At 43.8% G+C, this 72,089-nt stretch overlaps 1 long non-coding RNA gene across 1 annotated transcript; it reads right to left on the bottom strand.

Moving 5' to 3' along the window:
- Window positions 1-2,423: 2,423 nt before the first annotated feature.
- Window positions 2,424-18,691, bottom strand: LOC308593192. The gene is made up of 3 exons (XR_014010833.1): window positions 18,629-18,691; window positions 5,213-5,298; window positions 2,424-2,458 (listed from the first exon to the last, which is right to left on the bottom strand). It is a non-coding gene; the product is annotated as an uncharacterized lncRNA (long non-coding RNA).
- Window positions 18,692-72,089: the final 53,398 nt, after the last annotated feature.

Below are 72,089 nucleotides of genomic sequence, written 5' to 3' on the forward strand. Positions count from 1 at the left end.
CTGAGACATACCAAAACTGGATACATACTGAACATAATGAGTTTTGTGATAAAATGCATATTTTAATACAAACATTTTTGCAATAAATGTGGAAAGGGGGACACAATGGGCTTAGGAATGAACACATGTGACATTGACAATAGTAAAATAAATAAATAAATTAGATGCACATATTTTCCCCTTTATAAGTATGTACTTTCCAGTTCCCCATTCATCTACTACCAGGAGCCTGAGAGTGGTATCCAGCAAAGTCATATTCAGAGAAGACCCATTGAAATGTTCTTTTTTCTTCCTTTTTTAAAATAAAATAAAATAAAAATAAATTAAAGATTTGTTATACAAGTACAGCTTTCAACAATAGCAGCAGATTACATTCTTGACGATGGGAATTCCTTGAAGGCTGAGTAATAATTAAATAAAATAAGAAAAGAAAGTCACTTAGTGATAATGGGACTCCCTGGTAATTACCCTAAGCAAGTAGGAGGGGCAATCACAGCAACCACTTCAATCGCTGAGATATTCTAATAGGACAGTTCTGGTGGTCCACCAGGGCCCTGTAGCTGTTGCATAATTTGAGACCTCCCCTGGACAATACTCAGCAAAATGGGCTCTCCTACTTGAAGTTTTGTTGGAACTGTGCATCCAGTTCTAATATTGTTTAATGTTAACTGAATATGGTAGAAGGAAACAATGGACTTGGTCCTTATCGCTTGACGCTTCCTCTCTCTTTGAGTCTTCATCTCTTCACTCCTTGCTTCCTCCATCCACCAGCAGGAACAACCAATTGAGTTCCATTGTAAGTCATCTAAAGGCTGAAATCCAAACCCTTGCTCTGATCTAATGGGACTCTTCTGTTATTCTCACACATCATCTGAACACTGAAGTGACTAGCCTTTGCAAGACTGGTAAAAAACTGCTGACTTTTTCAAATGTGTCCAGTGTGTGATTCCAAACAAAGCCACACCAGCAGCTTCTGCAGACAAACACAAATCATTCAGGCCTGATGGTTTTCCCCTGTGCCAAGTTTGTGTGCCTTTCCAGCACAATCAACAAAGCTGGCGGGAGTAGAGGAGCATTGCTGAGTTATTTTCAGCCATGCCTTTGTTGTAGGCAGAAAGGCATTCCTCTGGCTTGGCTTCTGCCCAAGACTAAACCACAGTGGTGTTTGCTTAGGAGTAAAGAAGTATTATTATTATTATTATTATTATTATTATTATTATTATTATTACTACTACTACAGTTGAATGGTGCAAACTCAGTGGCTAGGAAAGAACAGAATCCAGTCTAGGTGCTCTTACAAGGGAAAAGTGTAGTAACTATCACATCTGAGACCAAGGGATGAGGTTCAGGAGTTAAGGAGGAGTACCAAGAGATCCAAGCCACATGGGAGCTGCAAAGTTGCTCCCACCAGTTTACCCTTCAAGTTTGTAAACAGCAATGGAGAAAACTCAGTTACTTGTGAAAAGCCCTCTCCCTGCAAGGATTCTTGGCCTAAAGACTAGTGAAGGACAAGTCTGTTGTTGTGGTACCTCTTCCTGGGAGATGTTGACACCCACAGCTCATCCTCTAAACTCTCTCATGCTGTCCCATCAGGCTGGAAGTCTGAGCAGCCCTCATCATCCCCTGACAGCTCCTGGATCTCCCACGTCATCAGGCACATCTCGGGGCAGAGGTGGGGGGTGGGAGCCACCAAGTGGGTTCTGCTCCATAGGATCATCTGCTTCTCCTTCCAATCTTCATCCTCAAGTGCCTCCCACTCCTGTTCTGAATCAGGCAGCTCAGAGGGGACTATGACACCATCCCATATTGTTTTGCACTATTGTAACTTCCTGTCTCATTTCTGCACTGTTGAGCTCTGATGCGTTCTTCATGATCCCGCCTGAGAAACGTCTTTGCCCGTGGAGATGGTAGCACCGAAACAGTGGCACACGTCCTCCTGTCCTGTACTCTCTACAAAGACCTGAGGAACGAGATCATCACCCCACTCATACTAACCATCCCAGGGCGCTCAAGCACTGCCACAATATCCTTTCTTCCGTCAGATCAAAATGAGCAGATAACAGCAAAGGTTGCTGGGTTCATAGCAGGGGCAATCAGAATAAGGGCCACTAACTGACTGCTGATTCAGGACTCTAAATTGTGCTTTTATATCAAACTTCCTTTTCTGCGTATACAGTAATGTTTTACTGTTGCTATGGCCATTGGCTAATGCGAATAAAGTTTTATCTCTCTCTGATGCATTCTTACATTGTAGGATGTTGGACTGGATTACCCTTTCGAGTCTCTTCAAATTCTACAATTCCGTGGCACTATAATGCTTTAGTTTGAGGTTCCCCTTTCTCCTTCTGAAAAGGGCAAATCAGCATTGCGTATTTGCTTTCAGGTTTCCACAATAGCGCTTCACTAAAACCTGCCTTTCTTCTTTCCAGTTTCCCCACTTCTTGTCTCTCACTCCCTCCTTTAAAAATAAATAAATTATTTAAATATTTATTTATTTGTTTGTTTATTTATTTATCTGAAAACACGCTATCTCCAATTTTGGTACCTTAGGATACCAAAGATCAAGAGGAGCAATTAACATCGCATAAACTCAAAAATTAACAAAGGTGGAAGAATGAAAAATGAAAACATGGGGGAGTGCAGCAAAATAATATAAAACAATATATTGCAGCAACCAGATTCAAGCAGCAGGCCGCAGCAGGTAATGACAGGTAAATTGCCACATTGCCAAATGCCATCTGTTCAAAAATAAGGAGGACTTAAAAAACAACAACAACAACAACAACAAAAAAACAACAACAGAGGACTAAGCCCCAAAGGAAGGCCTGCAAGGTGACTAGCACCCTGGATAGCTCCAAGTGGCATTTTTGGCTGAAAGCCAGACAATGCAGACTTAACTATTGTTCCAGGAACCAACAAAGACAGCATGTGTGTTAAACAGGAATGCAGCTTCTTCTGGTCAGCTAGCCCATACTCTACTCTGTTGAGCAGAGCCTCTATTTACAAAGGTGTCTAGTGTGTTTCGGAACTATAGCACAGTGACACTAGATTCCATCAACGGTGTCTCCGAAAATTTTTCCACATCACTTGGGAAGACAGGCAAACTAATACCAGTGTACTGGAAGAAGCAACAATCACCAGTTTTGAAGCAATGATTCTTCAACATCAACTTCATTGGACTGGTCATGTTGTGTGGATGCCTGATGATTGTCTTCCAAAACAACTGCTCTATTCTGAACTTAAAAATGGAAAGCGTAATGCTGGTGGTCAACAAAAGAGGTTTAAAGACTGTCTCAAGGCAAATCTAAAAAAAAATGTAGTATAAACACCAACAATTGGGAAACATTTGCCTGCGAGCGCTCCAATTGGAGAACAGCCTTTAACAAAGGCATCATGGGCTTTGAAGACACTTGAACTCAGGACGCAAGGGAGAAACGTGCTAAGAGGAAGGCACGCTTGGCAAATCCACACCGTGATCAACTCCCTCCCAGAAACCAATGTCCCCACTGTGGAAGGATGTGTGGATCCAGAATTGGCCTCCACAGTCACTTATGGACTCATTGATAAAACCGTGTTTATGGAAGACAATCTTACTCGACTACAAGTGATCACCAAAGAAGAAAACTAGGTATTAATATAACTTTCCAGCTGAAAACCTTGGATTCTGAAGAATGCAATCTCTTCAGGCTGGATAGGTGCTGGCATCATGGACTCCTCTGGTTCCTGAACTTCTGAGGAGGCAGGGATATCAAAGACTGGTTCAGGGGGCACATTCTTCTCCTGGTCTGAGATGCCCTTTGAGTCTACAGCTTCTTCCCCTGATGAGGAGAGTTGGAGCCTTGGCTCATGACAGCAGCTCTACGGCTGTGCTTCTCCAGGCAGTCTTGGATTTCCTCTCTTAGTTTTTGTCCACGTTCTCTCCTGTTTTGCTTTATTTATTGCTGTGATATATATTTGAATTTTAAATTTGTTAGCCACCATGGAAGCATACCCACAAATCCACCCACCCACCAACCTACAGATCCCAAGAGCTGGGAGCCAAGACCTCTGGCCCATGGCATTAATATCACCAGTGCCAGAGAGAAGCAATCTTTGTCCTTGGTTGTTTAATTAATGTCATCTTAAATGAAGCTGGCAGTGTGAGCTCTGGGGAAATATCCCCTGGTAAGTAAGCTTACAGTGAACAGCTATTGTTTAAGAGCATAAGGGAAATTTAGCCTAATATTGCCGGAGGAGCTGCCTGCTCACACCGCAAGGCATGAGTGAGCATATTTAACAGATATAATTACTTCAGCTACCTTGGCCTGTTCTTTTCTGAGCTTCTTCATTTCTCCTCCCCCAACTTCTTCCTCTTCCTTGTCCTCCTCTCACACTGGTTCAACATTACATTGCTCTACAATAAATCCTAGATGTAATTCTCCCTGAAGTGTTAAGCCAGTATCTGGTCTAGATCACTTCAGGCTTCATCCATGCAAAAACTTTCTTGCACATGGAAACCTAGACATCAGGAACAAGGCTATGCTTCCTGAAAACCAGTGATACATGGGAAATTAAAACAAAAACACCACCCACCAGAGGATACTACAAGGGAGCTTTCTTTTACTTTTTAAAATTATCTTTATTAATTTAAATTACACACTTATACAAAGAATTTACAAAGAATTTACAAAACCTCATACTACAAAAAGAAAATTTAAGAAAAAACAATTAAGAAAAAAGAAAAGAAGAAAATATAGGAAAAAGAAGAAGAAAAGGCAAATTTACATAAATAAAAAAACTTAATCTTCCTAATTAATACTAAATTAAACACTTACTTCTGACAAATGAGTCTTGCAATCATTCTCATTGTACTGTTTATACTGTCATTGTTTCCCCCCCGCACAGTTTTATATTCTTTAATATTGTTCCAGAAGCTTTCAACAAGGGAGCTTTCAATCAGATTCCCCGAAAAACCACACACCCCTGTGGTCCGAAGAGACCAATTTTCTGATCTCAGTAAGAATCATGGCAGGTTCCCTACACATGTCAATGGATCTTGTCAAAAAGTAACTGTAACTTGCTTTTGTTGCTGATTGCAAGGTTTTCTAGGATTTTTCCAATAAAAAAAGATGAGAAGATACCACTGGATCAGACCAGTAGCCCATCTTGTCCAGCATCCTAAAATCCTAGAACTGTAGAACAGGAAGCACATGATTTCACATAGTGAGCTAACCTATATAAGTTAAGTGAACCACCCATGTTCCCACCAGTACCTTCTATGGTACCCAACCAAGTCTCCAGAAATATCTCCTCAAAAATCTGCAAAACATAAGAGACTGATTGTTCTCCCTGACGTGTCCCTGTTTTCACTAGCTCATCCTCCATTACATTGACCATAACCCCTTAAAGCATGCCCATATTCAGTGCTTTTTTTTTTCTTCTTAAAAAAAATGTTTAGGGGTACTCCCATTTTGACTCAAGAAAATCACCATTCTATAGTTCAAATCGGGGGAAATAAATACAGTAAATGGACAAAAGCACAAAGAACATGCATTACACCGGGAAAGGAAAGGAAGCTGCCATCGGAGGTGGTAACAATGAAACTGACCAATCACCGTGCTAGATTCCAACTCCTACTTCACACATTAAACGCTCGCTTCCATCTGAGACTCAGGAAACACCGTGACAGGAAATGAGGTCACTATTGGGGGTAGCAACAGAACTGACGATTCACTGTGCTAGAGAAGAAACTAAACATTTTATTTTTTAAAGTTTCTTCTTCTGTTAGATTCACAAAATATTTAGGGGTATGTGTACCCCTGTGTACCCCCAGAAAAAAATCTCTGCCCATATTCCTCTAGATGCCAGGATTGGACACCGACCTTCCTGTTTTGCTGTAAGTTTTTCCCATTCATGGTGCATTTGTGTGATCGATGGAGAGCTATGATGCACCTTATCTCTTCCTGCTTCAGGTGTGACAGCTATTGTGTGCTATGCCCCTACAGCCAACATTTTGTGTTACGTCACATATCCAACACCCACCATTTTGAGACTGGGGCCCATGATACTTTCTCAAGATTCCAGGTGTGCTCACTGGCTCCAAATGTCATGAGTTGGAGTGGACCTCCATCCTGATACCTTCACTGGCTTGGACATATTGGATCAGTTGTGTTCACTTCAGAACCACAGCCACCCATGTTCCTCCCTCGTCCCAAGGTACAGTGAACCAAGCAATTGGGACTAGTAGCAAAACAACCCAATCTGTTGTCTAATTAGGGCGAATTATTTTGATTCCAGCCCGCTTGGCTGAAAGAAACCTGTCTAGACGTATCCGCGTAGGAAATTATTTGCTGTTATTACAAATTTACTCCACATAACTTTTGACTCGTTTTACTGAAACCAGCAGGGAACCAGGATGTGGGTGAAAGGGGGTGGACTGGGTGGGAGGGAAGGAGCAGCACAAAACAATCATACAATCAACACACTTTAGTACAAGGACAAATGATCTCATTTGGAAACTGAACAGGCTCTTCTTACCTGCTGAGCTTAATTTCCAAATTCACTGCTGCCATTAGGAACAAATATATTCTCACATTTATTCAGTACATTACACTCCCATCTTCAGTTTGGAGGGGGGGGCAAACCATTAGAAGGTTGTGCATCTCTTCATATTTCCTGGAAGTGCTTTACATTCAGAAGACCCCAGGTTTAGTTCTGGGCATCTCTAGGGCTGGGAGAGACCCATATTTGCAACCCTGCGTAGCCACTGATACTGAAGTAGACGGTCTACCATGTCTATGCCAATGACAAATCAGTCTATCCCATGAACTGCTTGGCAACTAATCCACCACTGCCAGCCTAAGCGAAGGAGTAGAAATGCTTGTGGAATGTGATATTTGCAAATTCCAGGAAGCATTGAACTCATCTGCACCACTCAGACTAATGTGCAAATTGCAATTTTGTTAGTTTTTCACTTCCAGAACTTTCCTAATCAGGTCTCAACTCAGGCAGATATATAGATACAGATATAGATATAGATATAGATATAGATATAGATATAGATATAGATATAGATATAGATATAGATATAGATATAGATATAGATATAGATATAGATATAGATATAGATATAGATATAGATCCAGTGTGGTGTAGTGGTTAAGAGCTGTAGTCACGTAATCTGGGAAACCGGGTTCGCGTCTCCGCTCCTCCACATGCTGGGTGACCTTGGGCCAGTCACACTTCTGTGAAGTCTCTCAAACCCACTCACCTCACAGAGTGTTTGTTGTGGGGGAGGAAGGGAAAGGAGAATGTTAGCCGCTTTGAGACTCCTGAAGGGGAGTGAAAGGCGGGATATCAAATCCAAACTCTTCTTCTTCTTCTTCTTAGATATAGATAGATGATATAGATATAGATAGATGATATAGATATAGATATAGATATAGATATAGATATAGATATAGATATAGATATAGATATAGATATAGGTGTGTTCTAGAAGACCTTTGAGAAACAGTGCCTTCAGAAACACATATTTTGACATAAAATATTATCTAAATGCAATTTTTAAATGTGTGCGGTTGTGTGTATTACACTGGGCAGCTGAGTGAGAGGGATGGATGGATAGAATGCACTCAATTTCTTATTTACCTTTCAGTTCATTTAAACTGATTTCTACAGCAATCTGCACTTTTCTCTCTCTAAGAAAACATTGTTTTTTGCAATGAATTTCCTGCAGTATAATGCAGTTTTCTACCACATTTTCAATAATATCTGCATTTTTCTGAACAATTTTTGAGTTGGGGAAGAGTGTCACTTTTCTTTTTATGACTCTCTGTAGATTAGATAGATTTGAAATAAAAACAGAGCCAGACAAATTTCTCCCCATCCCTCATACAGAAGTCAATGTGCACAGTTTCACAGCTTTCTCATATATGCACCTGAAATTTGAACATATACTACCAGGATTTGATTTTAAAATGTACCTTTGTATTTGTGCAAATTTTTCTAGTACCGTGGCACCTTGGAAGTCAAATGGAATCCATTCCGGAAGTCCGTTCAACTTTCAAAACGTTCAGAAACCAAAGTGTGGCTTCTGATTGGCTACAGGAAGCTTCCAAAAATAGTTCGCAAACCGGAACAGTCACTTCCGAGTTTGCAGCATTCAGGAGCCAAGTCATTCAAGAACTCAGCTGTTCGAAAACTAAGGTACGACTATATTTGCATAGATATTGTTAAGTGCATATATTAGCAATAATAATTTGCACACCCCTTTTCCCCAAGGACCATTTATATCCCACTTTTTTCTCTAAGTAACTCAGGGCAGCACACATGGCTCTTCCCCTCTCCATTTATCATACTTTTCTGTGTATAAGACTATGTTTTTTTCTTTTAAAATCATCCTAAAAAGTGGGGGTCATCTTATACGTGGATAGTGTATAGGGTGAATGTTTGATTGGTTGCTGCCATGGCTGTCAGCGGCTATTGTGCATGTTATTGGTTGCTGCGTCAATGGGTGGTATTGATTGGCTGATGCTCCAGCAGTTGGGCAGGTGATTGGCAGCTTCTGCAGGTGTTGGGACAGACAGGAGGCGGTGTGGGTGAGTGATTTTCGGCAATCCCCCCTAAAAAAACCTCAACAACCCTGGGCAATCCTCCGCAGAAAAAGCTCAACAACTCTGTGCTGTCTCCCCCCATTTTCTTAAATTTGAGTCCCCAAAAATAGGGGGCGTCTTATACATGGGGGAAAGTACAGTAGAAGGAAAAGTACAGTAATTCTCATAATAACCCTGGGAGTTACAGCTGAGAGACTCGTTCAAGGACTATTTGAAAAGTAGTTGTGATGACCAGATTACATTTGTAGGTTTGCAGGAAGTTTTGTAAGGGGAATATTTGGAACTATTGCATTATTGAATGAAAAAGATGGCGTTAATTATGATAATTAAAGGCAATGTGAATTTAAGAAATGCAGAAGAAATTATAAAAATGGAAGATCACCAGAGGTGCTGATGGAAATCCAAAAAGATTGTATAAGAGGTGGAATTTTGTGGAATGTATGATAATTATCATGTTTGAAAATTAATAAAAATTATTTTAAAGAGAGAGAGAGAGAGAGACTCGTTCAAGGTCAGCCAGCGAACTTCATGGGTGAGTTGGGATTCGAACCCTGATCTTCCAGGTCCTACTCCAACACCCTAACCAATTCACCACATTGGATCAGCAATGTGTGACAGCACCACAGGAATGTTGCTCCCATCTCTGAGATTATTATGGTTGGTATTTGAACAAGTTGCCGTGTAAATGGCTGTCTGCTCTGTGGTGAAGTGTCATTCAAGAAAAGCCCGTGCTCCCAGAGTTTTCTCACTTCATCCCTTCGATTGCCTCTAACCATGCCTTTAATTGGATCAGATGAACTGGCCTAGGCCTGCAAGCATAGCCTGTCTATTTAGCAATGGGTAACTCTGCCTATAAATTTACTTACACATTCAGGTTACATGGCAGGTCGCAGCTCCGTATTGATTTTGTTCCACTAAAATAGATGGGTTTTGTTTAACGCTGGGGAAAATGTGGGCCATTTCCCTGACACCCAACCACTTCTTTAATAGTCTTGGAATAATCTATATTTCATTAAAATGATGACTTACTGCGCCCCGAATATTCCCCTGTCTTCTTAACTATTGATTTAAGGCAGTTTAACACTTGTATAGCATATAATAAATTGGCTTAGACTGGCAGCCTTTTGTGATGGAATCATTCCTTGGTATATAAATGCTATATACTGGCATATATTAGAGCCACTCTGCAGGTATGTTTTCAACAGAAAAGACCCCAAAAAAGGCAGAAAAATCTGGTTGATTGTATATAATGTATAACACATGAAACTTTTAGATAAGTGGAAGGTGTAGCTATCCGTATTCAGAGTTTGATTTATGGAGAAAGGAAGCTTTGTACGAAATTCTGACTGTAAACCCATTGCCTATAAAGTATTTAGTAGAATCATCCATCATGGAGATTTTTAAGGGAGTCTTAATGGGGCTGGGAAGTTGAGTGCTTGTGAATCACTTGCATTAGAGGGCAGCTGTTAGGAACTTTATAAGTGCCAATTATTCAAACTTAGCTAAGCCTTTTTGCCCTTTTAATCAGGAATCAGCGACTCCTTCTATCCCAATTATTCCCTGGCAGCACAGCAGAAAACAGTTCCATCAGACGAGGTATAATAGATGCCTATGGACAGATTTGTTAAAAGAAAAGAAAGAGAGTTTATTTTAATTGTTTGTTTATTAGATTTCAGAATGCAGGTGAGGAATTACATGACAATGCTTCTTCCATGTCAAGAGAGTCCCCTGCATTCGAAGCTGGCACATCAAGGAACAGTAACTTAGCAGTTTTCCTATTAGGCCTGCTCTATCAGATTGCTGCTCACATATACAACAGTCTCTCCACACACTCCTGCATTCTGAAGTCGAATATTCCATGCCATGGGAGCTGTGTCATGCACTGTTGCTGAACATGCAGTTTAGCTCTTGTTGTTTAGTCGCTTAGTCATGTCCGACTCTTCATGACCCCATGGACCAGAGCACGCCAGGCACTCCGGTCTTCCACTTATTTTTCTAGAAAAGAGGTAGTGGAACTCACCATGAACAGCTCCCTCATTCTCTTAGCATGACAATGGTGCCTGAACTGAGTTTTGGTGAGTTCCAGCTTGGGGGGGGGGGAGGGAACCCCTTGACTCTTACATACGTTTTATGGAAGTGCATAGTTTTAAGCAGATGTGCTTTTTCTTCTCAGTTGCTTCTCCTGAGGCAGAGGCTCATGCTCCCAGTTCAATTTGTATGAGTCCAGTAATCCATTACAGCTGATAGGAGAAGTCTTGCTCACATCCAATGAAGATTTTGTCCCATAGGCATAGTGACAATGTCTTCTAGGGTCATACTCTACCCAATGGAAAGTGCCATTGAGAATCAACTCAGTAAAAGGTGGCAGTATTCCATGAATGGGGAGCTAGAGAGATAGTGTGGTGCAGTTGTTATATATATCAAATCCAAACTTCTTCTTCTTCTTCTTCTTCTTCTTCTTCTTCTTCTTCTTCTTCTTCCTCTTCCTCTTCCTCTTCCTGATTTTGGACCCGTGATTGGGTGGGTGGGGGAACTGTGCACAGCCCTGCTTTGTTAATAGTGTTTTACAGATAGTAATTTTTTAATTGATGATTTGTTGATTATTTTATACGATTTATGCTATACTTGTGATGTGCTATTACGCTCTGTTATTTTATTTCATGTTTGTAAGACACTTTGGGATTCATTTGACTGAGAAATGGCTTAGGAAAGAAAGAAAGAAAGAAAAAGAAAGAAAGAAAGAAAGAAAGAAAGAAAGAAAGAAAGAAAGAAAGAAAGAAAGCATTAAAAACATCAGCATGCGGACAGTGGCGTAGCGTGGGTTGTCAGCACCCGGGGCAAGGCAAGTAATTTGCGCCCCCTAACCCGTGGATGTGCGCCCCCTAACCCCCAGATGTTGCGCCCGGTGCGGCCGGCCCCCCTGCACCCCCCACGCTACGCCACTGCATGCGGAGGAGCTCAGCAGTGCGGGAGAGACATCATTTTACAAGACATATCAACAAATCCAAGTAGGCCAAAAATCCAACAATTCAGCAAGTGTAGAATAAATTTAATATCGCAAGAGAAATAAACTAAACTTTGATCCATAAGTAGAAAGGAAAAATAAAATTAATAATAATAATAATAAATTTTATTTATACCCCGCCCTCCCCAGCCAGAGCCTGGCTCAGAGAGGCTAACACCAATAAAATCACAGTAAAAACATAATAGGGAGGAAAGAGCGGGGGGGGGGGGGGAGAATGAAAAAACAAACAAACCCCAATTTAAAATACAGGTTAAAATACAATTTAAAATGCAGCCTCATTTTAAAATAGCTGATAAATCAAGACCATAAGGTGAGGGAAACATAAGGGTCAGACTGAGTCCAAACCAAAGGCCAGGCGGAACAGCTCTGTCTTGCAGGCCCTGCAGAAAGATCTCAAGTCCCGCAGGACCCTAGTCTCTTGTGATAGAGCATTCCACCAAGTTGGGGCCAATGCTGAAAAGGCCCTGGCCCTAGTTGAAACCAATGTAACCTCCTTGGGGCTCGGGACCTCCAAAGTGTTGTTATTTGTGGACCTTAAGGTCCTCCGCAGGGCATACCAGGAGAAACGATTCCATAGGTACATGGGTCCTAGGCCGCACAGGGCTTTAAAGGTCAAAACCAACACCTTAAACCTGACCCTGTACTCCACCGGGAGCCAGTGCAGTTGGTAAAGCACTGGATGAATGTGATCCCGCGACAAGGACCCCGTAAGGAGCCTCACAGTGGCATTCTGCACCCACTGGAGTTTCTGGGTCAGCTTCAAGGGCGGCCCCACGTAGAGCGACTTACAATAATCAAGCCTGGAGGTGACCGTCGCATGGATCACTGTGGCCAGATCAGGGCAAGAAAGATAAGGGACCACCTGCTTAATACGGTGGAGATGGAAAAATAGAGAATAAAGTTCCAGCTGCTGGTTTTGGGGCACTCCAAGGAACCTAAGCAGTCTGGCTTAAATGCATTTCAGAGCAGATGGGTCTTCATAGCAGGCTGGGCTCCAAAGGGAATTGACAGCAGCAAAAGAGAAATTCTGGGAAGTGCAATGATGTTTAGTCCTCTTCCCCAGCCTCCTGGAAGCTCTGAGTGCTGGGCCAAGTTTTATTGCACCGGTGATGAGATAGTGTCTTCCACCACACTTGAGGGCACCAGGTTGGCTTAGAGGGCCTAGGGCAGGCTGAGCAGCACACACAATCCATCTTCTAACTCCTTGCTGCCAGTTCCTCCCTCTGCCCAATGCTAGGGGTGGTCCTGGAAGTGATACTGCCAGCCAGTAGCCAAGCTTACCATCCCATCAGGTTATCACTGATGGGTGTCTCCTTGTGAAATCGGGAGGTGCACAATCTCTCTTGTTAATACCATTTGCTGAGAAATGATAATACTGCCCTTCAGGAATTCTGCTGACATTTAAGAAATAATAATGATGATAAAATACCCCCACGCGTCAGCTTATTTAGACTGGCGTTCAATCCAGCTGAGAGACATTTGCCTTTCGAAAACTCATCTTCCAGCGTCGTAAGAGTGTGTCTCACTCTGCATATCGGCCTGAATCTCTACTCTTAAGATGCCCCTGTCTTTTGACCTCTGCAAGATTGGGAAGAAGCATTAAAAGAGAAAGAGAGGGAGAACCTCAAGAGCCCATTTTCAAGGTCCTCTGCCCTCTCTCTCTCTCTCTCTCTCTCTCTCTCTCTCTCTCTCTCTCTCTCTCTCAGCATAATAGAATCCTCCCCCAATATTCATTTTAGCTCATCCCGCACTATAAAAATGATTTTTTTCAAAGCATTGTACTCCTTCCAAAGACATTAAGGCAAATGACAGAACTAGAATGACAAGGACAAGTTTGCTTGGTGTTCTCAAGGAAGCGAGATTTGAAGGATGGGGGTGGCAGCAGAGTGACTGAAACCAAATAGGTGCCAAGGCTTGTTTCAAGGACTCTCCAATGACTGTCTCCATAAAGACACAGAGGAACAGCTTAAATAAGAGATGGCCACCTAACAACCCGTGGGCAGGATTCTGACTCCTGCAGTGGCCCTAGAGAATTTTAATCTGGTTACGATGAATATAAATGTTGACACCTGTGGGTGAAATGGCGTTTTTATTCCTCTCTTAATTCTGGGATTTAGGGCTTTTCAATGGAGCTGAAAGCTGGAAGTTTCAGGACAGACAATCGAAAGCATAAATTATGGAATGTGCACCACAAGAGGCAGTGGTGGCTAGCAGCTTGCATGGCTTCAAGATGTTGTTGCTTAGTCGTTTAGTCTTGTCTGACTCTTCATTACCCCATGGACCAGAGCACACCAGGCACTCCTGTCTTCTACTGCCTCCCGCAGTTTGGTCAAACTCATGCTGGTAGCTTTGAGAACACTGTCCAACCATCTCGTCCTCCGTCGTCCCCTTCTCCTTGTGCCCTCAATCTTTCCCAACATCAGGGTCTTTCCCATGGACTCTTCTCTTCTCATGAGGTGGCCAAAGTATTGGAGCCTTAGCTTCAGGATCTGTCCTTCCAGTGAGCACTCAGGGCTGATTTCCTTAAGAATGGATAGGTTTGATCTTCTTGCAGTCCATGGGACTCTCAAGAGTCTCCTCCAGCACCAGAATTCAAAAGCACCAATTCTTTGGTGATCAGCCTTCTTGATGGTCCAGCTCTCACTTCCATACATCACTACTGCTTCAAGATAGGATCCAACAAATTCATGGAAGATAGAGCTTTCATTGGCTACAATCTATGATGCTTATGTTCTACATCAAGTGTTGGTGATGGCAGATGTCTGAATATCAGGTGTTGGGAACCACGTATTATCAGAATGCTTTTGCACTGGGGACTTGTTTGTAGGCTTCCCATAAGCATCTAGTTGGCCACTATGAGAACAGAATACTTTGACCTGATTTTCAGCGCAGCCTATTGCATTGTTCCCAAATTCATCCTGTGGTGCTGTGGAATATACGTTTAAAAGTTCTGTTGATCTCTGTTTGTAAAAAGAAATGAAGGATATATTCTATTTTCTTTTCTTTTGTCTCGGTGTGATTTTCTGTGTATCTTACCGCTTCCAAGTAGGCATGCATAAGATTGCACTGTAACAAAGCTCTCCATTGGGAATATTATGCAGGTGTTCTAAAAATCAAACTGAGAGGATGTGAGGGATCAATGGGACAAAGGGGCGGGAGCTCACCTCCTTTGTTCATGTAGTTCTGCCATTCATGCTCTCCTAGCATTCAGATTAGCTGTCTCTTTCATGTGGCTGGTTTATCAAGGGGGCAAGTGGCTGCAGCAGAAAAGGGTTACTTCCAAGATTCTTGTGCTGGTCCTGAGGGTTAACCGTGCAGCAAGGTCCGAGTCCAGTCTGAGGTTGAGGGTGCGGTATGGAGGCAGTCTGTCAAAGCTGAAGCTGGGTCCAAGGCAGGGAGTTGGGTGAGGTCAGAAACTCTGGCAGAAGAGCAGGACAGGGTGCAGGCAGGAACAGGCTGCCAACAATGTTGCTCCTGCAACCTGGGACCGGGCTGGCTGGCTTTTATCTGCCCCAAGGCATAGGGCGGCCCCGGTCCACAGGTGACTCGCCTCTCCTGGCCTGGAGGCAAGCACTCCTCCTGTGGGAACTTAGTTCCCTCTGCCGCTCTGCCTTGCACCTCTGCAGCTCAGGAGAGGCTGGAGGGTTACCGGACCCAGAGGCAACCTCAGCTTCCCCTGACGGGGCTGAGAGTGGAGCACCTGCAGGCAATGGGTCCTCCATCACCTCAGGAGCCAGAGCAGACTCAGGTGGCGGCACCTGAGGATCCAGCACAGGTGAGGACCCTTCAGGCTCAAGCCCCAGCCCCAGCTCAGCTGGTTCTGGAGGCAGAGACTCCTGTGCAGGCTGGGATTCCTCAGGTTCAGCTTCTGAGTCCTGAATCCCAGGCCATCACAATTCTACTGTGATTTTTGGGGTCATACATCTGTCTGCTTGTTTTCCTAGCTGAAGTGATTCTGACAGGTTTATGAGGAGCTGAGGCTGCTTTAGGATTTCCACTGCTTGCTTCTGTGCTTGTTTCTGTACCCCAAAACCATGCCTGCTCAACTTGTGTATATGTAAATATATGGCTGAATCCAAAGACACATGTTTTCCACGTTTTGGAGGATCAGGATTGCAGTGTCTATGTGTGTAATTTCTCCCTGCATATTTGGTCTAAACTTTAACAGAACTTTGAGCAAACCACCATTTGGCATTATGTCTCAAGCAACCAACTGTGGGGGTTTTCCAAACCATGGTTGCAAAAGAAGCTATGTTTTTGAGTCCCGAATAACAGGACCCTTCAAACCATGGTTTGTTGCTTCAGACAAGGAGGGGGTTGATCAAATTAAGTGCCTTGCTGAATGCAAGGTGGTCCTTTTAATGAGATTCAGAAGAAATACAAACTCAAGTGAGTGAGAAGATTAAATATTTTATGCTAAACAGCAAGCATTTTATACATTACCAAGCAAGCACTTTGATCTGCAACTGTGAAGCCCTCAAGAAGTGGTGAAGTGACCCCTAGGTAGCCTTTGCTTGCACGGCCCTTCGATCAGTCCATGCACGAGCTTCTCGAACTATGCCCCCAAACCATCCGATTTATAGATAGCTAACCTGTGTGGTTTGCCTGACTGCCTACATGCTACTAGCTACCTGCAGATCATTCATTAGCTAGCCACCTCTCCCAATGTCTCGCGTCAAAGAAGGAAGGTACCCAGCACTCTTACTTCCTTCCACACATTATTAAAAGGCTGTTCTCAGCCATCAAAGAGCAGAACAAGAGCTAGTAAGGGGTAGTAAACAGAGGCAGGAAGAGATGACCATCTCAGATCACTAAACTCCTCGAAATACAATTGTCTTCTGGATAGATTGCCCCTACATTAAGAAGTGTGCTAGTAAGCCAAACTCATGATGGAAGGAGAGGCTCATTATCAAGCCTTCAAAACTATGTAGCATAACTACAGCAGTGTTTCATCTACTAAATAAATCTTAGAATCATAGAATTGTAGAGTTGGAAGAGACCCCAAGGCCAACCCAGCCAGATGGGCAGGGTATAAATAATAACAATTATTATTATTATTATTATTATTATTATTATTATTATTATTATTATTATTATTAAAGTCCATACCCCTGCAATGCAGGAATCTCAATGCAGGAATGTCCTAACCTCGAACGCTTGGGGAAGCAAGAGAACAAAAGACTGTGTTCTTTCAAACACATGTTTGGGAGTGATTCTTCCTGCAATATAAACTGAAGAAACCAAGGGAAAACAGCCAAATCAAAGCTGTTTACTGACATGATCGACTATGACAGCTCTTTTGGAGCCATTACAAGCTATTGTGCTGGGAAGTGCTTAGGGAATATTTTGTGTGTAACTGACCTGATGGACCATAACAGTTCCGGGAAAGCGCCATTCAGACCATGCAGAGGAAGAATTCTAGCAGAGGGCTTTTGATAAAACATTTCATTTTAAGAGAGAGGAGCGGACGCAAAACAATGAAAAGGGAATTTGAAAACAACGTGTGCCAAGAGAATATCCACTTACTGGCCTTGAAGGACTAGTAAATTGCTCTGTTTACTTTAACTGATATTTTTAAAAGTGTAGGATGCTTCTCTAACTTTGCAGTAGGAGACAATGAAGCTGGTGCAACATGCAGGTGCATTTAGACAGGCATAGGCAACCTTCGGCCCTCCAGATGTTTTGGACTACAATTCCCATCATCCCTGACCAGTGGTCCTGTTAGCTAGAGATCATGGGAGTTGTAGGCCAAAACATCTGGAGGGCCTACGCTGGATGAAGATTGGAAGAAAATTTCTTTTATTAGGATTGCTTTATAAAATTGATGAATGTTAGAAAAATGTTGGAACGAAATCATTTGGCTTTAGCAAAAATGTTAAAAGAATTATGTAAGAATATTATGGTTATGAGAAATTGGTATAAATAAGATCTAAGTTTCAAGTTTTAGGGTCTTTTAGAGTAAGATAAGGTTAAATTAGACTAAGGTAATGTAATGACAGAATGTTATGAAAAATGGAAAGGATTTGCTGTGACAATTAACAACTAGGATACAAAAAAAGGGAGGAGTGAGGAGCTCAAAGAAAGAAGGTAATGACAGTTAAGGTTTTGAGAATATTGGCTTTGTTTTTAAATGTTTGTGGCTTATTTTTGTCTTTTGATTGTGTTTTTTTATTTTGATTTTTATTTGTATTGTTTGATTGTGGTTTGTTCTTATTTTGTTTTCTTTCTTTCCTTTTCTTTTTTGTTTTTTTCTGTAATTCTAAAACTCTTAATAAATATCATTTAAAAAAAAAAAAACATCTGGAGGGCCAAAGGCTGCCTATGCCTACATTAAAAGGAGCAGATCCTCATCTAAACCCTACTGTAACACAAGCTCCTTTAAGAAAGGGCCAAATGCAGCCCTCCAGGCCAGGCACCCCCAAACTCGGCCCTCCGGCTGTTTGGGGACTACAATTCCCATCATCCCTGATCACTGGTCCTGTTAGCTAGGGATCATGGGAGTTGCAGTCCCAAAACAGCTGGAGGGTCGAGTTTGGGGATGCCTGCTCCAGGCCTTGGAAGTCTCCCCAGCCCCACCCCTTATTGGCTTCAGATCTCTTCCCCCCCCCACCCAGTGTTTTTGCCTGGTTAGGCTATGTCCTTGCACTCTGATCGTGCCTTGGCCTGTATGGAGGGTTGAGGGTGTAAATATGTGTAGACCAGCCTTTCTCAACCTGAGGTCCCCAGATGTTGTTGGACTACAACTCCTATCATCGTTACCTAGCATCGCCAATGGTCATGGATGATGGGAGTTATAGTCCGACAACAACTGTGGGTGCCTAAGCTTGAAAAAGGCTGGTGTAGACCCTAGCTTAATGTGCAAAATTAAAATGGGCTCTCCAACATTCCTCAGATTAAAACAGAGACATTTCCCGCTCCCTACCAGCTGGCCTTCCTCGACCCCGCACTTTTTGTCTACTCCCCACCGCACCACAAAGTATCTCCTGTCAGAAGAAGGGAGAGTTGTCACCACTGCTTCACCAAGAGGACACAGCAAACACACCTTCCACCGTCCTGAGCTCCACAGTGGCGGCACAGGAGGGGGAAATAGTGACATTCTGGAATCCAAACAGAAGCCATGATGGCTTTCATAATTCTAGGACTGTCCTTGGAAAATAGGAACAATTGGAAGGTATGGTGTTATGCTCACTTTTGCCTCTGGTCTAACCCATCGTTGGTCTGTGGTCCCTGGTAGGTTGTCCAGCAATCAATTTGGCCCTCAGGTTGAACCCCCACCTCCTTAAGCTGAATGCTCTGATGAAGGAAGGGGAATTTGCCCTGCTCTAAGGGACGCGGGTGGCGCTGTGGGTTAAACCACAGAGCCTAGGACTTGCCGATCAGAAGGTCGGCAGTTCGAATCCCTGTGACGAGGTGAGCTGCTGTTGCTCGGTCCCTGCTCCTGCCAACGTAGCAGTTCGAAAGCACATCAAAGTGCAAGTAGATAAATAGGTACTGCTCCAGCAGGAAGGTAAACAGCATTTCCATGAGCTGCTCTGGTTTGCCAGAAGCGGCTTAGTCATGCTGGCCACATGACCCAGAAGCTGTACACTGGCTCCCTCAACCAATAAAGTAAGATGAGCGCCGCAACCCCAGAGTCGGCCACGACTGGACCTAATGGTCAGGGGTCCCTTTACCTTTTACAATACAGAAAAGCTCCCTTCTGCCCACCACTCCCTGTCTCCATCTTTCACTTACCTGTGCGAATTAGATGCCCACTCTGTCCCTAATATATTTGTACCCTGCTTTATTCCATACCATTCAAAGATGGCTTGCAAAACAGCAACATACAAAACAAAAAAAGCAATTACATCTATAAGGAACAAGCAACTACAAAAGTCAGGAACAAAACACTTTAAAAGCTACTGCAAGAAGAAGCTTCCTTTTTAAAAAAAATAATTTTTATTATTTTATTATTTTATTTTAAAGATTCAAATAACACATCAAGTCACACAAAAAGTAAAAACCCAGTCGCCCCCCCCCCCCGACTTCCCTCAACTTCCTCTTCTGGATTCTTTTACATCTTAACTTATCCTGATTACTTTAATATATCTTAATTTAACAATCTTTAACTTAATTGTCATTATGCTCTTCTTACTGTATATCACATCTTCCTTATGATTCCTGTATTTAATTTTGTTAAGTGTAAGTGTTTAGACAAAACCTGCTAGTGAGTCCATATATTTACATTGTTTCTGTAAATATAACATAAATGGTTCCCAGTCTTTCTTAAAATCTCTGTTGTCCTTATCTCGAAGTCTTTCAGTTAGCTTTGCCATTTCAGCATATTCCATCAATTTTTCTTGTCATTCTTCTTTAGTTGGTATTTCATCACTTTTCGATCTTTGGGCTAGTAATATCTTAGCCGCTGTTGTAGCATACATAAAGAGTTTCTTTTCTTTTCTTTTGGCGCATCTTGGCCTGAAATGCCTAATAAAAAGGCTTCTGGTCTTTTCACAAAAGTTATATTAAACATTATTTTCATTTCATTATATATCATTTCCCAATTTTTTAATTTTATTTTACAATTTCACCACATATGAAAGAAAGTGCCTTCTTTTTCTTTACAAATCCAACATTTGTTGGAGCCTGTTCTAGACATCTCCCCCCCCCCATTTTTACAGGTGTAATATACCATTTTCATATAATTCTCTTTTACAGTATACAGTCGGTAAATTTTAAATTAATTTTCCATAATTTTTCCCTGTCTTCCCTTTGTATATCATGTCCTAAGTCTTGTGCCCACTTCATCATTACACTTTTAACTTCACCTTTGATCTCCCATTCTAATAATAAATTATACTCCCCCGCCCCCCCCAAAAAAGCTTAGTGTTATCATCTACAATTTCTCTTTGAAATCTAGATATTGTGAAGCTAAGAAGCTTCCTTTTTAAGAACACTTTAATAAATGCCCAATGAGTAAACCTGGTGCCCTTGTGATGTTGTTTGACTCCAGTTCCCTTTGGATGCAGCCAGCATGACCAAAGTTCAGGGAATTGTAGTCTAGCATCACCTGGAGGGCCCAAGTTTGGCCATTCCTTTTACAGACCTTAAAAGTCTCTGACTCTGCCAGTGGTTTGTTTTGAATTAATTTTATAATGAATGATTTTAGAGTGTTGTGTTGTATTGTACTGTTGTAATGTTTTATTGTTGTTAGCCACCCTGAGCCCGGCTTTGGCTGGGGAGGGTGGGATATAAATATTTTATTATTATTATTATTATTATTATTATTATTATTATTATTATTAGACTAGCTTTTCCTGCTCAGATAGACTGCTCCTGGTGTTCTTAAACGAGAAGGCTCACAAGCTGTTCCTCAAATGGCTCTTCACCACTGGAAAGCCGGAAGATAAATATTTCGGACAAATAAAGAAGGCATGACTGCACGAAAATTGTGTTTAAATCCAATTTATTTCAGGGGGAGATATTTCAGCACCCCCCCTTTTTTTTTACTGCATCACAATTCAAGGTACTAAAAAACACCTAAACCTTGTTAGATCGGGCTCATAATGGAGATGGCTCTAAAAATGCGCCCTAGTGTGCACACTGAAGATGACTGTAAAAATGCAAATTGCACGAGCCATAAATAAATAAATAAATAAATAAATAAATAAATAAATAAATAAATAGCAAACACGCAAGTGGTTGTATAAAGGCTGCCTTACCTTTGACAGGCTTCGGATCCCATGCAATCTCTATGACCGGAGCACCAATCAGATAGAAAAGAGATTTCCATCAGTGAAGTGCCCACTTAATCAACTCAAATTACTATCATTTATCGCAAGCTCCCTCCCTGAATGGGTGACATTCCACAGGAGAGTCTGGTAGACTCGATTGCCCAGCAATCAAGCAACTGCTGGAATGCCTAGCTGGCTTTGATGCCAATGAAAGTCCAATTTATAAATGGTTCTTAAGGTAAATAAAATGATACACTGCTAAAATGAAATCAATGATCGGCGTATGTGAAAAGCACAGGGAGACTGCCCTATAAAGAGTAATGAGCAAATCAGCCGACAACATGATAGACTGGGGTAAGCCACGGATAACAAACAATACATTGACTCGCTGGACTCTATAACCATCGATTAACAATTTATTGCAGTGCCTGTAAAACATGTGTTAACACTGTCGTGAGTGATTTGTATGGTTGTTTACAAAATTTACTTCCTGCCCAGTACACACCACTGCAAGTACTGTGATCTCTCCAGGGGGGTAAACCTGGGCAGTGTTGTATGGAAGTCCTGGGCTGTCCCGATGACAAGACCCCTTTCTCATCCTCACTGATGTGGTCCAAGGGAATGTATACATGTATACATTTGCCACCATCTTGGCCGCAGCTATAAGGCATCAAGGGTTTGCATACAGAATGTATGAAACTTTTTCTGTTTTTATTTTTTCATATAAACTTTATTTGCAATTGGATCGATACAATAAAAAACACATTATTCTTAAAACAAAAAAAGAAAAAAAGAAAGAAGGGGAAAAGAAAAAAAAGAAAAAAAGAAAAGCTAAATGAAAATAATAATAATAATAATAATAATATAGTAATAATAATAATAATATAGTAATAATAATAATAATAATAATATAATAATAATAATAATAATAATAATAATAATAATAATAATAATAATAATAATAATAATAATAATAATAATAATAATAATAATTTATTATTTATACCCCGCCCATCTGGCTGGGCCTCCCCAGCCACTCTGGGCGGCTTCCATAGAAACCAAAAATACAGTAAAATATCACACGTTAAAAACTTCCCTGAACAGGGCTGCCTTAAGATGTCTTCTGAATGTCAGGTAGTTGTTTATTGCTTTGACATCTGCTGGAAGGGCGTTCCACAGGGCGGGTGCCACTACCGAGAAGGCCCTCTGCCTGGTTCCCTGCAGCTTTGCTTCTCGCAATGAGGGAACCGCCAGAAGGCCCTCGGCGCTGGACCTCAGCGTCCGGGCAGAATGATGGGGGTGGAGACGCTCCTTCAGGTATACTGGACCGAGGCCATTTAGGGCTTTAAAGGTCAGCACCAACACTTTGAATTGTGCTTGGAAACGTACTGGGAGCCAATGTAGGTCTTTCAAGACCGGTGTTATATGGTCTCGGCGGCCACCCCCCAGTCACCAGTCTAGCTGCCACATTCTGGATTAATTGTAGTTTCCGAATCACCTTCAAAGGTAGCCCCACGTAGAGTGCATTGCAGTAGTCCAAGCGGGAGATAACCAGAGCATGCACCACTCTGGCGAGACAGTCCGCAGGCAGATAGGGTCTCAGCCTACGTACCAGATGGAGCTGGTAAACAGCTGCCCTGGACACAAATTTGACCTGTGCCTCCATGGACAGCTGTGAGTCCAAAATGACTCCCAGGCTGCGCACCTGGTCCTTCAGGGGCACAGTTACCCCATTCAGGACCAGGGAATCCTCCACACCTGCCCGCCTCCTGTCCCCCCAAAACAGTACTTCTGTCTTGTCAGGATTGAACCTCAATCTGTTAGCCGCCATCCATCCATCCTCCAACCTCCTCCAGACACTCACGCAGGACCTTCACCGCCTTCACTGGTTCTGATTTAAAAGAGAGGTAGAGCTGAAAAGAGAAGAGAAGATAGAAACAAAGAAAAACTTGCAAAAAATCTTTTCCAGTACACAAAGCTATTTAAGGAATACAAACCATTATTGATAATATTATAATACTTATTTCCAGTAAGAACTCACTTTGTCTTCTCCTTGTCTTTTTTCTCTCGCATCTCTCACTTTCTTTTCTGTACCTGATTTCTGGTTTGATACCCTGATTAATTTGATGACTTCTCTCTAACCCGATGTGGTTCCTAATCTCTATATCTTAACTTATCTGTATCATTTTTAAATCTGTGGAGAACCATCGTATTATCTCTGTGGAATTTAGTCTATGCTCAACCAGGTATAGTCGTTGGAACCATATTTAATCATATATATTTTAAACGCATCCCATTCTTTTCTGATCTTATCTCCTGAATGATTTCTTATTGATTCTGTTCATTTTGCCAATTCAAGATATTCACATAGTTTTAAGTGGCATTCTTCTTTTGTCAGTATTAAATTGCTTTTCCAATACTTCGCAGTCAGAATCCTGGCTGCCATTGTTGCATAAAAAAAGACCATCTTATTAACCTTTAGGATGTTTACTGTAAAGATACCTAATAAGAATAATTCTGGGGTTTTTTGGAAATGTGTATTTCGACATTTTTTTCCAGCTCTTCATATATCATGTCCCAAAGGTATGAAACTTAATACATGACACCTCCAATTGAAAAAAATCTGTTGAGAATGTAAACATTCTACAATGCTTGGTCATACAACTAAGGAACTTGTTTATAAATCACTGGGAACACAATGATTTTTATGGAAAAAAATTCTTGTTTTACAGATTCTATTACAGTGGTACCTCGGTTTACGAACTTAATCTGTTCCGGAAGTCCGGTCTTATACCAAAACCGTTCTTAAACCAAGGTGCGCTTTCCCTAATGAGGCCTCCTGCCACCAGTGCCCTTCCACCGTTCAGATTCCATTCTTAGACCAAGATAAAGTTCACAAACAAGGACACTACTTCCAGTTTTGCGGAGTTCATAAACCGAATAGTTCGTAAACAGGGCTGTTCTTAAACTGAGGTACCACTGTATGTAACTTCCCCTTTCTCCAGAATTGAAAAATGCACTCACCCTCCAGATTGTTTTGTATGTTATGTTTTGTATCTAGAAAGTATTGGTTTTTGAGGATATCTGGTGTCAGGTTGTTGTTGTTTTGCTGGGGAGGAGAAAACCCCCAAGATGTCATGCTAGTGTAGACAATACCGCAACAACTAGTCAAATGATCTCACCCATTATAAGGCAATTTCATATGTTCCATTGCCATCACTGAAAAAGTTTTGAGACATCCAGTAGAAATGGAAGCAGTTGCTTTTGGCACAGAAACGAAATAATTTTGTCACCAACGTTTTCCTGTTGTTTGCTCTGGATTAATTAATCTGGATTAACTGCCCACAGTACTGTGAAATTTGTCATTCTGCTGATCCCACATGTCTGATTTTCCAAATGTCTTCAAAAAATATTCCTGAATGAGGTTGCACTGTACGATTTATTCTTAAGCGATATGCTATAGTTTTTGGATGGTGGCAATTCCCTGTGTCTTCTGTAACAAGCACTTTGTACTTGGCTAGAGGGTGGTTTGTTGCTTAAAAAAAAAGAGAGAAAAAAGAATGAATGGATAGATGTAATGAAGGTTAAAGCAGAATTATTAATCTTATGTTCAGCCGATCAAATTTTACAAGCCACATCGTGACTGCGTCTCGATTGCCTATTACTTTGGCTTTGTAGGAGTTATAATATAAAATGCCAATGGAGTGGAAAGCAAACGCATTTCAGAAATAGATGCCTGTGATGCCCTTTTGCTCAGGCTATGCACTCACAATTAGAGAGCCATCCAGGTATTATCTTTATGCATCAAAGGTATATTTGCGTCATGACCTTGACATCTTTCCTTATGAAGAAAGATGTGAACCAAATGGGGCCTTTTGCTTTTAAGCAAAGTGCTCCTTTGAGATGTGGCAATTGGCTGCTGGGGAGACAGGAAATACAATTAACTTGTGCTTCCTGTTTCTTCCCTGCTTTTCTTCAGCTTGACCTAAAGGAGGTGGTGGTGCTGATGATGATTATGGTGATGATGAAAAACCCTCCAACATTTCCCCAATTAAATTTATACCCCCATCCACCTAGGCGGCTTCTAACATATATAAAAACATAATAAAACATAAAACATTAAAATACCTCCCTATAAAGGGCTGCCTTCAGATGCCTTCTAAAGGTTGTATCTCCTTGGCTTGGGGGTCACATAAATCCATACCCTCTAGGGACATCCTACCATACCCTCCAATATTTCTCTGAGGAAAATTGGGACTTCCTAAGGAAAAGCAGGACATTCTGGGATTAAAATCAGAAACTGAGATGGCTTCTGTAAATCTGGGACTGTGCCTGGAAAATAGAGACACTTGGAGGGTCTGTGGTGGTGGTTTTGGTGGTGGTGAAAACAGAAACTCCAACTCCTCGAAAGATTCCATCAACAGTGTCTCCAAAAATTTTTACACATCACTTGGGAAGACAGGCGAACTAACATCAGTGTACTGGCAGAAGCAAAGATCACCAGTGTTGAAGCAATGATTCTTCAACATCAACTTCGTTGGACTGGTCATGCTGTACGGATGCCTGATGATCATCTTCCAAAGCAACTACTCTATTCCAAACTTTAAAATGGAAAGCGCAATGCTGGTGGTCAACAAAAGAGGTTTAAAGACTGTCTCGAGGCAAATCTTAAAAAATGTAGTATAAACACTGACAACTGGGAAACACTTGCCTGCGAGCACTCCAGTTGCAGAACAGCCTTTACCAAAGGTGTCATGGGCTTTGAAGATACTCAAACTCAGGACGCAAGGGATAAACGTGCTAAGAGGAAGACACATTTGGCAAATCCACACCATGATCAACTCCCGCCCAGAAACCAATGTCCCCACTGTGGAAGGACATGTGGATCTAGAATTGGCCTCCACAGTCACCTACGGACTCATTGTTAAAACCATATTTATGGAAGACAATCTTACTCGGCCACGAGGGATCACCGAAGAAGAAGAAGAATGTAAAAGTCCATTTCCCCTGCAGAATATACTCGCTTAACGTGACCCAAATCTGACCAAAGAAGAATCGCCAAAGAAGAAGATGGTGATGATGATTTGCCTCACTTCACTTGTGCATCCTCTTCCCAGTCTTTTATGGGTGCAAGAAATAACTTATAAAATAATCAAACATTACTATGGGTAGTCACTCTAGAGGTTTACAACTCCAGGGAGGAAAGGAACAAGGAAACGGTATTCTCTTTTTAATGTTATAGTGTTGCCTACTCTCTCCTTGGCTATGTCTCTTCTCACTAGAAAACAATTAAAAGCAGAACTCCAGCCAGCTGTTTGTCCCACAGTATGAGATTCAGAGATATACTAACATTGAACACAGAAGATCCATTTAGGCTCCCTACGGACTAGTCCTTTATTGTGGCTGTATTCTGTAGCAGTCATTAGTGGTAGATTTATTTTGCTTTAGTTTGTTCTGCAATGCTTCCCTGACGCTGCCACATAATTGCTATCTGGATGGTCTACAGTGCAAAAATAAAGCAGAACAGTTGTGGTATAAAAAGCTACAGGCTTTCAGCAGGAAGTTACAGAATATGCACTGGTTGGAAATGAAGCAGGGTGACGAGAGCCAGTGTGGTGTAGTGGTTAAGAGCGGTAGTCTCGTAATCTGGGGAACCGGGTTCGCGTCTCCGCTCCTCCACATACAGCTGCTGGGTGACCTTGGGCCAGTCACACTTCTCTGAAGTCTCTCAGCCCCACTCACCTCACAGAGTGTTTGTTGTGGGGGAGGAAGGGAAAGGAGATTGTTAGCAGCTTTGAGACTCCTGAAGGGGAGTGAAAGGCGGGATATCAAATCCAAACTCTTCTTCTAATAAAAGAAAAAGAAAAAAGAAAAAAGCAGGGTGACCACGTCAAAACTTTTGCAGGCCCATGAAGGATTGAAAGTGACTACCATGATAGCATTGGGAGCACAAATCATCATGAAGGTGCAATAAAATGTCTAGATTTGTGAATTTCTCCATATATTTAATACTCTATTTCTTCCTTCATTTCCATCCCTCCCTCCTATTGGTGCAGGCAAACATTCCACATTCCCTTAAGAAATGGGCATTACACACTTAAAGACATATTACAAGATATTGTTAAGAGGTGCAATGAAGAATGACAGATAAAGACCAACAAATCACTAAAAGCTTCCTTCCCATCCCCCACTTTCCCCTCTTGGTTTAATTTAGCTTTTTTTTCCCCTCTCCCTTTTTCTTTTCCCCAGAACTTCAAGAACGTCATAAGCCTCTAATATCCTTGTTAAATATTTTATAGAAAGACTTCAGCAAAACAGAGCGAAGCTTCAGGCTGCCTGAGTGAACAATGCTTTTTGTAAGGTTTCAATTAATTTTGCAGAAGGATATTTAATGAGACATTTGCTTGGAAAATAGCATTTTGAAAGCCCTGTTGTTGATGGCTGTGATAGTCTGTTTTTTAAAATAAAAAATAAAAAAATGAAAATGAAAATTACCAGTTACTGAATTTTAGTGAAGTATATGCTAGAGAAACCATTAATCAGTTGCCAGATTGCTTCCTTTAGCGTTTTCTGAATAACTGTAGCAACAACAAAACATATATTTAAGAATGTGTGTATGTGCCTTTTGTCATGGGAATATGAGACCTGCTATTACCATATTTTTCATCCCATAGGACACTCCGTCCCATAGGACGCACCTAGTTTTTTTGGGGGGGAATAAAGGAAAAAAAAATTCCCTTTATTCCCCCCCCCAAAAGCAGGTCGGGGAAACCGAACCAGGTCGAGGTCGCGCTGCGCCTCCCTGCTGTCCCCCGAGTTTGTGGGGCTGGCCGATGTCTGTCCGGAGCGAGGGGTGCACTGCTTCAGGGCGCCCCACCCGCCGGCCAGCAGGCTGCTATCCGCAGCGTGGGGAGCCCTGCGGGGAACTCCTGCAGGGCTCCCCACGCTGTGGATGTCTGTCCGGCGCGTGGGGCGCTCTGCTTCAGGGCGCCCCGCCCGCCGGGCAGCAGGCTGCTATCCGCAGTGTGGGGAGCCCTGCGGGGAACTCCTGTAGGGCTCCCCACGCTGCGGATGTATGCCCGGCGCGAGGGGCACTCTGCTTCAGGGCGCCCCGCCGACTGGGCGGCAGGCTGCTATCCGCAGCGTGGGGAGCCCTGCAGGGACCTCCCGCAGGGCTGCCTAGGCTGCGGATGTGTTCCCGAAGCGCCGGGTGCTCTGCTTTCACGGCGCCCGGCGCTCCTGAAAAAAGGCTGCTATCTGCAGCCTAGACAGCCCTGCGGGAACTCCTGCAGGGCTGCCTAGGCTGTGGGTGTGTTCCCGAAGCGCCGGGCGCTCTCACTCTCCAAGCGACCGACCCCTCTCGCTCTCCAAGCTTCAACGAAAGCCTGCATTCGCCCCATAGGACGCACTCAGATTTCCCCTTCATTTTTGGAGGGGAAAAAGTGTGTCCTATAGGGCGAAAAATACGGTATTTTTGCATGTTCTTGTGAATTGTATCTAATGTATCTACATGCAGAGACCAAAATAGAAACTGACGGATGCTGAGGAGCTTCTGATGCCCATATCCATGCCGAATTCTGGAAATCTTTACCAAAATCTCTGTAATCGGCAAGGTTTGGTGTATTCACACAACTGGGTGGAATGAGGTGCTACCATGGAATCACCTTTCTGTATGCTGCTCCTAGCAACTGTTGCATGTCTCTCTCTGTGTGTGTGTGAGAGAGAGAGACAGGGAAGGGGGTCATAATATTGGCTGCTAGGTAAAGGTAAAGGTACCCCTGCCCGAACGGGCCAGTCTTGACAGACTCTGGGGTTTGTGCGCCCATCTCACTCTATAGGCCGGGAGCCAGTGCTGTCCGGAGACCCTTCCGGGTCACGTGGCCAGCGTGACAAGCTGCATCTGGCGAGCCAGCGCAGCACACGGAACGCCGTTTACCTTCCTGCTGGTAAGCGGTACCTATTTATCTACTTGCACCCGGGGTGCTTTCGAACTGCTAGGTTGGCAGGCGCTGGGACCGAGCAGCGGGAGCGCACCCCGCCGCGGGGATTCGAACCGCCGACCTTTCGATCGGCAAGCCCTAGGCGCTGAGGCTTTAACCCACAGCACCACCCGCGTCCCTCGCCAATATTGGCTGCTACTTGCTGTCAAAACATGAACAAAACCCAAAACTTTTTCCAGGTAGGAAACCTGTTCAGTACTCAGGAGGCTGAGCTAGCACCTATGTACAGTATTGCTTTCTTTCTATGGCAGTTAAGAGTTTGCAGAGTATAGTGAGTTATTGGGAGGAGAGAGTTTTGATCGTCCTGTTTTTCTGTGGCTGGAGTAATTTATCCTTCTACAACACCTTGGAAGACGAGTCACCTTCTGATTCATTGTGGCTGGGGGGAAGTGTCAGCATAACAAAATAATGACTGCTGCAGTGCTTTTTGTGGCAGTGGTAATTACATACAAACACATTGTCCAAGGATTTGAACCACCATTGAGGAAGGGATGCTGCCATCATTTGGGGCCAGCAACATAAGCCCTCCCACCACCTAAGATTATGCTACCCAATCAGGGATCACACAGCAAACCAGATGTTGGCATTGCCAATCAGATTTTATAATTAAATGATGCGACTGAGGACAAGATAAATGAACTGAAGGAGGGAGCAAGAGTATGAGACAAATAGACTTTTCGGCCACAACTGCCCCCAACCCCACCTCCCAAAAATTGGTGAAATAATTAAGGCACTTGACACTCTGAGAAAACTGATCAGCTTCAGCTTGGCCACAATATGTATGCATTACCTGTGGGTGGTAAAAGTCATCAATGGTGTCTCCAAAAGATTTTACACATCACTTGGGAAGACAGGCGAACTAATATCAGTGTACTGGAAGAAGCAAAGTTGATTCTTCAAAATCAACTTCGTTGGAATGGTCATGTTTGCTGATGCCTGATGATTGTCTTCCAAAGCAACTACTCTATTCTGAACTTAAAAATGGAAAGCACAATGCTGGTGGTAAGCAAAAGAGGTTTAAAAACTGTCTCAAGGCAAATCTAAAAAAAATGTAGTATAAACACTGACAACTGGGAAACACTTGCCTGCGAGCACTCCCGTTGGAGAACAGCCTTTACCAAAGGTGTCATGGGCTTTGAAGATACTCAAACTCAGGACGCAAGGGATAAACGTGCTAAGAGGAAGACACATTTGGCAAATCCACACCATGATCAACTCCCACCCAGAAACCAATGTCCCCACTGTGGAAGGACATGTGGATCTAGAATTGGCCTCCACAGTCACCTACGGACTCATTGTTAAAACCATATTTATGGAAGACAATCTTACTCGGCCACGAGGGATCACCGAAGAAGAAGAAGAAGGTAAAAGTCCATTTCCCCTGCAGAATATACTCGCTTAACGTGACCCAAATCTGACCCCCCCCCCCGAGAAATAAGCTTCTTAGGCAGCACAGACAAAATGAATAATTAATATAATGCCATGCATGGATGCCAGCTAATAATGTGGAAATGAGGACCAAACACACAACTGTATGCAAAGTCTTGATTTTTGGTTGGGGGGGAAAGGAGCTCCCTGCTGTGAATCTAACCCGTCTGCTTGGCTTCATTACTGAAATTATTGTAACTTTCCTCATCAGCGTCTGAGAGCTGAAGGACTTGAAATCAAGACTCCAGAAGATCTGCAAATTCCAAGTGCTGTCAGCCACATCCTGTTTATCTTGTTTCACCTCCATACGGAACATTTAGCTTCCTTCATTAATCCTGGCTCCTTCTCTTCCTTGCTTCCTTCCCCCCTTTTTTTATAACCCTCCACAACCAGCCTGATGGTATAATCAAGTTGAGCTTCCTTCAGAGGCCACTTAACTTAATTGGCCTAAATGGTCTTTCACAGATGCAGGTGATGTTCCAGGCATCCCAGAAGCAGCTTTATCATATTTAAAGAGATGCTGGTCTGGTGGAGAAAGCGCCTGTGGACATTCCAAAGGGCAGAAGGCAAGGCCTGCATGGCCCATCTAAACTCAATGATGTAGTTAGTAATGGCGCCGGGCCCAACAGGTCTGGGACTCTGAGTACTTATTCATGAATGGCTTTGCAGAGGAAGACTTAAAGTCAGTGTAGAACAGGTAGCAAATGTGTTTACCTGAAACACCAGGATTTCAGCCTCTCTCTGTGTCTCTAGTGGGAAAAATACAAGCTCAGAATGCATACCCTCCAACATTTCTCTTATGAAATTAGGGACATCCTATTTAATTATTCCCCTTCATGGATCAGTGCCTTGTCATGGCGAAGGGGCTTGAATAACTCAAGAAGCTCTGAGCTATGCCGTGCAGGGCCACTCAAGACGGAGAGGTCATAACCGAGAGTTTAGACTAAATGTGATCCACCTGGAGAAGGAAGTGGCAATTCACTCCAGTATTTTGCGAAGAAAACACCATGGACATAAAAAAGGAGAAGCTTTGAGAAGAAAGTGAGTGTTTCCAAGGCATGCTCTGGTTCATGGGGTCGCGGAGAGTCGAACAACTAAGATGACTAAACAACAACAAATTTTATTTATTTTATTTTATTTTTACCCTGCCCATCTGACTGGGTTGCCCTAGCCACTCTGGGTGCCTTCCAACATATACAGAAATGTAATAAAACATTGAACATTAAAAACTTCCCTATACAGGGCTGCCTTCAGATGTCTTCTAAAGATTGTACAGTGGTACCCACTTCAGGTTACAGATGCTTCATGTTACAGACTCCCCTGACCCAGAAATAGTTCCTCGGGTTAAGAACTTTGCTTCAGGATGAGAACAGAAATCACACGACAGCAGCGGGAGGCCCCATTAGCTAAAGTGGTACCTCAGGTTAAGAACAGTTTCAGGTTAAGTACGGACCTCTGGAACGAATTAAGTACTTAACCTGAGGTACCACTGTATAGTTATTTACCTCTTTGGCTCGGGGGTTGCATAACTCCATATCCTCCAACATTTCTTGGAGCCCTGAAAGTACAGTCTCTTAATCACTGTCGCCAACATATAGGTACCATCTCTTGGAGGCCCTGGGGGCCAAGGCACTCACAAAATTTTCACTGTGGGTGCCCATCTGGACGCCGCAACGTCACTGTCATGGGAGGATCTGAGAGATCCCATAGCACCATGTGGTGACATGCACATGCCAGGCCGTGCTGTATCACACTGTACATGTGTGCTGGGCACCCCCAATATGGTACAGAACATGACACACCTGCAACAAATCTCCAGTAGGCAGTGTTTGTAAATTAAGTTGACTTTCTCCCATCAGACTGAATGGGATGAAACTGGTTACAGTCTCCTGACTCCTTTGAAAATCAGAGGTACTATTTCACTCCTTTCCCCAAGCCACCTACACATTCCCTGCCTTTTATCATATATAAAGTTTTTTTGTCCCGTTTGCTGGACTAATAGTCTCTGCTATTTGATTTCCATTATTCGGTTTAGATAACCCAGGGAAGTAAAAGAAGAAGAAAATGGTTTTCACAGTTATGACTGCCTTAACCCTCATTTGCTCCCCTATTCACACCCTTATCCCCATAACCAGCAGCTGAATTAAAAGGGTAATTTCAATAATGATTTGGAAAGTTGGAAGAACACATGTTTTAGAATGATTTAACTTAGCACTCTGAAATTCCTTCTCTCCCTAGTGATTTAAATGTTTTATTGCATTTGCCTGCTAGAATCTGAAATCCACTATCCACATACCTTCATTCAGCCTTGGATAGTATACCAACTATGACCCTATCTGGACAGAGAAAGATGTTCCTCAGTTATCCATCTCGGTTGGTTTACTGCAATGTGTTATTTGTAGGACCACCTTTGTAAATGTTCCAGAAATCCCACCCAGGCCAGAACAGGGTAGCACAGTTATTAATGGACACTGGTAGCTATGAGGATATAATCTCAATGTTTCTGCATCTGTTCTAGCTTTTATTCTATTCCTGGATCCAACTCCAACTGTTGGCATCACCCTATAGATTAGCAGTATTTATGCAGTTGGGAAGCAACACTCCAATGTTTCATTTGTGAGATCTTCCCCAGCCTTACTTCCAGGCAGAGGCTCCATCTTTGCAAGTTGATTGAGGGGCCCTCGATGCAAAATCTTGACGTCACACATTTGATGTCGCAAGGAATCAGGGGGCAGAGCCGAATGTCCTCTGGACATTGAAGGGGGCTAGCCTAATAATAATAATAATAATAATAATAATAATAATAATAATAATAATAATAGGGGGCCCTAAACTGCCTCTGCCCCTAGGAGTTGGCGCTTACACTTCCAGATGTTAGGGACTGAAACATCCCCCCAAAATATTTCAGCCCCTGCCTTTGGTTATAAACTATTGTTAGAGAAGCTGCTCTCCTTGCTAGTAATAATAATAAAACTTCACTCCTAGCCTTTATGTGAGTTTCAAAGCATTTCTATGTCACTGTATTGACTAGAAATGATCTCTTCTTAAGCTAAGCATCTCACTTACAGTGCCAGAGGAGATGAACACATCATATTGTTCCTGTTATGTGTGCTGTTTTTCAAAGCAGATACACAGCTTCAGACCTGCTGCTCAATAAATTTGCTTCTGCACCAGTCACTTGGAAGTTGTAATTCGTTCGGAGGAATAAATATGCACACGTGCCTGGGTGACACAGAAATGCCATCTGGTACCTGGTAAAGGAGAACTTTCCTTTTAATGCACCTACTGTATAAACATTTGAAAGTTCAGGATTTCAGAATTACTGTAGCCACAGGCAGTCCCAAATACAGTGGTACCTCGGGTTAAGTACTTAATTCGCTGCAGAGGTCTGTTCTTAACCTGAAACTGTTCTTAACCTGAAGCACTACTTTAGCTAATGGGGCCTGCTGCTGCTGCTGCTGCCGCGCTGCCAGAGCACAATTTCTGTTCTCATCCTGAAGCGAAGTTCTTAACCCGAGGTACTATTTCTGGGTTAGCGGAGTCTGTAACCTGAAGCGTATGTAACCTGAAGCTTCTGTAACCCGAGGTACCACTGTAATGTGTCACCTGCCCCCTTGCTAACTACATGCAGAGCAAATGTCTGATATAACCCACCAACATGTTCCTTTTCTGTGTGAAGACGACTTTTTTTTTCAGAGGAAAGCCAATCATACATGGACCCGCCACCAGTGGGAAAATCCAGGAACAAGCTTTATCTGCTATTTGCACAGACCGACTCCCCTCCTTTCCCATTTATCTGAGTCGAGACTATCAACACTTGTGCAGTTTTATTATGGGTTTATCTCTCATTTATGTGCCTCAATTGTTAATTTTGACTGCTGAGATGCTCTGCAGCGCTATTCTTTTACCAAAATAATTACTGTTGCCATTGCGCTACTGTTCTCCATTTTCATAATTTGCTTCATGTAATTGCTTATCTCCATTCATTATAATTTTAGTGCTACATATTTAGTTTAACTTGCTTTTCATAAATGTCGTCGGAGAAAGGCCCCTTGCCTCTAAAGGAGAAGAATGGAAACTGGGAGGTGCCCAGTTCAGGAGAACAAAGCATTTTAGGGAGGGCCATGGCACACTCACAAACACACACACACACACACACACACACACACACACACAGAGATGAAGACTTGTGCCCTTATTCCAACACAGAAACACTGATGCCCCCCACCTCTGTAGAAGCAATAGTATACATTGCTGAAGGGTCATCTCTACTTACTGTATAATATACTATACAGTGGAACCTCAGGTTGCGGACGTAATCCGTGACAGAGGCACATCTGCAACCCACAGCGTTCGCATCCTGAAGCGCTGCATCTGCGCCAGCACCAGCGCGATTTGGCGCTTCTGAGCATGCGCGAGCGGCACAACCCGGAAGTAACCCATTCCAGTACTTCTGGGTTTCCCGCAGTCCGCAACCCAAAAACACATAACCTGAAGCGTCCGTAACATGAGGTATGACTGTATTAATCAATGCTACAAAATCCTATCCTGTATAGGCTTCCCAAGTAAGAAGTCTTTTCTCTCACTCTCCAGAACAGTTGACAGTTGTGTATGTAAACTGTTATTACAGTGGTACCTCTGGTTATGTGCTTAATTCGTTCTGGAGGTCCGTTCTTAACCTGAAACTGTTCTTAACCTTAAGCATCACTTTAGCTAATGGGGCCTCCCGCTGCTGCCACGCCACCGCCGTGTGATTTCTGTTCTCATCCTGAAGCAAAGTTCTTAACCCGAGGTACTATTTCTGGGTTAGCAGAGTCTGTAACCTGAAGCGTCTGTAACCTGAAGCATCTGTAACTTGAGGTACCACTGTATATCATATCAAGAAATTTTGAATCAAGCATATTGGCCCCCAAAGCTCTTCTTTCTCTTCTTAAACTTAATATTTTAGAAAGCAATCCTAAGGATTGGAAGCTAGAGGAACCTGCACCCACTTAGATCAAGACAGCATAAATTCCCTCTGTTCCAATCTCCATTTGGGAGCAAGGCTACTGCCAGCAGAATGAGATGAAGCCTTCATAATATGGTTTTACTTACACCAGTGTTTCCCAACCTTTTTTGGGCAAAGGCACACTTGTTTGATGAAAAAAATCTCGAGGCACACCACCATTACAGCCCCGTGACGTCAGCGCGCAGCGTCACGCCAGGAGGGACGCACGAAAGTGTAAGTTTCAATTTTTTCCCTCCCCCTTGCCGGGGAACCTCCAAGCTTTGGGGGTGGGGGGGAGGAGGCAGCAAAGCGAGGCAGGAAGGAGAGCACGGCTTGGCGAGCTTTGGCAGGGGCAGGGAATGAGAGCCGCGAGGCGGGCGCTGCGGACGGAGGCGCTGCCCGCCGAGCTCGCAGGCAGCCAGGCAGGCAGACGGCGAGAGCCCCGCGCTGGGCGGCCTCTCCTCGCCGCCGCCGCCCCGCCTCTCGCCGCCCGACTCGCCCGCCTCCCTCCAGGCAACATCTCGCGGCACACCAGGCAACATCTCGCGGCACACCAGGCAACATCTCGCGGCGGAACAGTGGTTGGGAAACACTGACTTACACCACCCATTTCACCATTGTAAGTTCTGCTGGGCTGCTGGGTCATCATGTGCTTGAACTGAATGGAATTAGGATCCAGCACAATTCCCTCCATCCTATTCCCTCCCTTACCATGCTCATTTTTCAGGGCTTCCACTACCAGAGGTCACTTTCTCAAGTGGGTACATCATTGAGTCTATCCATCCAAATTTATTTATTTACCCATACATATTTCACTATTTAAGCTATTTCTCTTGTACCTCTTAATCTCAAGGTGCTGAACGATATAAAATCACAGCAAAGCAGTAACAGTTAATACAATGAGAAAGTTGCATCTACCAGCCTACCTACAGAAATATTGCATTTTGCTGTGTGCTGTCCACAAACCTTTAGCATGTATTGGTTGACCTACTCAGGATTAATATCTTGCCTCCCAAAGAATATTGATAAACGGTGCAGCCTCTGTGAGGAAAGTGAAAGGTCAGTTTGAATGAGAGAAAAAATTAAGTCCCCACTGGGACCTGGAAGGAATAATGTACCATATAACAGAGATCACAGAATCATAGAATCATAGAGTTGGAATAGACCACAAGGGCCATCGAGTCCAACCCCCTGCCAAGCAGGAAACACCATCAGAGCACTCCTGACATATGGTTGTCAAGCCTCTGCTTAAAGACCTCCAAAGTAGGAGACTCCACCACACTCCTTGGCAGCAAATTCCACTGTTGAACAGCTCTTATTGTCAGGAAGTTCTTCCTAATGTTTAGGTGGAATCTTCTTTCTTGTAGTTTGGATCCATAGCTCCGTGTCTGCTTCTCTGGAGCAGCAGAAAACAACCTTTCTCCCTCCTCTATATGACATCCTTTTATATATTTGAACATGGCTATTATATCACCCCTTAACCTCTTCTTCTCCAGGCTAAACATGCCCAGCTCCCTTAGCCGTTCCTCATAAGGCATCGTTTCCAGACCTTTGACCATTTTGGTTGCCCTCCTCTGGACACGTTCCAGTTTGTCAGTGTCCTTCTTGAACTGTGGTGCCCAGAACTGGACACAGTACTCCAGGTGAGGTCTGACCAGAGCAGAATACAGTGGCACTATTACTTCCCTTGATCTAGATGCTATACTCCTATTGATGCAGCCCAGAATTGCATTGGCTTTTTTAGCTGCCGCGTCACACTGTTGGCTCATGTCAAGTTTGTGGTCAACCAAGACTCCTAGATCCTTTTCACATGTACTGCTCTCAAGCCAGGTGTCACCCATCTTGTATTTGTGCCTCTCATTTTTTTTGCCCAAGTGCAATACTTTACATTTCTCCCTGTTAAAGTTCATCTTGTTTGTTTTGGCCCAGTTCTCTAATCTGTCAAGGTCGTTTTGAAGTGTGATCCTGTCCTCTGGGGTGTTAGCTACCCCTCCCAGTTTGGTGTCACCTGCATATTTGATCAGGATGCCCTTGAGTCCATCATCCAAGTCATTGATAAAGAAATTGAATAAGACCGGGCCCAAGACAGAACCCTGTGGCACCCCACTAGTCACTCTTCTCCAGGATGAAGAGGAACCATTGATGAGCACCCTTTGGGTTCGGTCAGTCAGCCAGTTACAAATCCACTGAGTGGTAGCATAGTCAAGACCACATCTTACCAGCTTCTTTACAAGAATATCATGGGGCACCTTGTCGAATGCCTTGCTGAAATGAAGGTAGGCTACATCCACTGCGTTCCCTTCATCTACCAGGCTTGTAATTCTGTCAAAAAATGAGATCAGGTTAGTCTGACATGACTTATTTTTCAGAAATCCATGCTGACTATTGGTGATCACAGCATTCCTTTCTAGGTGCTCACAGACTGTTTGCTTAATGATCTGCTCCAGAATCTTCCCTGGTATTGATGTCAGACTGACTGGGTGATAATTATTTGGGTCCTCTCTTTTCCCTTTTTTGAAAATAGGGACAACATTTGCCCTCCTCCAGTCTGCCGGGACTTCGCCTGTTCTCCAGGAATTCTCAAAGATGACTGCCAGTGGTTCTGAGATCACATCTGCCAGCACTTTTAATACTCTTGGATGCAGTTCGTCTGGCCCTGGAGACTTGAATACATCTAAACTAGCCAAGTATTCTTGTACTATCTCCTTAGTTCTTCTGGGCTGTGTTTCCTCTGCTGAATCATTTGCTCCAAATTCTTCAGGTCGGGCATATTAGAGGCAGAAGTATTGAGCAGGCAGAAAGTCAGAGACCCAGAGAAATGAGAAGGACGTTCACCCAGACTACACTGGTACCTCGGGTTAAGTACTTAATTCGTTCCGGAGGTCTGTTCTTAACCTAAAACTGTGCTTAACCTGAAGCACCACTTTAGCTAATGGGGCCTCCTGCTGCCGCTGTGCCGCCGGAGCACAATTTCTGTTCTCATCCTGAAGCAAAGTTCTTAACCCAAGGTACTATTTCTGGGTTAGCAGAGTCTGTAACCTGAAGTGTCTATAACCCGAGGTACCACTGTATATGGACATTGAGGAACCAAATATGCCGAGGGAATAACTTAGGCTGGATCTAGACCAGTGGTGGCCAAACTTGGCCCTCCATATGTTTGGGGACTACAGTTCCAATAATCCTTGACCACTGGTTCTGTTAGCTATGGATGATGCGAGTTCCAGTCCCAAAACATCTGGAGGGCCGAGTTTGGCCACTACTGATCTAGACACATCAAAAAAACATTTCAGGAAAACACGTCGTAACCTTCATAATGGGAAATCACATTGTCAAAGGACGGAATTCTACAGAGCCATCTGGTGTCACAGTGTTATAACATATTTAAAATGCTTTTTATAAAACCCCAGAAAACTAATGTCCCTAGTCATTGGACTGAAGAACTGGAAGACATCTTCATACCAGATATATATTGGAGAGGTCATTTGGCACGAAGGAGGTGGAGCTTTGGGGAGCTTGGGGGGCGGGGAATGAATTTGACACCGAGTTAAATGATGAACTTTACTTTAAGGAGGGGGAAACCTAGGCTTTGCTGAAACAAATATAAGAGCCAGAAGATTGTTTCCCTCTCCCTAACATAGGCAACACAAAAAAGCAATAGTGAAAGCCTCCAATATTCTCACCCCCATTTCTGATGGGTTACTCAACCAGATAATTGCTATTAAAATTAGGTCAAGCATTTGCTATCCACATTAGTCACATACCGTGACAGTTAGAGGCAGACTGGTAGTCAACAAGAGAGTGTGAAAATATGGATATATCCAGAAACTTCACACACAAGCTGGATGGGAAGCTGCCTGGAGCTCCACACGTTTCGTCAGGGAGTTGCCAACACCTTTAGCAGAGGCCAGGTGTAGATATGGCTCTCCCAACTTTCCCAAAGTAAATATTGAATGCGCAAGATCCTGTCAGCAATGTAGTGCTTTGCTGTCTTGAAGAGCTCTGGACCTCCGATAGTTATTGTGAAGAGGAGGCCATCACAGACCACTCTTGGCCTGGCATTATAATTATTGCTAAGTTTATCACCTGGTCGTCATGAGCAGGTCCCAGTGTTGGCTGTAGCTAAAACTCAGAATTAAAAACATTTAATTACGGTAACAGGAAGAGGGTGAGTCCCGAAAACAGGTGTCAAAAGCCAGGGTTAAGAGGGGGGTGTATCCAGCACTCACTCTAAACCAGGCGTAGGCAAATTCGGCCCTCCAGATGTTTTGGGACTACATTTCCCATCAGCCCTGACCACTGGTCCTGTTAGCTAGGGATCATGGGAGTTGTACTCCCAAAACATGTAAAGGGCCGGGTTTGCCTACGCCTGCTCTAAACTGTATAGTTAAGGTGTCTGACATACCTCTTTGGGCAGGGAATTCCACAAATTAAGAGCTGCCAGGGAGAATGCCCCCTCCTGTTTTTTCTGAGGGTGGTGGAACAACTATGATGACTCCCTCAGCTGATCTTAAGACCAGAGAGGTTCTGCAGGGAAGATATTTAGAGTCTAAGTCATTTAGGACTTTACATACTTGTGTGAGTACTTTCCAATGTAATGCAGAAGTCGGCTTGCAACCAAAGCAGCTGTTTGAGAACTAGGTTTTATATGAGTTATAAAGCCAACACCAGACAGTATCCCGGCTGCTGCATTTTGGAACAGATGAAGTTTCCGAGTCATCTTTCAGGGCACAGAGCACGTTGCAACAATCCAGTCTGGAAGTTACCAGAGCATGGAGTACCATGCACATGCCATCTCTATCCAAAAGGGACTGTAAGTGACAAACCAGCCATAGCTAGAAAGAGGCACTGCTGGCCACCAGGGCCTCAAGTGACAATGCTGGATCAAGGAGTGCCCTCAAGCTGCGTGACTGCTCCTACAAGCACAGATAAAAGGAAGTTCTTCCTAACGCAGCTCATAGTTTAGCTATGGAGCTCACTCTCACAGGAGGCCACTAACCTAGATGCCTTCAAAAGAGGGTTGGACAAATTCATGGAGGTGAAAGCTTGTGATGGCTACTGGCTGTGATGGCTCTGCCCTACCTCCACAGTAAAGGTAAAGCTACCCCTGACCATTAGGTCCAGTCGCGGATGACTCTGGGGTTGCAGCGCTCATCTCGCTTTATTGGCCAAGGGAGCCGGCGTTTGTCTGCAGACACCTTCCGGGTCATGTGGCCAGCATGACTAAGCTGCTTCTGGCGAACAAGAGCAGTGCACTGAAATGCTGTTGACCTTTCCGCCAGAGTGGTACCTATTTATCTACTTGCACTTTGACGTGCTTTCGAACTGCTAGGTGGGCAGGAGCAGGGACCAAGCAACAGGAGCTCCCCCCGTCATGGGGATTTGAACCGCCGACCTTCTGATGGGCAAGCCCTAGGCTCTGTGGTTTAGACCACAGCGCCACCCGTGTCCCTTCCACCTCCACAGTAGGAGGCAGCAATGCTTCTGAATACCAGTTGCTGAGAAAAACAGGAGCAGAGAGTTGCTCTTGTGTTTGTGTTGTTGGCTTTCCCAAGGCATCTGGTTGGCCACTGTGAGAGCAGGATGTTGGACTAGATGAGATATTGGCCTGGTGCAACAGGCTCTTCTTGTGTTCTTTGGTATAATCAATGCAGCCAGTCAACTTTAGACCCTATATTTTATAGATGGCATCCAATGCTTCTCCCACTCAAGGGAGAGCCATTTAAATTGATGGATGAGATTGAACTTGAGCACATTCATTTCAATGGGTCTACTCTGAGCCAGACTTAGTTGGATACAGCCTTATGTGTCTCCAACCTTTTTCTGGCTGCTTGGGCAGGTTTTATTCATCTACATGCACATTCACTCTAGGATTTTCCACTTGGAGAAGCAGCACCTCCGTATATTTTAGCCGATTTGAAGAAAATGGCATGTCTGACTTTTGCAGCATGTCATTAGTACTTGACTGATTTCTCGGAGCAGGCCAAATGAGAAGGAATGGACAGCCAACCTGGCTAGATCATGCAGGAGATGATTCCAGTGAATGTAGGTGGGAGGCTAACATCTGCCCTCCTCATCAGAGACTTGCCAAAATGCTCATGTACACAGCTCTTCCAAAATCTGCTTGGCCACAAATAATAAGTAGGTTTTAATGAGCGAGAATCCGGCTTCAGGTGCTCGTCAGACAATCTGTTGTTGGCTCTGTGGAAATAATATTCCAGACACTGAGACAACCAGTTCACCGTCCCAGGCTGACTGAGAGCATATCCAGATCCTATTAGTGGTGTTGTTTTCCCAAAACAAAATTGCCTGTTTCCCTGAACATAAGCCACATCCCATATTTGCTTTCTCTTCAATCATGATATATAAATAGCTGTCTTAAACTGAGTAATCAAACCAGTGGCTCATCTAGCTCAGTACTGTATACATTGACTGGCAGAAGCTTTCCAGGCTTCGAAAAAGGAGTCCTTTTCAGCCCTACCTGGATCTTCCAGGGACTGAACCTGGGAACTTTCTGTGTGCAAAATATGTGCCCTACCACTGAGCCAGTTTATTGGATTCTTCCACATTCCCATAGCAATAGTATGTTACAAATATCTTCTTGTACAAATCTCTTCCTGTTACAGATAGGTAGCCGTGTTGGTCTGCCATAGTCAAAATAAAAAAATTCCTTCCAGTAGCACCTTAAAGACCAACTAAGTTAGTTCTTGGTATGAGCTTTCGTGTGTATCTGAAGAAGTGTGCATGCACACGAAAGCTCATACCAAGAACTAACTTAGTTGGTCTTTAAGGTGCTACTGGAAGGAATTTTTTTTATAAATTGCTTCCTGGTTTTCTTAACTGAGTTGAGTCAAAAGCTCTGAGAACATGTACTTCTGCAAAAAAAATAAAAAAATAAAAATAAAAATCATGAGAGTTGTCTTCTTCTCACTCCCTCAGAAAAAAGGTCACCGTGTAAATTTTTCTCTGAATATTCTTCACCAATCTACTGTCATGGATGTCTTTTCCACCACAGCACCTTGTAGGACACAAGGTCTGGCTGCTCTGGAGAATGGAATGTGGTGGCCAGGTTGCCATCACAGTTGTAATGGCAACAACTACTAAACTTAGAACAAAGCAGAAATCTGTATTAGTGCCACTTCTGAAATTCTCCACTCCCTGAGGGTGGGGAAACAGTCTAATTGTGACCCCTTTGAAGTCCCAACAATCATCACCTGGCATCAAGTGATTGACTGTTCCCTTGTTGAATTTGGTGAATGGGGGTTAGTAAAAATAAGGCTCTGTATCCCTGGCCAGTTCAAGTTCTCTACCTCAAGGCAGCTTCATTTAGCCTTGGGTCCCAATATGTTGCTGGACTGTAACCAGGGGTGGACTGTCCCATTTTGGGACAGTGCTGCAACTGCTGCCCCTCATGCCACTCACTGAAGCCCCTCTAACCAGGATTGTGTAACTGCAGTGGTGGTGGTGGAACTCATGAGAGTTCTTTGATCTCAGCAGAAGCCACTGCTGCCCCACAACCCCAGCAGCAGCTGGGGGGGGGATTGGGGCACCCATGGAGGCACCTCCCCTATGGTATTTCATTGCCTGAGGCTACTGCTTCAGTCAACCTCATGGTTGGGCTGGCCCTGATGGTAACTTCCATCATCTCTGGTCGTTGCAGACCTGAGGTTACAGAACTCTGCTTTGAGGCGCTCAAGTCCCTGACCGCTTGTTACATTTATGTACACGACCTCCCCTGCCTTGTTAATCATGTGCCCTTTGCTTGTCCTCTTCAACTCAACGACTTCACTCTGCAAATCCATGCTTCTTCTCTTTTTCCTTCTTTTAAAAACATTTCCAGCTTTTTTTAATCAATCTGACTACACTTGTGATGCATTGTCAGAAATCATTTAGCCCCTGGCTGCATCACGAAGTGTCAGCCACACCACTGCTACTTCCACTCTGGCTCCCCTTAGCTGTGCTTCTCATCTGATGAATATTGTAAATGATCTTCTGCCAGGAAGTTGGAATTTATGGCACCCTGTCTTTCCTTCTCCTAAGCTGTAAGGTCAAAAATAGACCAGTGTGAGGTTAAGGTGAGGGTGACAGGGGAAAGAAGTCAACTTCTAAAAAACTTTTCTCAACAGTAGTACCCATCCTCTGGGATGCTCTCTCCTAGGTAGTTGGTGCGGATCTTTACTAGCCTCCTAATAACATACTTGGTTAGACAGGCTTTCCTCGACTTTGACTTGTACAGAGAAATCCAGCACTCACAGAGAGAGACATATGGCACCAGGTGGGTGGTGGTAGAACAAGTGGAGGTGTCTGTCTGCTAAACTGACCTGGCCAAGCTGACCCCCTGATGGTCACCAAATGTGCAAGAAGGTTGGAAGTCTGCTGGCAGGATCCATGTGTCAGGATATGCCTTGGAGCCCAGGCAGCCCCCAGGATGAGACAAAACCTCTCCAGGCATCCTCCCGGTATTGCGCAGCTCTAGGACGTCCATAAATCATCAGTCCTGGCATGCTCCAGCAACACACAGCAAATGCCTACATGCACACTCACTCAGTAGAGATCAGCAGAAATGAAGTGGAGAATTGTGTGCTCATTCTAAACTTTTATTCAGCAATCTTTACAGGACAAACGGTCATAGCAGTTCTCTCACATCAGCTCTGAGAGAGAACAGAAAGAAAATATACACAAGCACAGAAAATGGAAGAGATAAGGCTAATTTCTGTTCTCAGGCTAACAATCACACACCCAGCAACAGAGGACTGATATACTAACTCCATGCTGGTGTGATCCAGCAGGCATTCCAAGGGCGGAGTGACTGGATAACAAGCTAGTCTCACTGCCATTCTACGAAGGAATCTGTCCTGATCCAGCCTTCCACTGTAGCTCCCATGAGCAGAAAGTAGGAGATGAAGCGATGGCACCATTACTCCTCAAAACCTTGCTGGCAAGAGGGGTATAAGAGAATACTAACAGGAACGTTACACTAACAATATAATTCAGCACAAAATAATTGCAACATGGTAAAACCACCAAGTTGCAGCAGCAAAAAGCATGTACTTTGTTCTCTCTTCAAAAAGTTCTCTCTTTTTCCTGGGGCCTTAGCTAGAATCTACCCCACCTACTCAAATCTGTGAGAAGGTTCACCACCACACTTAGAACACTACATGTACCAGCATTTGCAGTACTCAGCACCTAAAAATACCCAACCTAAAAACTTTCTTTATGCTTGCTTTACATCTCCCTGCTTTCTAGAAGATTGCATTGTATTCTGGCAGCTTTTCCCCATTAGAGTGCAGTAGCATACAAAGAACCTTGATCCACATTTTCTATATGATCTTCAGATGCCACAGATACAAATGAATGTAGGCAGGAGTAAGAAATTTGGCCCCAGATGCCATATGACACATGGTGTCATATGTAATGTCAGGTGTGATGCATGTAAATATGCTTTTATAAATGAATAACTAGGAGCTTGTTGTGTGTTCCCAATTTTCCTTGACAAGTAGGTCTCTCTGTCAGTGTACACCAGGCCTCTCCCACCTATCAAAGTTGACCTATAGGGGAGGAAGGATCAAGTCGTCTGTCTGGATTTACTCCCCTGCTCCAGATTAGGGCTGCTGGATTTACTCCCCTGCTCCAGATTCTGCTCTGGTCAGACCTCACCTGGAGTACTGTGTCCAGTTCTGGGCACCACAGTTCAAGAAGGACACTGACAATCTGGAACGTGTCCAGAGGAGGGCAACCAAAATGGTCAAAGGCCTGGAAACAATGCCTTATGAGGAACGGCTAAGGGAGCTGGGTATGTTTAGCCTGGAGAAGAGGAGGTTAAGGGGTGATATGATAGCCATGTTCAAATATATAAAAGGATGTCATATAGAGGAGGGAGAAAGGTTGTTTTCTGCTGCTCCAGAGAAGTGGACACGGAGCAATGGATCCAAACTACAAGAAAGAAGATTCCACCTAAACATTAGGAAGAACTTCCTGACATTAAGAGCTGTTTGACAGTGGAATTTGCTGCCAAGGAGTGTGGTGGAGTCTCCTGGTTTGGAGGTCTTTAAGCAGAGGCTTGACAACCATATGTCAGGAGTGCTCTGATGGTGTTTCCTGCTTGGTAGGGGGTTGGAATCGATGGCCCTTGTGGTCTATTCCAACTCTATGATTCTATGATTCTATTCTATGATTCTAGGGTTTGGGGTGCCTCCAACTCTTCACCTTTTGTGTTCCTGAACAGGGAGGTACATCAGTATAAATGTACAGCTGACAAAGAACAGAAAAACATAACACATTAACTCAGCACACACTAAAAGCCTGTTCAAAGAAGTATGTTTTCAACTAGTGCCATCATGTGGATAATGTCAGAGCCAGATGCATCTTAGTGGAGTGATCATTCCAGAGTGTCTCCACTGAGAAGGTCCCATCCCACACACCTCACCTGGTGACAGGACAATGAAAAGGGCTTCTCCACCTCATCTGAACAGGTACATATATAAGAGAGACATTCCTTTGGGTATTTGGACTCCCAAGTCATTTAGGGTGTGACATATCAGCCTCAGCACCTTGGACAGAGCTTGGAAATGGACAGGCAATGAACACATGTTCTTCAAAACTGGCATAATATGATATCAACTGACTACAACCGTCAATATCCTGGCAACCATATTCATTACTGGCTGCAGCTTCTGAATCATTATCAAGGGTAGTCCCTCATAGAGAACATTACAGCAGTCCATTTGGGAGATCCCGAAGATGAGTCTCTGTCAAGGAATTCTTGGGAAATTGCTCCTCAATACTGATACCACTTGGGTATCTATCAACAATGCTGGATCTAGCAGCACCCCCAATATCTTCCTCCAGCACCCCCTACACACCTGCTTTTCCAAGAGGAAGTCAACTGAATGCAGGCCAGGTCATCTAACTAGTTCCTGGACTTGAGAAACTCTGACCCACAGGAACTCCACCTTGTTGGGAATTAGCCTCATTTTATTAGCCCCCATCCATCCTGTTAATGCCTGCGGGCAACGCAAACATTCATTATCTAAGAGTCAACAACAAGCAGCCAGAGCAGTCTGACTGAGTCTTGTAGTTTTTCCTTGTTTCCAGCTGTCTGGAAAGTCTATGAACTTTAAACTTCTGCTTGCAGAGGTTGCCCCATTCTGGCTTTTTGCTAACAATTTTCCAGACACTCACAGAATGATCATTCCGTCTCGCCCTGGGGTCCCTGATGAGACAGGCAAGGCGATGCGTCAAAGCGATCTTAAATAATAGGTAGTGATTGGTATGAAATTACTCTACCCCACATGCTGTCTGCCAATTATGTGTGATTAATCAAGAGCATATGACTGCTGGAAGAAACACTGGTCCTGCCAAAAAAATCTTTAATTTAGCCTCTCTATAAACAAACAAACAACCAACAGGGAGAGAGAGAGAGACAGGACAAGGAAGGTAACAAACCCGCAGTGCATATTTGCATAATGTAAGGCTCTGTTTGTGGAGATCAAGACCGCAACTTTTTATTGGTTTTAAAAAGAAGCTATCCTGTAGCTTATTGTTAATCACTCCATGGCCTAGCGCTGATGGTAAAAACTGCATGAGGTTAACTGCCACATGCCATTTCTTTGTTTGTCACCTTCTTTGTTTGTCTCCTGGGTTTATCTCCCACTTACCTGATGCAAATTTATCCAGCTGCCTTGGAGAGTATTTATTATAAGAGATTATTAGGGACTTTGTCTTTTTTCCCCCTCCTCCCAAGGAAAGGGAGCTCTCGAGATGTTATCATTGGCAGGCCAAAAAGAAGCACTGATGTGGATCTAAAACAATGCCAGGCAATTCTTCAAGGTGATGCATTTAAAATAAGTGACAACAGGGCAAGAGGGCAGGGCAATTGCAAGGGACTGGAGACAGCTATGGGATGTATTTATGGGGTAGGATGGAGGCGCTGCTAAGCCACTAACAAGCCAAGATGCAATTTTTATTACAGTGGTGCCCCGCAAGACGAACGCCTCGCAAGACGAAAAACTCGCAAAACGAAAGGTTTTTTCGTTTTTGAGTTGCCTCACAAGACGAATTTCCCTATGGGCTTGCTTCGCAAAACGAGGCTTGCCCCGCAAGCTCCGGGGACAGCGGGAAGTGCAGCGCGTCTTCCCCGCTGTCCCCGGACCTCTTTTGAAGCAAGGGGCGGCGGGGAGAAGATCGCTTCTCCCCGTTGCCAGCCCCACAAGCTCCGGGGACAGAGGGGAAGGCGCAGCGCCTTCCCCTCTCTCCCCGGACCCCTTTTGAACCAAGGGGCGGCAAGGGGGAGAAGCGATCGTCTCCCCTCCGCCCCTTGCTTCAAAAGAGGGGACAGAGCGGCGCTTCCCCTCTGTCCCCGGACAGTCTCCATAGGAACACATTGATTGATTTTCAATGCATTCGTATGGGAAACCGTGCTTCGCAAGATGAAAAACTCGCAAGAAGAAAAAACTTGCAGAACAAATTAATTTCGTCTTGCGAGGCACCACTGTAATGGATTTTCATACCTTGGATTTCCATTTGATGGGTTATCTCAACTTGACTCCTGGCGTTTGTTTTTCCTGGCTGGCAACTTGATGTAAAACATTTTAATATCTGGCAGGGCCAGGGGTGTAATCTAGTGTGGGGGTTGGGAACCTCAGGCCTGGAGGCCAAATGCAGACTCCAGACCTCTCTGTTGATTCCCCAGCCTATGCCTCACACTAGCCCTGTTTCACACAATCTTGTGTGTCTCTATGTGTGTTTGGTCTGGCTTGAACTGTATTATCTCTTCCATAGCAAGATGGATAGATGTCTTCTTCCCAAAGTTGGGCCTTGCTTAGCTGGTTTGGGGGTGGCAGCACAGGAGCTGGGGGGTGGGCATCAAACATTGGCATGGTCCCCCCCATACACACACCAAGGCAGTGTGTGGCCCACAGGTTCCATGTTAAAGTTACTGTTGCAGCCCACTTCATCTATTCTTTTTTGAATAGGTTATATACCTCAGTTTCTACATTCCAGCCAGGAGTCAGATTCATCTATAGATAATGGCAATAAGGACTCCTATCCTCAAGGGGGAGTCCCAGAAGTGCTACTATCAAATGAATTGATGGGGCCTCCCCCTGGCCTGAGGTTGTGTCAGTACCATCCTCTGACTCAGAGAACTCTGCTGCAGAAGACCTAGAAGAACCTGAGGTAATGACATGCTATGGTAGTAGAATAGTCTCTCAAAGGACCTGTTGATGGCATTTTACCATTGTACTATTGAGAGTGTATTAACTTATGGTCTCTGTGTGTGGTTTGGGAGATGCACGGTCAGGGAAAAAACAATGCTGTCCTGGGTTTAAAAGACTGCAGAGAGAATAATTGGGTGCACTCTTCCCACCTTGGATCAAATCTACTGATACGGAAGGGGGGCATGTCTTCTTCACCTCCTTCTTCGCTACAATATATCCATTTATTTCCAATTGTCAATGTCAAAAGGGACTAAAATCTATAAAATTCATAGAAATCAATGTACCAATTTGCTCAATTTCTCTAGGACCCCATGACACCTCCCCTGTCCTCCATAATCCCTCAAGCAAGGTGTCAAGACCCTAATCCAGGTGTCATAAGAAAGCTGCAGAGATAGTGCAGGATAGTGCGCACCCTGGAAATGATCTCTTTCAGCTTCTGCCTTCTGGATGAAGGTATAGGGTTATAAAGAATAGGACTAGCTGCCTGAGAAACAGTTTTTATCCAAATGTAATTTTGGTTTTAAACACAGTGTAAGGTAGTCTCTGTGGGAGTATATTGTATTTAATTATGGGGTATCAGAGTTTTTAGGGGGCTAACCAGGCTGGGATAGCTGGGATAGCAGGCTTGTTGGTTTTTGAATGTCTGATGTAGATTTTTTTCAATTTCGTTGTTCTATATGGGACAATGACAATAAAGATTATCGTATCATATTGTATCGTATTGTATTGTATCGTATCAGTGGAGAAGGCTCCATTTCAGCTTCTTTCTCACTGGATTAACGTTAGGAATCTGTGTCCCCAGAACACTACCTGAGCCTTGCTTCCAGGCTACAGTCTGCGCCATCTCCCAGTTTTGCCTTACCACACTGCAAAACAAGACAGCTCTCCACATTTCCATGGTGAACATCCAAAACAAGGAATATTCTCCATTTATTTAGGCTCCCTTAGCAATTCAGAACCATGAATAACCATGTCTGAGGGAATAAGGGATAGAGTAAAGTTTAGAATTATGGCCCTTTGCTTTGTCTGGTGGAGACATATCCACAACAGCCTTTTGTTCTCCCACAACTCCCATTGCTGGTGCTTAGTGCCAAGATCTGTATGAGCCGGGGGGAAGCCACAGAGTCACAAAAGCCACCTCTGAGTCTTGCAGAGCCTTGTATTCCCTGGAGATCACCCCATGCTGAAGATCTGTTTGCATGATTAATTCTGCAGGAATCAATCCCGACTTTTGCAAAACACTGTGCAAATAAGACCCGTAGCGCATCTTAGCTTCTCAACTCCCCTGTGATTAAGCAGCATGACTGACGGGCTCAGCCGAGAAAGTTTGGCCGGTGTTTAAAACAGTGATTATTGGATAAGCCCTATTAAATTGCCGCTCTGAGAAGGTTAACGTCCTGTCAACTAAAGGCATATCATTGTCCTTAATAATATCATTCTGGAGCCAGTAAAACTAGCTTCACCATACAGTTAGTCAACCAATCTTTTAATGGGAGGATTGTGCTGTAATGACAGACTCTTTGAATATGGTAATTTCACTTTAGAAAACTTAGCCTTGCCAACAAAAGCACAGTAAGGAGCTTTAAGGATCAAATTATGGGATAAGTGATCTGGCATAATCGGAGATTTTAGGAGGCTAACAAAACAACATGCTTAACACGTTTGTGTGTCATCCTAATGTTCTGTTACAGTTTACTTTGATCCACTGGGTGGAGAGAAATGATAATAAAAGTGGTTTCCTCTTAAGTCATCTAGGGATATGAACAGGAGTACCGGCTCCTAGGGGCCAAGTTTTTTTGCCCCCTCCTATATTTTGGGGATAGGGGCTGAGCCCCCCCCCCCCATGCCATAAAAGTGCAGAGTCAAAGAGCAGAGGGAAGTGCAGCCTGTCTCCAGCAGCCAGTTCCTTCTCCTCCTCCTTGTGCAGCACACGGGAAGGCGGGTTGAAGTAGCCTCCTGCTAGTGGTGGTGCCAGGAGGAGGAGGAGGAGGACACTGGCAGCACAATCACTGGCAGCGCAATCACCATGTTTGGCTCTTCCCCATCTCCTTCCAAAAGCCTGACATCACACGGGCTAGGTCAGCCCCAACCATCAATTTTGCAAGCCGGTGCCTCTGGACACGAAATCTAACAACAACAACAACAACAACATTTATACCCCACCCATCTGGCTGGGCTTCCCCAGCCACTCTGGGCGGCTTCCAACAAAGTATTAAAATACAGTAGTCTGTTAAACATTAAAAGCTTCCCTAAACAGGGCTGCCTTCAGATGTCTTTTAAAAGTCTGGTAGTTGTTTTTCTCTTTGGCATCTGGTGGGAGGGCATTCCACAGGCTGGGTGCCACTACCGAGAAGGACCTCTGCCTGGTTCCCTGTAACTTGGCTTCTCGCAGTGAGGGAACCACCAGAAGGCCCTTGGAGCTGGACCTCAGTGTCCGGGCAGAATGATGGGGGTGGAGACGCTCCTTCAGGTATATTGGACCAAAGCCGTTTAGGGCTCTAAAGGTCAGCACCAACACTTTGAATTGTGCTCGGAAACTTACTGATCGAATCGTAGAATTGTAGAGTTGGAAGGGACCACAAGGGTCATTCCCCCCTGCAACGCAGGAATCTTCCGCCCTCTTTGGGGCTCAGACCCACAACCTTGAGGTTAAGAGTCTCATGCTTTACCAACTGAGCTATCACACAAAGAGCATATAGCACAACTAGTTATAGAATTCCTACTTCCTCCAAGTGTTTCCTCCTCCCTCAGCTGAAATTTAGATGGGACTTACCTTTCTGAGTATGTTACTCTGTATCAACGATAGTAGGGTATGGGGCATGGTCAGATGTTGCTGCACTACTGCTCCCATCATTCTTGGGTACTGGCCATGCTTGCTAGGCCTGATGGGAGTTGGAGTTCTGCAACATCTGGAGGGCCAAAGGTTCCTCACACCTCTTGTTCCCCAAAGGTGTTCTGAGCTTTGCTGATCATAGTAATAGTTCTGAGAACAAAGATCTCAGCAAGAGGCTTCCTATTCAGGAAGCAAATTTAAAATTGCATTATATACATTGGAAAGTTTCTCTTGCTATCAGCACCAAGGTGGAAGGGAAAGAGTCAGTTAGATGATGCTAATAATTTCATGCAAAGTTGGGTGCACCCAACAGTTGCCATATATGGGGGGAATAGTTTTTTGGGAGGGGGGGTTCCTTGCATTCCATGTAGAAGCACCTAGATTGAACCTCTGGTATCTCCATTGAAAATGGCCTCAGACAGCATATTTGAACACTACTGATCCACTAGGCCAGTGTTTCCCAACCACTGTTCCGCGGCACACTAGTGTGCCGCGAGATGTTGCCTGGTGTGCCGCGAGATGTTGCCTGGAGGGAGGTGGGCGAGTCAGGTGGCGAGAGGCGGGGCGGCGGTGGCGAGGAGAGGCCGCCCAGCACGGGGCTCTCGCCGTCTGCCTGCCTGGCTGCCTGCGAGCTCGGCGGGCAGCGCCTCCGTCCGCAGCGCCCGCCTCGCGGCTCTCATTCCCTGCCCCTGCCAAAGCTCACCCAGCCAAGCCGCGCTCTCCTTCCTGCCTCGCTTTGCTGCCTCCTCCCCCCCCACCCCCAAAGCTTGGAGGTTCCCCGGCAAGGGGGAGGGAAAAAAATTGAAACTTACACTTTCGTGCGTCCCTCCCGGCGTGACGCTGCGCGCTGACGTCACGGGGCTGTAATGGTGGTGTGCCTCGAGATTTTTTTCATCAAACAAGTGTGCCTTTGCCCAAAAAAGGTTGGGAAACACTGCACTAGGCATTTAATATTATCAAGCTGAAATTCATGACAGTATTGCCTGCCCTGAACTCTTTGGACAATGTGATATTTGAAATCAAAATACCGATGCATCTAGCGTGCACAAAACGATGTGCTATCACGATGCATTTGTTGAGCATATCTGTCACTAAATGTCTCGATCAAAGGGCCCCCAATGTACCACCTGACATAAATTTCCACACTGCAGGCAAAAATCATGTTGGCACTCAGTAGGCTCAGAGTACTTGATTGCAACAGGTGGCTAAAATTAAGGATATGTAAATGTCTCAACTCCATTTTTAAATTAAGCACCAGTTCTGCCTTTTTATACTGTATTCAACTGTGGCTGTGTCATCCTTGCATAAATCAAGCTGGAGGATATTCTCAGCTTCCCTGAGGGTGATCAAATTGGTGGCTGCGGATAAGCTCTCATGTAATGTTCCCTAACATTAAGTAGCCTCAGTGCGATGCCATTGGCCTGGTTGATAGCTATATGAAATGACTAATGGGGGATAAAACCAACTTGACAGCTCATAGAATCTTAGAATTGTAGAGTTGGAAGGGACCCCAAGATTCATCTAGTCCAACCCCCTGCAATGCAAGAATCTCAGCTAAAGAACCCATGACAGATCCATGCATCCAACCTCTGATTAAAAACCTCCAAGGAAGGAGAATTCGCAACCTCCAAAAGGGATACGGTTTCACTGCTGAACAGCTCTTACTGTCAGAAAGTTTTTTCTGATGTTTAGTTGTAAATTCCTTTCTTGCAACTTGAAGATATTGGTTTGAATCCTACCCTCCAAAGCAGGAGAAAACAAGCTTCTTCCCTATTCCACGTGACAGCGCTTGAGATATTTGAAGATGGCTATCATATCTCCTCTCAGTCTCCTCTTTTCCTGGCTGAACATACCCATCTCCTTCAACCATTCCTCATAAGGCTAGGTAAGTTCTTGGAATCACCGTGCCAATTGTGAGATGACTATAACAACTGTACTTCAGTGATCATTCAAAAGTGGAGAATGCATGCCCACAGTTCGAAGATTACAGCAGGCAAGGATTGACTACCACATCCATGCTCTGCCCTTGAAGATGATCCAGAATGGTGTAGCCTTCTTTTCAGATAGCATGAAAGTCAAGAGCTTATTCAACCAGTCCTTTGACAACCCAACTGGCTGCCATGTTTCCCCCTCCCCGTCAAATCAGAGTACAGGTGATCATCAACATACAGGTAGTGTTGTAGCCCATGGCAGTTCTTATCAGAGTGAATCCATTAAAAATGACCATGGCTAACTCAGGTTCATTAATTTTACTGGGTCTACTCTGAGTAAAATTTAGGTGGCTACAGTTGATAGTTTCCACACACACACCCCTTCCTCCCACGCCCTAATGCAGGTCTTTTCCTTCAGAGGTAGTGAGGGTTCAGGAGTTCTCTTGTATTTTGCCACCCCCTCCCCTAAATAAGACACATCAGGGCTAAGATTGCCAGAATGTAAATCAGAGTTTTACAGCGTAGATTTAAAATGACTTCATGAACTACTTGTTAGTGTCCCACAAGCTAAAAAGCTTAGGATTGCATCCTTTCCTTCCTTCCTTTTTTTAATGTGGACACCATTGGGAAATGCAATAAACATTAGAAATGTTGTCAAAGTTTGGTATTATCAGAATATTATATGGGCAGCAGAGCAAATGATATTTAGCAAACAAAAATCTGCATAGCAAAAAATCTGCAAAGCAATATGTGAAGTGTATTTCAAGGTGTGTTGCACTGCCCCCTGCAGGCAATGTTCAGCCTGCAATTTAAACAAAGAGCATTGCATGTCCACGGACCTATTTTGCATCTGCCCAGTTCTCTTTATCAGTACAATGAAGTTACTCAACAGTGGCAGAAGGGGTATGTGTAATGGGCAGGGCAGGCATCTTGCAAATGTAACCTTTAAAAAGCGAATCATTTACATCCAGTTATGGGGAAAATAATACTTCCATCCATTTGAGAGTGGAAACAAACTGATCTTTCTCATGAAAACCAGCCACCCAACCAATATATTTATGATTTTCTTGGTCTTCACATTGAATGCTTCTCCTGCATTTTTCAAAAAATACTCCCCTTGCTAGGAAGACAATATCACTTATCAGGCTGAGGCCCTGTTTGCATCTAAGGAGGAAAGAGTAGAAATGGCAGAAAACCCATCATGGCAGAATACAACTTCTCTTGGTCTGTGAACCAACTTGGTGGGTGATGAGTCATCCATCTCTTCCTCTGGTGACGTTGTGATAATGCACATAAGCAAACACATTACATACAACCCTCTAAAAACTAGGCTTTTGGTGTTTTTATGTTTAAAATACTGCTGCAAATAAAATTTAAGTCATGCAGGATCGGAGCAGTGTCAGGAACTTCTAACCATTGTCCCATGTGGCAAGTCCAATGCAGCTTGGACTAGATGATTATCAGGGTCCCTTCCAACTCTATGATTTTGTCGTAAAGCAAGATATCGTCTTTCTTCAAATCTCTGAAATTTGCGTGTTCAGACCCAGAAACCTCCCCCCTAAATAAATTCACACTTGAGTCAAATTTTAGTTTTGGTTTTTGGCAGAATTTAGGCCACAACTTTATTGCACTGGTTGCATAGGCTCTGGTTTGACTAGCTCCCTGCCATGCAGGTAGCGCTGACCCAGGGCACCAGCGTACGTCAGCCGAGGGTGAACACCTGGCTAAGCAGAAAACTGAGAACGGGCTAACTCTGCCACCCAAATGTCCCCCTGGACTCAGGCACAGGCACAACCCGCTCTCAGGGGTTGACCAAACCATTGAGTGCCTGGATTCCTTTAACGGAATACCCTTCACATAGAGATGGCGAAAGTGTTCTCCCATCCCTATCACCTGAACCAGAGCCTATCTGCAACCTTAAAAGTTGTGACGATTTGCTACACGGCAGGCGAAACCCAAATGGCAACAGCAAATTCGCCAAGTGGGAAAATTCCTGCCATGCCCCTGTCCCAACGACAGACGACACATTACGGCATAGCATGGTCAAGCACAAAGCCCTAAAAGTAAGGAGAGGTGGGCGGGTGTTCCGAATGCACGTGCCAAAAGAGGAAGCTCTGGGTCATGTGCATGGGCATAAATAGGTCCCTCAAACCATTTGGACTGTGTCCCATTGGCCAGATTGCACCCAGCTTCGAGGGACCTACCAATCGGGTGTTGTGGCTGACCAATAGGACCCACCCACAACACAGGGTGTCGGTTTTCCAGGTCTCACCGCAATAGGTGCCCTCTTTAAGGGAGGACCCGATATACAAGAATGCTTAGTGAGAATGCAAGCCCTCAAACTTTTTTTCAAAGGTTCAGTAACCACTGTCATTTTGTTACCACCGATCAGCAGAGGCACCAGCTTGCAAGGGTGATGGGGGGGGGGCAATGTTGCACAAGTGACATCAGGAAGTAAGGAGGAGCTGTGGATGGAGCCAAGCATGACAGCAATGCAACTTCAATGGTTGGCAACTCCTCCTCCTCGACTTGGCGCCGCCCCCGACAGGAGGCTGCTTCAACCCTCCTTCCCCTCCACAGCAGGAGGAGGGGAAGGAAGTTGTTGGGATACTGCCAGGGAGATGGAGGCATCAGGCCTCCACGTCGTCTCCAGATGATCTCTAGTCTCCTGTTGGAACAGCATCGGTCAATTAGCGACACGAGCCTCAGACACATTCCAAGACTCATGCACGCCCTTTCCAGCAGTCTCCGCAACGGAAGATTCAGACAGAAGAGCATATTTACAGCTTTATTCAACGTAGGTCAGAACAAAGGAAAAACATGACTGCTTGCATCCGTGTCGAGGAAACAGCCGGAACAAAAGCTATATACAAAACGGAAATTCCCAGCGATAACAGTGCTGTGAGTAAACAAGCATGTGACACACAACAATCATGCCTGACTCTTTTAAGGAGGAACGGAAACTATATCCTAACAGAACCAGCCACTCGAGTTGCGCCACAGTCGGCTCCCCACTTCATCTCCACAATTTGTGGACATTGGCGGGAGGCCAGCCCCTACCCCCAAATATAAGGGGCCCCAAAAGTGCTTGCCCTGCTGGAACCAGCACTCCTGCCATTCAGGCAGCAGTTGGGATATCTGGAAACACCCATTTATTCATGTTATTTATCCAGCTCTGAGTTTTTCAGGCAAGCTATGCACCCATCTACCCTGGAACAGGGAAGAATGTGGTTGATGAGTCTTTGCCTTCTCAGGGCATTCAAGGTGAAGGCAAATTATAAAGGCATCAGTAGGAAATAGAAAGATCAGCCTATGGCTTCCTTCCATGTCAAAACCTTCATGAATGTAGCAACTAGAATCCCTGTTCCATTTTAATTTTCTTTCTATGGAACATTTAATTCTTTCCAGCTACTGGAGTTTAATCTTTTTTCTTTTCTAATGAATTCACAGTATCCTTCCCCAGTGCGCAATAGCCCAGCCAAGGAATCCATTTTTATTGGTAGAATTTCCCTCACAAATATAGACAGGACGTGCTTTTGATGAGTCTGGCATCCGTACCAGAGCAGTGGACATTTCCAAAGCAGATATCCCTGCGAGATTACAGCTGGAAAAAGTGAGATGAGTGCTAATGGGACTCCCTGACAGAAATTGCTTCCCCTGATGCCACTGAGAGAACTCTAGGTCTTCAAGGGCAATGATTTAACCTTCACTATTTTCTAAATGTACACAAACACTCAGTGCCCAGTAAGCCAACCAAACGTCCTATGCCCATTCTATTCCAAGAAGCTGCTATGACAGGCCAAATGTTGCCATAACATTATCCCTATTAACTTCTCCTCTATTAGGGCTGCCATATTCCCAGTACTGAAAATCTGGACAAAGTTGTTGAGCTTTTCCTTGGGGGGGGGGGGAGCCCGACTTGCCATACGTCCAGGTTTTTCCACACATGTAGCCAATTCAGCAAAATGCACCCAGACACCATTTTGCTGAGCGATACCCAAACTAGTCCGGGAAAACCCAGACATATGGCAGTCCTACCTCTATGCATTGGGGTGTCCTTTGTCATCTCCACCCCAGAACTTGATGGACCAGATGAAAGGTCTGAAGGTAAATGTATAGGTCCTCCTTTTAGATCAGGGGTGCAGAACCAAGAGCATGTAGCCGTCATTGGCTGGGGCAACCCAGCCAGATGGGCAGGGTATAAAAAATAAAAATTATTATTATTAGCAGGGATAATGGAAAATGTAGTTCAACTTCATCTGGAGGGCCCAAAGTTCCCCATCCCTGCTTTAGATATAGCATGCACAGAGATCTGAGAAATGGAGTCAGCAAGAATGGTCTGTCCTCAATCAACCCCTCCTCATATTCAAGAACATGTGGAGAGGAAAGTCTGGAAGCTTTTGTCATGACAATTTCATTGAAGAACATAATAAGGGCCCTGCTAGATCAGGGCAAAAGTCTACCATCATGTTCCCCACCCCTGCTACAAGCTTATGCACAATTCTGAAAATTACTTCAGAGTAAGCATGTGTAGGGACGTGGGTGGCGCTGTGGGTTAAACCATAGAGCCTAGGACTTGCCAATCAGAAGGTTGGCGGTTCGAATCCCCGCGACGGGGTGAGCTCCCGTTGCTCGGTACCAGCTCCTGCCAACCTAGCAGTTCGAAAGCACGACAAAGTGCAAGTAGATAAATAGGTGTCGCTCCGGCGGGAAGGTAAATGGTGTTTCCGTGCGCTACTCTGGTTCACCAGAAGCAGCTTAGTCATGCTGGCAACATGACCCGGAAGCTGTACGCCGGCTCCCTCGGCTAATAAAGCGAGATGAGCGCCACAACCCCAGAGTCGTCCGTGACTGGACCTAACGGTCAGGGGTCCCCTTTACCCTTTAAGCATGCGTAAAAGTGTGGTGCAGGGCTAGAATCCTAGTCACACTTCTTTGTAGGATAGGAGCAAAGCATTGTTGCAATGGTGATTAGTCTGTGCATTGCCCCACTGACTTTAGTGCCACTCATTTTTGAAAAATACTTGCATAGGATTTGGTTATAAAAACCTATTTCCTGATATTACTGCAACACCTGGATATCAAAGCAGTCAAAACAATGCAAGTTTTCAGAGAATTTAAACTGTCTGACATGTTGCCAGTGTGGAATCCAGCTCTCGGTGTTCCTGGAACCCAGTCACCATCTAAGTCAACATGTACTCATTATTGAATTTGAGTCATCAATGGGTCATGGAAGCCTGCAACTGTGCGCCTGAATAGAAGTTAGTTTCATGCTTTCGGGTGGACCTTTAATGTTTGCACTAGGTTGTGCAATGTACAACTACTGTGGGCTGTCATTAGTAAACTTCTTGGAGGAAATCCAGACTTTGGGGTCATTATATTTCTATCCCGCTGGCTAATTTTTATTTTGCACCATTTGTGTCAAGCTTGTTATTTCTGAAATTAAATCAGCCATGAAATATGTGCAGCTGAGAGATGGTGGATTTGCCAGAACACTTAAGATGACTGTTGGGTCCTTGGCGTTCGCAACAGCTGATGCCTGATACTGAAAGTAACCCCTATTAGCAGCATGAGATATTGGGAGAGCAGGTTCCAAAATCAAAACTCCAGACAATCTTGCCACACTTGCCACAGCAGTGGAAACCAATTCAAAACATTGTTATAACAGTTGTGACTGGTTCCTTAAGCTGGTGACCCACATTTCAATAACAAATCTTTTAGCTGTCCACAAAAGATGGTCAGATCATTGGTCAGTTCACCCCAATAATGTTGACTTTGTGAGCAATGGCTCTGTAAGGAAGATGTTCCGTCTCAGTTCTGCTTCCTGAGAGCTATTTAACAGGAGATGCTTGAGATGGAGCATGGGACCTTAAGCATGAAAATGATGTATTCAGAGATATGTCATCTCTCAGTCCAGGAACTGAGAATATGGTTTCCATTCTGCCCATTCTACCAGAAGAAAGGTATGCAATTATTTCTCACCTGATCAAAACAGCTTGTTGATTTCCCTCAAAATAAAATTATTCCATTATAGGTTTGAGAAAATTCTGTCTCAGAATGAGGCATTTGAGCTGCATACTGAGTATAGGTACCATGCTATATGCTATGAGCCTCTGATCAAATTAAATAGCAAATTGCTTTCTTGTGTTGATTTGTACAATGCTGGCAACATGCTATTGAGACATCAAATGTGTGTTCTAAATTATTAACAAGAGAAACAGAACTGTCTCCATTAGAAGAGGCTGGAACAGAGCTGCGAATATGACAGGATTGTTTACTCTAACAATATACATAATATTGTACAGCGGAGTTTGACAGAATCATGTGCCCCATTCCTGAACTCCACAGATGCACAGTTAAATACAAGAATACTTATTCCTTTAATGCCATATTCATTCATTTAATGCTAATCATTTTGGTTTCTAACCAACAAAATTCTACGCAGAGCAGAGCCATTGAAATTAATGGATCCAAGTTAGTCCTGGTTATTAATCTCAATGCTTCTACTCTGAATAAGACTAGTGTTGGATACAACACTTGGTTTGGATGTTACAGTAAAACGAGTCTGTCCTGAAACCATCTTGGCAGCTTAAGGAGTGGCCATCTAATAATAAGTAATACATTCTGTTGAAAATACTTAGGTACTAGGAGGCACTACTAGATTTGCAGTCTTAGGTACTAGGAGGGTCTGGGCTATTTTGTGCAGGTCACAGTGGATATGGAGATGTTCAGTGGTGGCTGCTGCCTATTGGGCAGTAAACAGGGAGACCGACAGTAGGTGGAGCCAGAGCAAATTACAGGCAGTGCCACCCCCTGGACAGTTTGTAATAAGGAGACAGGAAGATGGGGGCTAGTTGAGAGTGGATTGAGGTTGATGGTGCATGCTCCATTTGTTCTAATGGACCAGGTTGCGTTGGAGAATTCTAGATGCTGGCTCACGCTAATGATATGATCTGGATGCCAGGACCTAAACGCCTCTCAATAGGTCTAGTGTAAACCATTACCATCCCTATATCTATAGGAAGACCTGGCAGGTTCAGAATGTATTAAAAATGGAACTCCCCACTCCCCGCCCGCATAGTTGTTGTCGACCAGCCCTGAAATGCACAAGAAAAGAAGGAAGGCAGAAAACAAATATCGAACTTAAACTTTTAAAGTGAACATTATAGGTATAGTAAATTAGGTGGGTGGGTGTACCCCAGTGGTGTAAAATGGGTTGCAAGCCCCCAAGGCCGCACGGAGGGGCGGGAGGGAGATAGAGAAATGGATGGAGTACACATGCACATTCAATAGCCTAACGGCATCCTCATCTCCAAGGATATCACAGCCACAGAGATAAGAAGAGTCATTCCAATGTCTGCAGAGGTAATTTCCTGGTTCAAATGGAGAAGTCATTTTCAATGGAGCTCAGCAACTGAAGTATGCAGCTGTATTGAAGCAGCACCGGGTGTTGAAATTTTGCACCACAAACAGTTTTGCGCCCTGGGGCAAACCACCCCTGTGGGCCCCTACATGCTACACCACTGAAGTATCCTAAGCATGTAAGGTAAAGGTAAAGGGACCCCTGACCATTAGGTCCAGTTGTCGCCAACTCTAGGGTTGTGGCGCTCATCTCAATTTATTGGCCGAGAGAGCCAGTGTACAGCTTCCAGGTCATGTGGCCAGCATGACTAAGCCGCTTCTGGTGAACCAGAGCAGCGCACGGAAATGCCGTTTACCTTCCCACCGGAGCGGTACCTATTTATCTACTTGCACTTTGACATGCTTTCGAACTGCTAGGTTGGCAGGAGCAGGGACCGAGCAATAGGAGCTCACCCCATCGTGGAGATTCGAACCACCAACCGTCTGATTGGCAAGTACTAGGCTCTGTGGTTTAACTCGCAGCACCACCCACATCCCTAATATCCTAAACATGTAGGTGAGATTAATAACTCTTGGCGCTTTTTGTTGATCTGTTTTATTGCAGCATTAGCAAACCTCCAGTCCACAACTTCCCATTCAGTTCAGTAGGGTTTCCAAAGAACGATGTCCTTGAGGTTTGTCCCCCCTCCCCCCCCCAAAATGTTTTGGTTCATTCCAAGTTTTAAATGAACATAAGAACATATGAAGAGCCCTGCTGGATCATAGCTGTTCTCACAGCTGCCAACCAGAAACCTCTGGGAAGGCTCTTTGCAGGATTTGAGCACAAGACCACACTTGCTGCTTGTGATTCCTAGCAACTGGTACAGGCATCCTGGTTATTTATTTTCTTTAAGGCAATCATGCACCTCTTAATCATTAGCAAATAGAAGGGGAAGAAATGGAGGCAGTGAGAGATTTTACCATGATCACTGCAGATGGTGACAGTAGTCACGAAATTAAAAGACACCTGCTTCTTGGGGGGGGCGGGGAGCAATGACAAACCTAAACAGCATCTTGAAAAGCAGAGACATCACCTTGCCGACAAAGGTCCGTATAATTAAAGCTATGGTTTTCCCAGTAGTGATGTATGGAAGTGAGAGCTGGACCGTAAAGAAGGCTGATCGCCAAAGAATTGATGCTTTTGAATTCTGGTGCTGGAGGAGACTCTTGAGAGTCCCATGGACTGCAAGAAGACCAAACCTATCCATTCTGAAGGAAATCAGCCCTGAGTGCTCACTGGAAGGACAGATCCTGAAGCTGAGGCTCCAATACTTTGGCCACCTCATGAGAAGAGAAGATTCCCTGGAAAAGACCCTGGATGTTGGGAAAGATGGAGGGCACAAGGAGAAGGGGACGACAGAGGACGAGATGGTTGGACAGTGTTCTCAAAGCTACCAGCATGAGTTTGACCAAGCTGCGGGAGGCAGTGGAAGACAGGAATGCCTGGTGTGCTCTGGTCCATGGGGTCATGAAGAGTCGGATACAACTAAACGATTAAACAACAAACAACTAATTATTAGCATTTCTAAGTTGTGTGCATCAAAATAAACCATACAGAGAATAAAACTATAGAAAGGTGTCATAAAACCAAACATTACCTTAAAAGACCTGCTGGGGAAAGAAAGTATTTTTCATACACCTGAACTTCAGAAGGGAGTGTGACTGTCTAATTTCAGTAGGGAGGGAGTGGCACAGTCCCACATTCCTGAATGCATGACTTCTAGTAGTTATGAACCACTCATCTGAACATTGGGGGACTGCCAACAGAGACTCTCCCAAATATGTCAGTCATTTGACAGGGATGCAAGGGATAAGGTGGTCCTTGAGTTATCCTGGACCCAAGTTGTTAATGACCTTGCAAATTAGTTAATACATGAAGCTTTAACCTGGCTGGTGGCCACTGATAGCCCTATCCTCCAGTAATTTGTTGAAACTTCTTTTTAAAGCTAGCCAGCTCGATGGCCATCGCTGCATGTTGCTATTACAGCATCTCGTTCTCAAAAACAGCACTGTGCTGACAGATCGCAGAAAGAAGAAGAAATCTTTTTTGTTGTTTTCAAAAAGAATAAAAAAGAATAAAAGAGAAACAAATTTAAAACCACTGAAAAAATCATTAAGGGAAGAAGTAAAAGCTGAAAACAGTGGCGAAAACTTTTCTTTTTTATTGTCAGCTGCAGCAACGATATTTCTTCCCTCGCAATATATCACTTCTGTTCGCCATAGAAAGGCAGCAATGTTGCAGGATGATTTACTTTAGTTATCTATTTAATGTTACTTGCATACACAATACTGCCCATTAAACTAATTAGTAGTGCTTCTTCAGTATAATTAATAAGCTATAAAAATACCGTTTGAGGATGCTAAATTTTTAATGGTATGCTATGTCTCTTCTGCATTTTCAAGGAATGTTCATGGAATTTAAAAGATGCAGCTACACAATAGCGACCAAGATGCTTCTATTGTTTCCACCAGCCATATTCTATTGCCATCATATTCTTCATGCATTCTAGGCAGTTGTTGCAATAAAAGTAGCTGCAATCCTTAAATGAAGATAGTTCCGTAAAGTTTGTTGTAGGAATGCGTGAATCTGTCAATGCTGGTGTCCCTCAGTTTCTCATTTTTTCAGTCACTATGCCACATTCAATAGCAGTTTGCGATTTTAATAAATAAATAAATAAAAAATAAAAGTTTATGTGAAAATTCATCACAGTTAGTGCACTATAAAATGTATATTTTTATTTTGTTATTTTTGCAAAATTATGCATTTTCATGCTGTTTCCCCTAACATATGTATTTTTGTTAAATTTATTTTGTTGGAGAACTGCACCAGATGATTCAGAGAAGTGTGACTTTAGAAGGATGACTGTGCTTCTACTGTGCTTCTTTTCACATGTGCATAGAATCAGATAATTGTAGAATTGAAAGAGACCTTAGTGGTCATCCAGTCTAACTCCCTGCAATGCAGAAATCTCAACTAAAGCATCCTTGACAGATGGCCACCGAACCCCTTCTTAACATCCTTCAATGGGGGAGAGCCCACCACCTCTCGAGGGAGTATGTGTGGGAATGTTCAGGGTGACAAGAGAGGATATATTGTTTATTAATATCCTTCCTAACTTGCACTAGCAAGTTCCTTTACTTAGCAGAGTGCATTCCCCTTCTTGAGCAGCAGAAAACTAGTTGCAAACTTGTGTGAGTTTCTTAAGACAATACTCAATTCAACCTGGCTTGTCCAGATTGAAATGTGCTCTGATATTTTCCTGGTGGGACCCCTTGAATCCCTCCTCAAAGAATAGAGACACCACAGTCTTATTCATAAGCAATAAAAAGAAAGTTTACTCACAATCAGGCAGAGCACAGTGTGATCCCTGAAAGCAGGCTTAAGGCTTAAAGTTACAAAAGTATACTAACAGGTTTATCCCATCCAACCTCTGTTTAAAAACCTCCAAGGAAAGAGAGCCTACAAACTCTGAGGGAGACTGTTCCACTATCAAACAGCTCTTACTGTCTTATCGGTCAGATGGAAAGGCATTCCTCCGTGCATTGGCAATGGCAGAAAATATCCATTTTTTTGATCAGCATTCTGTGATATTCTGTAGTGCCACAAATAAAATTTCCCCAGATGTTCTCAGTGATCTTAAAAGTTTATACTGGGAGTCTCGGAAAACAACCTGTTCCCAAATATAACAGGGCATAATAGGTTAGTAACAAAGCCTTGCACATGTCCCAGTTGCCTGGTAAGGTAAAGGTAAAGGGACCCCTGATCATTAGGTCCAGTTGTGACCGACTCTGGGGTTGCAGCGCTCATCTCACTTTATTGGCAGAGGGAGCTATCGTACAGCTTCAGGGGTAATGTGGCCAGCAGGACTAAGCCACTTCTGGCAAACCAGAGCAGCGCACAGAAACACCATTTAACTTCCTGCTGGTGCGGTACCTATTTATCTACTTGCACTTTGACGTGCTTTCGAACTGCTAGGTTAGCAGGAGCAGGGACTGAGCAACAGGAGCTCACCCCGTCGTGGGGATTCGAACCGCTGACCTTCTGATTGGCAAGTCCTAGGCTCTGTGGTTTAACCCGCAGCACCACCCGCATCCCGGTTGCCTGGTAGTTTTACATATTTTATTGTAAAAGACTATAGCTATACACGGAGCCCCTAATATGATTCATGGACCTGATTTCCAAATATGAATTAAATGCAATGCATTAAAGACCAATTCAGACCTGGTCCATCCCACCCTGGACCTGGACTATGATCCAGAACATACGAATCTTCAGAACCCTTGGATTTGGAAACCAAAATGGCCACAATATTATTGCTTCCTTAAAATCTATGGCTATGAAATTGGCGCACATGCTATCCCCTTCAGGGATGAGTAATCATGCCAATTTACAGCCAGGTATCTCCAGCAATTTCCATGCTGTTCGCCTTTAAATTTTTAATACTTTGAATTCAAATGCTCATATGTTTTTGTTGTTTCACATAAGTCCATGAGATTTAGAGACACAGCACCCCCTCAGGAGAGGATTAAGCCTATTAAATTACAGGCATGTCGCTCCAGAAATTTTGTACTAGCCTATTTTACAGTTTTTTAAAAAAAATATGTGTGTTGTTGTTTGAAAAAACTGCACAGCACTGATGAATGCAATATTACACTTTTTGTGTGCTACTTGTACACTGACTGTGTACAATGCACTCACAAGACTTGCACACAAGACAAAATACTGATAGAGACAGTGTTGTAAAAGTCCTACTCACCTAAAAGCTAGAGCCAAAATGGGAGGGGGAGGTAGAATGCTCAGAGAAAGTCAGCAAACTTAAGACAACAAAACAAAACAGGGTGGAACTGGCATTGTTTAGGAAAGGATGGAAAACAAACAGGTTCGTACTGTGATGTAAACAAAACACAAGCTGAACAAATGCCACCGGACTCTAAGAACTATTACAAAAGAGTTCTGCATTTTAAAACTTCAGCATCAATCCCAATATGATTGGAGTGTGCTGGGTAGGATAAAAAACAAGTCTCAAGAAAAGTCCAGTATGCCTCCTTTCACTCTTCCCCCCTGGTATTCTCCTTATATGGTGTTGTAATTTTATAATTGTAACAGTCTGGAGTGATCTGCCTGGCTTTCTGAGAGCTACAGATTGGTACAAATTGTCACAAACCAACCTGGTCTGTAGTGCTTAGTAGCTGTCTCAACTCAATCCAGACAGGCACATTTCAGCCCAAATCAGTTTGGGATTCATCCATATCTGATGCACAGCTGTATAAAATATACTCTTTCCAGTTCATTTATCTGTAAAATATGGATTTTGCATGCATCTTTTATGTAAAATACATATTTTGTGTACTTTATTTGCACGGAAATTGCATTGCAAAATCCAGAGAAGTGGATAATCTGACTGGGAGCTGCACTGTGATACACACACAAAAAAATATTGAGAATGTTGGATTGGTTTTGTCCTCTATGAAAAGTAGAACAAGTAAATTCACTCCCTGTGCCTAGTGAGAATTCATTTCAGTGGACTGCTGAGCCCTGATCTAGCAGTTTGACTTGACACCCTTCAATTGAAAATAGTAGGGGTATGTAAACTTCCCCCTTGTCAAAAATGGCATTACATGTTCAGTCTATTTCATTTAGTTAGTTGTCTAATTTATTTTTTGACTTTATTTCCACCTCTTCATGGTCCCATGCTGGGTAACAATATAAAATCATCCCAGCATACTGATCTGTCGAAAGCAAGTATTTCATTTTTATAAAGCTAAGGTCAGCAGTTCAAATCCCTGCGACGGGGTGAGCTCCTGTTGCTTGGTCCCTGCTCCTGCCAACCTAGCAGTTTGAAAGCATGTAAAGTGCAAGTAGATAAATAGGTACCGCTCCGGCGGGAAGGTAAATGGTGTTTCCGTGCGCTGCTCTGGTTCGCTAGAAGTGGCTTGGTCTTGCTGGCCACGTGACCCGAAAGCTCCTCGGCCAATAAAGCGAGATGAGCGCCGCAACCCCAGAGTCGGTCACGACTGGACCTAATGGTCAGGGGTCCCTTTACCTTTAATATTACCTAATATTTCTGCAAACACTAAGTTCCCATTCTGGCATAAGTACAGTGGTACCTCGGGTTAAGTATTTAATTCGTTCCGGAGGTCTGTTCTTAACCTGAAACTGTTCTTAACCTGAAGCACCACTTTAGCTAATGGGGCCTCCCGCTGCTGCTGCGCCGCCGGAGCACAATTTCTGTTCTCATCCTGAAACAAAGTTCTTAACCCGAGGTACTATTTCTGGGTTAGCCGAGTCTGTAACCTGAAGCGCATGTAACCCGAGGTACCACTGTATAAGTTGTTCTGTAATGTAGACACACTATCTGCTTTGCTATTTTTCATAATGGTTCATTATTAACAGGCTGATTAGATTGCTCTTGTGTAAAGGCAAGGCTGTTGCCCAGAAAGCAAGGTACTGAATGATTCCCCCCTCCCTCCCATTTTACAAAACTTACTGTTGTGTCACATCAACACTGTCCTTTCTGGTTTGTTCATTTGTTTTCACAGATCAGTGTCAATTATCTGAACTCTCTTTGTTTGTGACACTCACCTGGAGCTGCGAATATACAATTTTCATTTCAAGACTGGACTGTGACAGAGATGTGTCTTGTTCTGAGAAAACAGGAGAGCAGAATCTGAAATCCTGGACCTCTTTAAGGCAACAGGTGTGTCCTCTCACACAACCCTAACTTGGAATGGGCAAATCTTTGCATTTTGGTTTCTCTCCGTTTCTCATTTTTCCACTCCTGAGTTCCCCAAATTTCCACATCAGTTTGTGATTATAATTATTATTATAATTCCTCATGAATATTTGCCTGAATTTTATTGTGAATTTCTCGCAATGTACACAGGATTGGATGCAACTTCTCCTCGTATGCACATATAGACAAAGCATTTTTTCTTAATATAATGCAATTTTTGTTTTGTTTTTTGTCCATTATGTTATTTTGTCTGACATATGCATTTTAATGCACCCATTACCATGAATCTTTGTACACAATTTGGCAGGGGAGCCAAATTGGGCCCCAGGTTATGGGTGCCCAGTGTGCGTGACATCACGTTATGACGTGATGTCATGACATCATGCACGCCCCCAACCTTAGAACCTGACTTCCTGTGGCACCGGAAGTCAGGTTCTAAGCCCTCCCAAGGCCTAAGAAAGGCTTTCTGAGTTCTCGGAAGGCTTCGGAAAGATGCTGTCTGACGCCTTCCAAGACCTCGGAAGTTGTGGGTGGGTGCTGAGCACACACAACATAATTTTTGTGAGTGTTCAGGCACCCAGAATCCCCTATAGTTGCACCCCTGTTCCTTGGCTGGATTAAGGCAGTGCAAAATTCAAAGCAATGCAAATTTCAAAGGCATCTTGGTTCTCTTATGGCTTGAGAAAGTGTGAAATCAAAGAGATTCACTGAATTGATTTTCTCCATAGCCATACCCCATCCATAAGGACATGCCGTGGTCCATCCATCCCTTAGGAGTGGCTATTCCTTCTTCAGTGAAAACAGATTGCAGATACATGGCTTGTTAAAGCTGTTTGCTCCCCCCAAACCAAAAGCAAGTCTACTGTAAGATGTGTGTGTGGGACAGAGAGATATTAAGCATGGCTAGATGTGATAATGGCAGTTCCCGGGCTATCCATACTTTGACAAAATATTTTCATGTGGCAAATTAAGTCTGGTTTTTGGCAGGTGGGTGAGGCAGTGGGGGAAGGGAACAGCAGGTGCGAAGATGAGAGGCTTGATGAACACAGGAAATAAATAGGCTGAGATTTATGAAAAGGCCCTTTTAGCCAAGCCAAGCTCGTTGAATGTGATGAATGCAGCCAGCCCAGTCCCCCACTTTCCACACTCACACATGTACGGACATACTTTATTCCCATTTTAAAATCCTGTAGCCAGCAGGATTTGTTGCCGCCCCCGCCCCCCTGATAAATTGCTGCACTGGGAAAAAATTAGCCCCCAAACAGATGAATTCTGTCTCTTTCTCTTTTTTTGCTTCTTGGTCCCAAAGGGTGATTGTTTCCCAGTCCAAATGACGGGGTCCTTCGCTTTGTGTTAAAAATGCAAAAAGGGAAAAAGAAAAAGGAATAGGGGCAAATGTTTAATTGCGTGTTGAGACCCCGCAATCACCCCCTCGTTGGAAATAACTCACACAAGGACACAGATATTAGGTTTATGTTATTGGGCAAATTTTGTCCACAACTTTATTGAAATTACAGAATGTGAGCGGTATTGGCTTAGGCATTGATTGGACCTGACTATATCTGACTCCTGCCCATTGTGCAGGAAGTCCCCAGTAAGGGTAAGCCACTGGTAGGGGGAGCCCTGTCGATGTGGACCAACTCAAGCTCCCCCTGGTGTTCCCGCCGGGGTCGTGTCAAGGCCTTAGCCCCCCAGCTGGGCTTCAGACTAGAACAACACCCCCGGATTCCTTTAACGGAATACGCTTAAGCATGGAGGGGCAGGTGATGGCTACACCTCACCTCCCCCACACAAGGTCAAACAATGCCTAACCGCAACCCTAACAAAGTTGTGGCGATTGCTACGAGGTAGGCGAAAACCAAGTGGCCAGTGCCAATTTGCCAAGTGGAAAAATTCCTACCAGGACATCCTATACTGCCACACTGAGCACGCAAGAGATTACCAGATCCATTTGGTTGTGTGGAACAGAAGAAGATTCCCCACACTGCCATTCCTTGCATGGAATGGGAAACAGGGTGTGGGTATTTTGGGAGGCCACTTTGTGGGGGTCAGCATTCCATTTTGGAGATGCATCCATTGCTATCTGATTTATGTCATCATTTTTTTTGCTGTTGTCTAAACATTAGGATCAGTGGATTGTTTGATTTGCATACATATTTGCTACCATGAATTGCTGTCATTAGTTTATTTCTGTGACTATTTCAGTTTTATGCCTCGTAGCTGTGAGTGGATAATATAAACACTTTTAATGTTGTGTGATTCCTTGAGCATGATTTCCTATGGAAAGGAGGAATTCAAAGTAGCAATGATGGCTATGACAGTAATGATCACGGCTTTGTAGCTAGGATGGTGGTTACTACAATATTTATCTTATTTATTTAATTGGACTCTTACCACATCTCATGAGTTCCTGGTGACCAAAGACAGAAAGTCCTTGTGGTGTTATACCACCATTTCTTTTCAAAGTTTGGGGTTCAAAACAAAATTAAATTTACTTACAGTATACCCCACTTTTTCGCCAAGGAACAGAAGGGGTTGTGCATGGTTGTGCATCTATGTACAAAAATTATCCAGCCTGAACCATCCAGACTGCAGGGATCATTCAGATAAGATAACTGATGCGCTGCATGAGAGAAGGAGGCCATAGGCAGATGGACAGGAGAACTGCATTGCAAAATTCAGAGAACAGCAACTGAATCAAATTTCTCCTGTGTCCCTCTGAGAGAGGGAGAAACCCTTTTCTCTATCCACTTTCTCCACATTATGCATGACTTTACACATGCCAATTATGTCCATTTCACTCGCTTTTTTCTCTAAATGAGAAACCTCCCAATGTTGTAATCTTTCATCTTAAGGAAATTGTGGGATGTGAAACACAAGAGCAGTCAAATACAACATCCCTAGAGTGGACATAAAAGGGGATGTCTGGACCAGCCTGTCGGAACTTCCTGTTTCTCCTAATCTGGGACAGACTTCCTCTGCATGTGACTAGAGGTGGGTGTGAGCTCACCTGCCCAGGTAACAAAAGAGCAGGTAATGGAAGATCACATTTGTCAAAGAAGCAACATCTGCTTAACCTAAGATGCTCCCTTGGCTTCCAGCCAAGAGAGGACAAAGGAGCTGTCTCCTTATGGGATAGTTTCCAGGTATATTACTTTTCTAAGCTAAGTCTGCCTTCTGGGATCCGATTGTGAACAGAATGTGTGAGTAAACTTTTTAAATACTTTTATAGAAGACTGTGTCATGTCTGATCTTTTTATGAGGAACTAAATGGGGAATTACCTTTAAAACGTGTTTTAGAGGCTTTAGCGAGCCTGAGCAAACGCACCCGCTGTGTAAGTTTAAAAAGGGGAATGTTACTCTGCTAAATTGTGGAACTTGTTGGAAAGGATATAATCAAACAATATATCCTCTCCTGCAACCTTAAATATTCCCACAGAAATCATTCCATCCTCTTGGCAATTTTTGTTACCCCTTTTTGAAACTTTTTTCCAGCTCTGCGGTATCTTTTTTAGCCTGGAAAAGAGGAGACTGAGAGGAGTTAGGATAGCCATCTTCAAATATATCATAGGTTGTCACATGGAAGAAAGAGGTCAAGCTTGTTTTCTCCTGCTCCGCAGGGCAGGACCCAAACCAATGGCTTCAAGTTACAAGAAATGAGATTCTGGTTAAACACCAGGAAGAACTGTCCAACAGTAAGAGCTGTTTGACAGTGGAACGGTCTCTCTCTGGAGGTTGTTGACTCTCCTTCCTTGGAGGTCTTTAAGCAGAGGTTGGATGGCCATCTGTCATGGATGCTTTAGCTGAGATTCCTATATTGCAGGGGGTTGGACTTAGATGACCCTTAGAGTCTATTCAAAGTCTATGATTCCATTATTGTATGATTTTTTGAGGTGAGGTGACTAGGACTGACATATTATTATAATGTGATAACACCCTAGATTTGTATAACAGCATTATGATATGATCACTTCTATTTTTGCTCCCATTTCTAAGGATCCATGGGTCCGCAAGACTGAAGGAAGCCAGCAGGTCTTCTTATGGGTATGTTCGTAGCAAAAGGAAAAACAAAGAAACAGTGGGGTCACTCAGAGGAGAAGATGGTGAAATGCAAACAGGGGACACAGAAAGGGCTGAACTGTCAGGAAAAAGCAGCAATGCGGGAGCGAGCTGCAAGTTGCTGGAATGCAAAACAGGATGTTGATGTTTGGGGCTGTACTATTGGAACA

The sequence above is a fragment of the Podarcis bocagei genome (assembly GCF_964188305.1).
Source record: "Podarcis bocagei genome assembly, chromosome: 8".
NCBI lineage: Eukaryota > Metazoa > Chordata > Lepidosauria > Squamata > Lacertidae > Podarcis > Podarcis bocagei.